The sequence below is a fragment of the Mus musculus genome, chromosome 2 (genome assembly GCF_000001635.26).
Source record: "Mus musculus strain C57BL/6J chromosome 2, GRCm38.p6 C57BL/6J".
NCBI lineage: Eukaryota > Metazoa > Chordata > Mammalia > Rodentia > Muridae > Mus > Mus musculus.
Window position 1 is genome coordinate 158,589,028 of NC_000068.7, and position 69,924 is coordinate 158,658,951.

General features: G+C 49.3%; 2 protein-coding genes, 1 long non-coding RNA gene and 1 other non-coding gene across 15 annotated transcripts; 3 read left to right on the forward strand and 1 right to left on the reverse strand.

Annotated features, from left to right (window-relative positions):
• Positions 1 to 6,444: 6,444 nt before the first annotated feature.
• Positions 6,445 to 21,696, reverse strand: Gm14204 (predicted gene 14204). 2 transcript variants are annotated; one of them, NR_040359.1, is made up of 3 exons: positions 21,501 to 21,696; positions 8,196 to 8,512; positions 6,445 to 7,485 (listed from the first exon to the last, which is right to left on the reverse strand). It is a non-coding gene; the product is annotated as a predicted gene 14204 (long non-coding RNA). The 2 variants fall into 2 exon arrangements; NR_040358.1 differs by lacking the exons at positions 6,445 to 7,485; positions 8,196 to 8,512 and adding exons at positions 9,146 to 14,158; positions 14,979 to 15,149.
• Positions 18,233 to 26,720, forward strand: Slc32a1 (solute carrier family 32 (GABA vesicular transporter), member 1). 2 transcript variants are annotated; one of them, XM_030249493.1, is made up of 3 exons: positions 18,233 to 18,388; positions 20,627 to 22,604; positions 24,790 to 26,720. In XM_030249493.1, the coding sequence occupies exons 2-3, from the start codon at positions 22,215 to 22,217 to the stop codon at positions 25,975 to 25,977; spliced, it is 1,578 nt and encodes a 525-aa protein (XP_030105353.1). In that variant the 5' UTR covers positions 18,233 to 18,388; positions 20,627 to 22,214; the 3' UTR covers positions 25,978 to 26,720. The 2 variants fall into 2 exon arrangements, with proteins under 2 accessions (XP_030105353.1, NP_033534.2); NM_009508.2 differs by lacking the exon at positions 18,233 to 18,388 and having other exon boundaries at positions 21,731 to 22,604.
• A 9,133-nt stretch (positions 26,721 to 35,853) lies between these two features.
• On the forward strand, positions 35,854 to 50,184 carry Actr5 (ARP5 actin-related protein 5). Of its 10 annotated transcripts, none has more exons than XR_003950026.1 (9): positions 35,854 to 36,489; positions 37,300 to 37,529; positions 39,030 to 39,199; positions 42,444 to 42,657; positions 43,245 to 43,427; positions 46,280 to 46,399; positions 46,981 to 47,120; positions 47,641 to 47,773; positions 49,606 to 50,171. XR_003950026.1 is itself a non-coding variant. In XM_006498566.2 (9 exons), the coding sequence occupies exons 2-9, from the start codon at positions 37,363 to 37,365 to the stop codon at positions 49,861 to 49,863; spliced, it is 1,389 nt and encodes a 462-aa protein (XP_006498629.1). In that variant the 5' UTR covers positions 35,861 to 36,489; positions 37,297 to 37,362; the 3' UTR covers positions 49,864 to 50,173. The 10 variants fall into 10 exon arrangements, 3 of the variants coding, with proteins under 3 accessions (XP_006498629.1, NP_780628.3, XP_017170406.1); XR_001780405.2 differs by having other exon boundaries at positions 35,855 to 36,489; positions 42,444 to 42,653; XR_001780406.2 differs by having other exon boundaries at positions 35,855 to 36,489; positions 42,444 to 42,653; positions 47,000 to 47,120.
• On the forward strand, positions 49,556 to 49,613 carry Mir3474 (microRNA 3474). The gene has a single exon (NR_037312.1). It is a non-coding gene; the product is annotated as a microRNA 3474 (primary transcript).
• Positions 50,185 to 69,924: the final 19,740 nt, after the last annotated feature.

Consider the following 69,924-nt stretch of genomic DNA (forward strand, 5'->3'; position numbering starts at 1 on the left):
AACAAAGCCATCCTTTCTCCTCACATCAGACGCTTTTCACTCCCCGTGCCTACACTGCTTCTGTGGCTGAATTAGTGAGCCAGGGCTGTAAGTTCCTGCCACTCTACCCTGGGCTATAAGACAGCATGCTACTGAAGAGGGTGTGCTGTTATGTTATGACCTTCACTTTGACTGCATGGTCTGTGGAGGCCACGATCAGTGTGGGTTTCTTTTTGTCAGTGTGTAGAAGTCTGTGCATGCTCCCGTGGGCTTAGTTACTCATGTGTGTGTGTGTGTCCATGAAACTTTGTCCTATTATGTAAATGTATTATTGTAACAGGGTCCCAGACCTTAGTAAGCCCCAGACGTTAGCACAAACTGACACCATGATAGAAGTAACATTCAGGCTGTAAAACTCAACACATAGACAGCACTGCTTGCCAAAATGAAAACAAAGACCTAACCCACAAAGCCCATAGTTCTGAGAAAGTTTCTAAATGGGCTAACCCTGCTTTTTAGCTTCTTTAGTTCTGTTTCTGGCTAACTGTTCTTGTTAACAGAGTATGTTGACCTTGGATATGGTTTTTTGTGCTTAAAAGCTCACCCTGAGCAAGGCTTGATGCCACACTGGGATCTCAAACATGCAGAGTAGTTGCCGGCTGGCTAATAAAGACTTTCTATTGGCTTAAATCCATGTCTGAGCAGACTTTTCTGGTGGATACTCCACAGCATTATGTCATGAGTAACTGTGTCATTGTTAGACCACAAGCCACGAACCATGGACTTTTCTAACAGAATTCAATTCCATGTTGTGATAAGTTGTGAGCCTGTGTGTTATATGAAACAGCAAGCGATTGTACCCAATTTAATTTGGTGGTTCACTGTGAGACACCTTCATGTGTGTGTATCTGAGGACACACTGTAAAATGATCACTGAATTAGCATGTCTACATCATGTAGTCTGGCCCTGTGCAAAGGCCCCCTTTCACCAATACAATCGTGTGATGCTGTGAGTTGTGTACAGTGCACACCGAAGTCAGGGAGCCAGCATGGACTCCTTGTTGCCCCTGTTCTAGTGACTAGAAGGACTGGAGTCCCCGTTTTCCTTCCCAGTGCCCAGGGATACTCTGAGGAGCATTTGGTCAGATATGCATGGGCCTTGATGGGGTGAAAAAACACCTCTCTTGAGTTGTTAAGTGAATGGGCTAACCTGGGACAGTCCTTCCAGGGCAGAGGTGACACCCAGGAGGTAGCAGATGCTGAGACAGATGAAAGGAAACTGCCTTTATGGAAAGCAAGGAGGGCATCCGCGGCCACCAAGCCCAGGGCAGAGTCAGGGAGCTTCGGTATGCAATGAGGCTTGCCTAACAGCTTCCCTGCATCCTTGAAATCACAAGGATGCTTACTTAAGATTCCCAGAAGGCAACCAAAGGTGGGATTTGGTGACTAAGGCAGGGCTGAGGTAATTACTTTTTTTTTTAACTCTCCAATCTATGCAGGGACAAAACACCTAGGAAGTCAGCTATGGGAACAACCCTCAGCCTGTGGCCTGACGGAGTGAAGAACCACCCTCTACTGTGTCCTTGTCAGTCTCCCAGAGGTCCCAGTGGCACTGAGCCCAGTGGCGCAAGCTAGAAAAACAAAAGGGTGACATCAGCCCCCTTCCAGACGTCTTCTGTGGCTCTCTTCCCTTCCCTCCTCAAGTGCTTCCTCTCTTTCTAGTTTTAGAGTCTTACAAAATGCCAGCCTTACATCATCACCCCAAGACTGACTCCTCAGTGCCCCAATCCTAAGGCAGGTGAAAAGATGACCCCACAAGACCCCTTAGCCTGTAGGCTCAAAGAGTGCTGGGTGGAGCTCTCAAAGGGAAGAAGGCTGTAAGAGGGAGTGTCATGACTTCCCACCCTGATGTCCTCCACCTGGAAGGGGACAGGTGAAGGCTCAATAGTAAACGCCCTTACAGTATACCTGCCTCCTTAAATGTGTATGTGTGTGTTCATCTGTGTACAACAAAGCAAAACAAAACAAAACAAAAACCAGGGTCTTATGTAACCCAGGCTACTCTAAAACTCATTATGTAGCCAAGGCTGGCCTTGAACTCTTGGTCCTGTCTCTAACTCCTGAGCACTGGGATTACAGACAAATGTTCCCACACCTGACTTGCTTTGATCTATGACTGATTCATTTAATCTATCTATTGAAGTCTCCATTTCCAAGTTGTTGTTGAGGTCACAGGCTGTCTCCACTCCCCCCACACCCCCACCCCGAGCACATCCTCCCACACTCACCATCCCGCTGGGGCCACCCAGGAAGACCCAAGACTGAGGAGCAAGCAGTAGGCCAGGCACACTCTGCTCAGATCTCCAGCAGCTGCAGCCCTGGCGGCTCCATCTGGAGAGGATTCCTCTGCTCAGTCTGGGAGGGAAACAGCTTGGACAACCATCAGACTGTATTGCTCTCTATAAACCCTGCCTGCCTCCCTCGGCCAGGCCTGCCATCTGCTCTGGCGGTTTCCTGCAGGAATGCATAGCATAAGAAAGACCTTTCTCTGGTGGGACCCAGATGCCTGAAGGTCAGCCTCATGGTCAGAGGTCAGGCTTTGTCTCCGGGTTGGCTCTGTACAGTCCCTGACAAGTACCAGGTTAAATCACTACATACAGCATTGCTCACTGTTCTGGCCTATCCTCCCCCATTGCCCTGGGGGCTTCTGCATGCATACATGGAGTCGTAGAGCCTCAAACAGACTTCATTATGAACGTCCCCAAAGAACATGTGGCTGTCTCAAACACTACAATGACAAGGATTCTGCAGCTGTCTGGAAGGTAAGGTTATAGGGTGGTTCGATGATGGCCTCAGGCAGGCTGTTGAGGCTTCCCCACATATTCCCTGAACACATTAGCCAATCTCAAGTCCCAGAGTCCATGGGCCCATGCCCATTTCAGATGCTCAGTTTGCACTTCTCAGCCTGAGGCTTCCTCTGGTCCTAAGAACTCAGCCATTCACAAGACCACCTGGAAGTGCCAAAGACTGGCGTTTGAGTACAAGCTAAGAAGGGTGAGAGCCAAGCCAGTGGACACTGAAGGAGAGAATTCTTTAGATGCTGGGCACAGCTAGTGCCAGTTCCTGGAGCAAGAGAGAACGCAAGAAGCAGGTATAAACAGGCTGGTATAATGAAGAAGGCAGAAGGCATCAGAGGAGAGAGGAGAGATCACACAGGACCTCGAGGTCCTCAGGAAAGTCTCTGGCCATTGAAGTGAATGAGAGGAAAGCCACAGGACAGGACAGGGTCAGACTTACATAGAGCCACACTTACTTCTCTGTGACAGGGAAAAGGGGAGTGAGGCTCGAGTTGGGTCTTTGGCAAGACTGCGGCTGAGAGTTAGTAACGTGGTATGGACTGGTGTGGACGGTAGGACAGTGAGAGGCGTAGCTCTGGATGCAGAATCTTGAGTCAGATTCCAAACTCCATCATGAGGATGAAGGGTGTGAAGGCATCAGCCAGCGATGGCAGGGTAAGAATATCACCACACAGCCTAGGAGGCTCAACCACAGACTTCCAGGCCTAGCCATCTCCAGCTGCCCTCCTAAGGACCTCTTGCCCATTCTTCTTTCCAAGATCACTCCAGATGTTGAGAGCAGAGAACCTGAGGCTAGGTGTGTTAGCACACACTTTTAATCCTAGTATGCAGGAGGCAGAGGCAGGAGGATCTCTGTGAGGCAGAGGCCAGTGTATCGACACAATGAGTTCTGATAAGCAAGACTAAAATGGAGAGACCTTCCCTTGAACAAAAACAAAACAAGAAGAATATAACATTAGTCCTCAAGTTCAGACCCCCACCCCACCTTTGGGAAGGAAGGGCTCTCATGAACTCTGGCTTTGGATGGATAAAATCAGGCCTGCATCGAAAGAGCCCTATTATTCTCTAGTTTGGGTTCCCATAATTTACTTGAAATACCAGAAGTGTTCCTAAAAGACTCTCATTTTATTTTTTAAGTGTGTGTGTGTGTGTGTGTGTGTGTGTGTGTGTGTGTCTGTCTGTCTGTCTGTCTGTCTGTCTGTCTGTCTGTCTATGAAAGCCAGAGAATCAGATCCACTGGAGCTGGGGTCATAGATGGCCGTGAGCCACCTTATGTAGGTGCTGGGAACTGAACTTGGGTCCTCTACTAAGATATCCCTCCAATCTCCATCCCTGAACATTTTTTTTTCTGAGACAAGGTTTCTCTGTGTAACTCTGACTGTCTCAAAACTTGTTCTGTAGACCAGGCTGGCCTCAAACTCAGAGTTCTGCCTGTCTCTGTCTTCTGAGTGCTGGGATTCACAGTGCACACCACCAACACCTGGCTCCCTGAGCATTTTTTTTAATACAGCATGTCCGTTGGATGACTCCTCACTCCATCATGTACCCAGGGCTGGCATTACTAATTAATTGTCGTAATTCTTCCCATCCACATAAACTTGCCTTCAGACTCCAGGGGTGCCTGCCTGTTAGCTGTGGCCAAAGACTGAGAGATATATCTATAATTCAGCATATGTCTCTGGGCCAGATGGTGGTGGTGGTTGTGGTGGTGGTGGTGATGATAATGGTGACAATGATGATGACAATGACGACAACTGTAGCTATGCTTTGTGGTTGGAGGCTTGCAAAGTGCAGCTGGTGATTATCTTTTTCTACAGCTATCCTCACATTTATCAACGGCAGATATTGGCAAGGCCTTTGTTGTTCTTTGTTGGGTTTTGTTGTTGTTTTGTTTTTTTCATGACAGGGTTTCTCTGTGTAGTCCTGGAAGTCAACCTTAAGTACAGGGTGGCCTCGCTGGGCAGTGGTGGCACACACCTTTAATCCCAGCACTTGGGAGGCAGAGGCAGGCAGATTTCTGAGTTGGAGGCCAGCCTGGTCTACAAAGTGAGTTCCAGGACAGCCAGGGCTACACAGAGAAACCCTGTCTCAAAAAAAACCCAAAACAACAACAAAAACAGGTGGCCTCAAACTCAGAGATCTTCCTGCATCTCCCTCCCAAGTGTTGGGATTAAAGGTATGCACCACCCCAGCCCACAGCCTTTATTGTTGTTGCTGTTGGTGATGGTGGTTTCCCTTTTCTTTTCTTTTCTTTTCTTTTCTTTTCTTTTCTTTTTTTCTTTTCTTTTCTTTTCCTTGCCTTTATTGTTTTAAAGAATTTATATTTTTATTATATTTATTATATGTTTAATATATTTTATATATAATAAATATATTATTATATGTTTAATAGTGTGTGTGTGTTTGTGCACACGTGTGTGTGTGTGTTTGTGCATGGAATTACAAGCTGCTATGAGATGCTTGATGTGGATAATTGTAACCAAACTTGAGCCAGTCTTTTGTAACTTGAAAGCAACAATAGTATACACATTGCAAACGTGCATGCATGCTCACACACACACACACCTTGATTTTACTAGAATAATCCCCATGGGGTGTCTAAGTCAGGCTACATCTGTCCATCTGTCCATAAAGCCTAAAGGGAGACCTCACCTAGACAGCATGGATTGGGGGGAATTGGTGTGAAATGCTCCAGAGAACAGACTCTGGAGTGACAGGGAGCACAAGTGGGTGAGAACCAACAGCCCTGTTGGTGAGGGAGATGTCATGCTGCTTAAAACATCAACCCTGAGCCACAGATCCATACACAATGTCTGTCAGTGTGTTTATAGATGAAACACAAAAATTAACTACCATAGCTATCAACCTGGGCAATTCTAATGAATATCACAGGAAACACTAACAAAATGTGGTCTCCTCTCTAGAGAGATTCAAAATTTTCTAGAGAGATTTTCAGAGTTCGGTTGTCTGCAGGCAACTAAACCCCAGAAAGCAAAACCTTGGATAAGGAGGGCCTGTTGTCATTGCTGTCCCACTCTACAAAGACAGTGGACAGGGACCATCCAGGACGGCTGGTGTCCTGCCCAAAGTCACATAGCCAATGTGTATTAAAACCAGGACTGAGACACAGGGATTCAAAAAAACACCGTTGGTTTCAGGGTTCTTTCCTCACAGTGAGATCCACCCTCCTGGCCTTCTAGAAAGCCCCATGGTGGGCGGAGCTCTCTGAGAAGCTACTGGAAGCAACACTACAGAGAGATTTGTTGACTTTCCCCCAAGTGAACAGATGTGGCCCCGATGTTGCCCAGGTCCCTCCCAGTCCGGGCGCGTGTGCATTCAGAGTAGATGGTTGTGGGGAGGTGAGCCAGGACCCTTGCTCCCAGAGTCAATGGGCGGGGCCAGGAAGGAGCTGTCCAGCATCCTCCCTCCCAGGCCACAGCAGGAGTCCAAATAGGCAATTAATTACTGCCGGCTGGCGGCTGGCTCCTCTTCTCCCATGCTCAGCGGAGTGTGTAATGGGAACGGGAGCAGAGCAGACTTCCCTGCCCAGAGGGAGTGTAGCATGCCAGCAGAGGACCAGCTCTGAGGAGACGAAGAAACGGAGACTGAGACCGAGTGTGAGTTTATTAAAACAATGAGCTCTCCTTCATCCTCTGCTTCCTCACCTCCTGGCCGAGAAACGGTCTTTCCAGGGCTCTGCCCCGAAGTGACCCCCTTCTCGGCAGCCTGAAAATGGCAGTATTGCTGATAATAACCTCAGATCATATTAATAGCAGTCACTGGGCAAGATACTCGATAAACACTGTCACTTTAAATCCTGAAATCAGTCCTTTGATGTCGTATGAGAGCTATTACACTGATAAGAAATGCTGAGACCCAGAGAGGTGGGCCAGTCTCTAGGGACAGTAACACACTCTGGAAACAGAGAGACCGCTTATGCTACTCAGGCTCTGTGCCTCAGCCTCCTCGTCGGCACCGTGTGGGTGACAAGCATATCCACCTTGTGTGGCTTCTGGGACACTGATTGGCTTCAGTTAATAAGTAGTGTCTGTGTGTCTTGAGGGCAGGTGCTGCCTTCTTCTAAGTATCATTAAAGGACTGAATGTGTCTTACACTCCCAACAAAGGAAATAGCCATCATAAGAAATTAAGAGTCTTTATCCACACAATTTCAGGCCCATGGGACTTTCTCACACTGTTCTTTGCATCTCTCCCCAGCCAGCAAGCTTGTCTGCAGATCGTTTTTCTGTTCTGCGTATTAGGAACATAACAGGCCAGGCAGTGGTGGTGCACGCATTTAATCCCAGCTCTTGGGAGGCAGAGGCAGGTAGATTTCTGAGTTCAAGGCCAGCCTAGACAACAGAGTGAATTCCAGGACAGCCAGGGCTATACAGAGAAACCCTGTCTCAACAAACTAAAACAATACAAAACAACCAAACAAACAAACAAATGAACAAAAGAACATAACAGAGGGCAGGAGAAACAGCTCAGTAGATAGAAGTGCTTACTGGACAAGTGTGATGATGTAGTTCCCTCCCAGGATCCACGTAGCAGAAGGAGAGAGTCAACTGGCACCTGAACATTGTCCTCCGACCTTCATGTGCACAGTGTGGAACACACACGCCTATGCACAAGCATTCTTGCCCACACTAGAACAAAGGAAGACAATGGACTTTTTTTTTCTTTTTTTGGTTGATTCCCCAGAGACCCACTTAAATTCTGATAATGAATTTGCTTTTTATAAAACTTAGTCCTTGGGAGGTAGAGGAAGGTCAGGGGTTTGAGGCCAGCTAATACTGCCTATGCTCCATGAGACTGTCAAAAACAGAAAGGAAGGAGAGATAAAAATGTCTTGTGATGAACTTATCCCATGCTGTACAGTGCCCCAAGGTCCCCACAGGTGGACTTTGGGGGTTGGGAAGAGAGGTTTTGCTACCTGGACAGAAGCCATTTTGTCATTATGCTCCCACCATCCCATCCCACTGTCTGCACATTAAACTCTAAATTTCCAGTACCCTAAAATAAATAAATAAATAAAAAACCTAGCCCCACCCCCTGTTAGAGTTCTAGCTGGACCATTACTGCTTCTGAATGGGGAAGAGTTGGTTCCCCCTGACATTTAGGCTCAGGAAGGGAAGAAAAGAGGAACTCCAGTCACATTGGTGACATAGGACACTTAAGGCACTGATATGAAAGTCAGCTAAGGCTTCCCTACCCTCAGTCATGGCTCACTGGGGGCTGCTACGTCTGCTCCATTTTCTCCAAGGAAAGAGAGTGTCTTAGAGTTTTACTGCTGTGAACAGACATCATGACTCAGTCAAGTCTTATAAAGAATAACATTTAATTGGGGCTGGCTTACAGGTTCAGAGGTTCAGTCCATTATCTTCAAGGCAGAAGCATGGCAGCATCCAGGTAGGCATGGTGCAGGAGGAGCTGAGAGTTCTACATCTTCATCTGAAGGCTGCTAGTAGAAGACTGACTTCTAGGCAGATGAGAGTCTTAAAGCCCACTTGTACAGTGATACACCTACTCCAACAAGGCCATATCTTCTAATAGTGCCACTTCCTGGGCCGAGCATATTCAAGCCATCACAGAAGGTGGGTAAATTTATTTTTATAGCCCAGCACCATCACAGGAACTGGTTCAAGGCAGAGCATTAGAGAATGAAGAAAGAGACTGGGGGTGGGAGGAGACAAAAGGAAGGAAAAGTTTATTTGGGAGTTACAGAGTACAACGTTTACAACTAGAAAGGGAAGGGAATAAATAAAGACCACTGTTCATTCTCAGCTCCTTAAAAATGCTGAATAATTTCTTCATTTTCAAAATTTTTGTGTTGAAATATTTATTATTTTGATTTTGTGTGTATGCATGTTTTGCCTATATGTGTATATGTGCATTATATGCATGCCTGGTGTTCGCAGAGACCAGAAGAGGATACTGTTATGGACTCTTCAGTGCTGAGAACCAAACCCAGGTCCTCTGCAAGACCAGCAACTGCTCTAACCTCTGAGCTCTCTCCAGGATCACCCCCACCCCAACGTCTACAGTTTTAATTAAAGAACTCCAGAAGCAAGTTTTAAAAACCAACAGGCACAAAGGGTGGAGAAAGCTCTGTGCTTTGCATAGAAAATATGTAAATGAAAGAACCAGCCTAATATTAGTCCATCAACTTCCCATCATTTAGCATAAGGCTTCACCCCTCCATGAGGAGCTACAGCAGCTGGGCAAAGGGAGGTTTTTCTGGAATGGCAGCGAGCCAGTAGTAAGTTCTTCTCACCCACACCCCTACAAGAAATCATAACGATACTCTTCAGGTTACAAAACCAAAATTTAATAATGTATCAGTGTCAAAGGGGGCCAGTATCAGTGGGAAGAGGACAAGAGAGAGTAACAGTAGAGAGCAAGCAGATCAAGTACATTATATGAATCGCATCATTATGTATAATCAATATATGCCAATAAAGTCATTAAGAGTCTGCAAAGATAGCTCAACAGATAAAAGCATTTGCTACCAAACCTGACACCACTTGAGTTTGATCTTTGGTGAAGAGATGGAAGTGATCCCCACAAGTTTGTCCTCTGACCTCTGCACCTGTGCCATGGCATGTGTGCACCCATGCACACACATGTATGCACATAAAACAAAATATTAGAAAATTGTTTTAATCTAGAAAAAAGCAAAAAAAAACCCAAAACAAATATAAGCAAACAAGCAAATAAATAAGCAGATGGAGGGGTCAATGACACATCTGCCTGTGTGGCTCACACTGTGTTCACAGGCTAAGATCACCTCCCCAGGAATAGCCACATGCAGTTCAAGTCTGCCGTGGAGGAAACAGGAGTTAGAGTTCATCACATGCATTTCATACCGTGAACAGGTAGGCACATGCATTTCTGAGTCATATGAGATAAAAGGGGATTTAGGAAAAGAGGAAACATAGGAACTTCTGTTCTGGGAAAAGCCATAATAAGAGCTTATGTCCCTTGCCTGCTGACTGGGGATGCTGAGTGAATATCTCCTTCCGGTCCCTCTCCTCGAGGATTCGAGCTAATTATAGGCGTGGAGGTCTCCTCACCTATTGATCTTAGACCAGAAACATTAAGATGGATCCCGAGGAGCCTCGGGGATTTTCAAAGTCATTTTCCTATCCTACACATCTCTGTTGTGTGTTGCCTGTGGTCCCTGCATGTGCTCCCATGGTGGCCGAGGGGCAGAGCTGGTGGTGGCTGATAGAGATAAAGACATCAAGAAAAGCCTCCATGGGGAGGTCAGAGGCCATCCTGAGAAGGAGAGTGAAAAGAAGAGAAAAGGGGTAAACACGCCGAAGGCTGGGTGGCAAAAGTGAAATCCCTGCTCCTGCTTTGCTGCACTCTACCCGTACCCACCTGGGGAAGCAATGGCAGACCTGATATCTTGTCAAGAGACTCCCAGAAGTCCTGCCAGGGTCATGCCTGGACACTGTAACACTGTGAACACTGGTGTGCAGTGCTGGGGTGAGTTCTTACTGGTTGTCTTCAAAAGGCATCTTTAAACTCAATGCTAGCTGCGCCTGAACCTCTCCTCTCAAAGGTGACTCCCCTGGGGTAGGACTGTCTCTTTGTTTTAAGGAGTTTGGCCAGCTGGAGCCAAGCATCTAACTCTGGTCTGAGAGCCTTGCAGTCTGAGAAAAAGCAGAGAAGGGCCCTGGTCCCAGCTCTCCTGAAGCCTCTGCCTTCCCTGCAGTGCCCTGGAACCTTGCTGCTTCCAAGAATGGTCCTTTGGACTGGAGTTAGTGACTGGAGCTGAGGTTATAACCAGGTGATACACAAGAGACACTCAACACACCAGATGGGAAAAATGAGAACTATCTATGATAAATGCTGGGACAAGAACACAGACTATGCCCATATGCATCCCCTGAGAGCCAGTCTATGGCTGGAGAAAGGCAGGTTCCATTTCTACAGACCACTGTGAGCTGGATGGTCCAGCAGGACTCCCTGGACAAGCATAGAATGTCCAAAGAGGAAAACATCTGAGCAAGGGTGAGAAGAAGAAGGCCAGTCTTGCTAATATACAAAGCTGGGTGACTTAAGGACTCATTCCCACCTCCCCAAGTCCAGGGTAATGGGAACTCTGCTTCCAGTGACATCATCATCCCATTTAGCCCTTGCTGGGCTGTCAGCACAGTGGTTTCCCCACAGGTCTGTGAAGAGCCTCCTCTTTGACACAATTCATACTAAGCACCTGGATTCGGGCCCAGAATCATATATGTGTGCAACATTCCAGGGAAACACAGAGGGTGTCAAAGTACTTAGGAGTAGAATACATGCTTGAAACTTGAGACTTGAAAAGAACCTACATGCAAGCTGGAGGTGGCCTCTTAAGTAGAGACCTGAGGATGAGCAGTGATCCCATGGAATAGGTATGCATGTTCATATTGCATGTAAGCACTGTATTTCCTTCCTTCAATCCTCTTGGCCACTATGAGGGGAAGGTCTAGTTATGCCCAGTGAACAGGAGCAGAAACCGAGGTTCTGTGTGTGTCAGATGAGTCTCCTGGCCACATAGGAGATTACATTTGGCCTCTGCTCTGCTCTGGTGACTCGGATCAATTTTGCTTCTGATGTGAGGGTGGCTCAGTGGTGAGACCCACACTTGGCTCTCAGTGCCATTGTACCTTCAGAGGTAAGGGATGCCAGCACACAGGCCTGAGGAATAAAGTCCTGGGCCACTTGCCTGGCACAGCCCTCCTCTGTGGTAGGTGCTGAAGAGAAAGAGCCCAGGGACTCAGACCCTCTTCATCTGGAGTGAGGAGCATGCTGGGATTTTCAAGACATCCTTGAGCTGTCCTTAAATGAGCCCTAATGACTGTTGATTGCTCCTTTGTCACTGGGCTGGCTGTCAGTTGCTTCCATCTGCAGCAGCACTGGAGGGGGCAGGAGTGGGGGATGGGGGCGGGGGCAGGGGCGGGGGAATGGGGTCTCTGCAGACCCTGAGCATACTGGTTTCCTATTTTAAGATAAACACCCGTGGTGGGAGAGCTGAATGCTCCCTGAGCTCTGAGAAATTCAGGCACAGGATGCGGATGCAGGTGGGGATGTATAGGGACCACTCTATGGATGGCACACTTCTCTAACCGCTAGACAGGATCATCTCCCTATGGGACTGATGGATAATGGGCTCAGAGGTCTGATAGACAACAAGACCCAGGTGAGATTTCCTCCAACACTTCAGACAACAGTTACCAAATATTCACTCACTCTATGGTCAGCATGAGTTGCGTACTAAATACAAACCCAGAGCCATGTTGTGATCTAAACAATAACTGGTACCCATTGGGCCTTTACCATGTGCCAAGTGGTGACTTCCTACCCTGTGTAGTATGAAAACCCATCACTCCTCCCACCCGCACTGTGAAGCCAAGAGAAGCAAGCACTAGGGCGAGCATGAGTGTCTCTGATCCCGTCCTGCAGGTCATGTGGATGACAAACAAAAAATAGGAAGGCAGCAGAGCCTGGGGAATGGAGGAGGTGACTCAAGGGATCCTAAAAGGGAAACAAATGGCCCAAGGCTGACTATAGATCTGCCCAGAGAGTTTGCATTGCATGAAGGGTGAAGGGCCAGACTACCCTCTAGCACTCACCACAACCCAAGATTGTATTCAACTGGAGCTCCCTGCTGGGACATCACATAGAGCCTCCACCTAAGTTCCTTTGGATGCTAAGGGCCAATTCCTGCACTGACATTCCACAATGAAAACCTTCCCATCCTGGCTGGGAGATGGCTTCCTGGGCAGACCTTGTGATGGTTCTTCTTGGTTGTCAACTTGACTACATCTGGAATAAAATATGATCCAGAAATGGAGGGCACGCCTGTGAGAAATTACTTTTGCTTTGTGTGAAGCAGGTAAATCCACTTCTAGTTCAGACCTTTGAGGCAAGAAGGTGCACACCTTTGACCTTGAGGCAGGAAGACACACCTTTATCCTGGGCCACACCTTCTGCTGGAAACCTACATGGAAGGTACATGGAAGAAGGCAGCTTTTGCTCTTTGTTTGCTCTGCCTTGCTAGCAAGTCCATTCCTTCCCTCACTGACATTAGAGCCATTCTCAACCTGTGGGTAGTGACCCTTCTGGGGGTTACATATTAGATATCCTGCATATCAGATATTTACATTACAATTTATAGCAGTAGCAAAATAAGTTATGAAGTAGCAGTGAAGTAATTTATGGTGGAGGGTCACCATAACATGAAGAAATATATTAAAGGTTGCAGCATCAAGAAGGTTGAGAACCACTGCATTAGAGCCTACTTCTTCAGAATCCCAGCATCTGCTGAAGACCAGCTGAGACATCAGCCCCACAGACTGAGAAACTTCTGGATTCTTGAACCTTCTGTTTGTAACTTGCCATTGTTGGATTAATTGAACCATAGCCTGCAAGTGATTCTAAGAAATCCCCATATATACACATATATATGTGCGTGTATGTGTATTGCATGTGTACATGGTATATATGATATATATGTATATGACATATGATGTATGCTGTTTATGCTGTATATGATGTATGCATACACATACACAAACACACACACACACACACACACACACACACACACACACACACACACACACACACACACAGAGGAACGCAAATAAAAATGTATCCTTTCCCCCACTTCTGGAACACAGTTCCCGGCATCATCCCTTTTAACAAAACAGGAAACTGTAGCCAAGAGACTAGGGGTCATTTGCCCAGGTCAAGGCCACCAGCGCAGGGTTGTGAGCAGAGCTTTACTCTCAACTAACATGACCCTAGAGTTGTCCCTGGACCCAGCGGCCATGAGGGCAGCCAAGGGCCCTTTGTTAGCTGATAGTTGCTAGACTAACTTCAGCCCCTCACTGTAAACAGCAAGTCCCCTCCCCCTCCTTCAGCCCGTCCTCCCCTCGGCCCCACTCAGAGCTCAGAGCTATTAACCGGGTCACGCTGGCTTGTCCCAGTCTGATAGTTCCCTTAATTGCCTTTTTATAGCACGTCGTACAACTGTTCATTACGCTGTCATATTTCCCCTCGAAGGCAGCGGTGGGGGAGACGAATGGATGGAGGCCGGTCCAGGTGGCGCGGGCAGTGGGGAGCACCAGTGTTCGGAGCTTATTTTCTACTTGGTCAGACTGAATTAAATGCATGGTCTTCACACTGGAGTAACACACAAGCCAGTCTTAAGGGGGGCAGAATCCACGATCTCTTCCCAACAGTTGACATGTTTATCTTTGTTATAATGTTACTGGAATAGGCACAACTGGGTACAGACAGACGGCTTATCCTTCTAGCAACTTACAACTGGAAAAGCAAATAAAATATAACACTTTAATCTAGAGCTATGAAACCAGCAAATTCAAAATAACACAATTAATGCAACGTGATGGATGGGGGCGAGGCACAAATTAAATTGCGCTCACCCGGTGACCACCAAGACTCCCTGCGCTTCCGTGGTTAGTCCCCCTCCGTTTCTTTTATCTTAGGACCCGTGAAAATTAAGCAGGATTGGGTCATCCAAGAGACTTAGAACCTGCTGTTAGATATTCTAGATATAAAAGAATACACTAGGAAATTAGGTTAGTCTCAGTCTGAGTTCACACATGCCATTCTAGGAATCAGTAGGTATCCCAGGACCCTTTATCAGGCACAGGAGTCTAAGTTATCCTGTGGGAAGAGCTACATGATCTTGGAAAGCCCAGGGCATAAGACAGGCACAGAGGCCAGATCAAGCCCCTCTGAGCATCATACAGCCTAGGAAGGTAGAATGCTCAAGAGCTGATGTGTTTGGCCAGAGGGGGTCATACCAGGTTGTAGCCCCCTCCTGGAATTCTGAAACCAATGCTCTTCCCGGCAGACTGGCCTGAATATGGAGGCTGTTCGGGTCTTAGGCTTGCATCTTGGATCCTCCACCACCTTGCTGTGAGGCATTGGCAAAGTTACTTAATCTTATATTGCAATGTCTCCGTCTGTAAAATGGACATGAAACTTATTAACACTCAGTGATGGTGTGAGACTTGTTTCTGGTGCTGTAACCCAAACTGTACCTTTAGCCTTGACCTCATGGAGAATGAATGTTTATTAAATGCTACTAAAATTATTCTTGGGCTGGAGAGATGCTTACTGGTCGAGGGCAATTTATGTTCTTTCAGAGGATGTGGGTTCAGTTCCCAGCACCTACATGGTGGTTCACAGCCATCTGTAACTCCAGTTCCAGTCTATAGGATGCCTCTTCTGACTTTTGTGGGCAGTAGGCATGTATGTGGTGCACAGATACATCCAGGCAAAGCACCATCTGCATAAAATAACATACATCTAAAAAAATCTTTTATTTTAATTTTATTATTTCTTTCTTTGTTTTTGGTCTTTTGAGACAGGGTTTCTCTGTGTAGTCCTGGCTGCCCTTGAACTCACAGAAACCCACCTGCCTCTGCTTCCCAAGTGCTAGGATTAAAGGCGTGTACCACATGCCTGCCCTCTTTTTCTTTTTCTTTTTTTCTTTTTAGACAGCGTTTTTCTATGTAGCCCCAGCTGTCCTGGAACTTGTCTATAGACCAGGCTGGCTAAAAAATAATCTTATTATTTGTGTGTGTGTGCGTGTGCGTGTGCGTGTGCGTGTGTGTGTGTGAGAGAGAGAGAGAGAGAGGGAGAGAGAGAGAGAAAGAACACATGTCACAGTGCATGTGTGGAGGTCAGAGGAAAGAGGAAAACTCTAGAGTCTCTCCTTCCACTGTGGGTCCCAGGAATTTACCTCAGGTCATCAGGCTTGCACAAAGTGCCTTACCCACAAAGCCATCTCAACGGTTCCAAATGTTACCTTTGATATTTCAACTAACTCTAGCTTTCAACCGAACTGAAAGAAGCCTCTGAGAGAAGCTTCCAGATTGAATCCTCAGGCCATAGACTCACCAAGGTTGGATCTAGATAGGGAACCATGGCCCCATCAGACGTCCACAAGGGTTGTGACTGAAAGGAACCCTTGGTCCCTGAGCTGCCAGGGTCTGGCAGGGGCAGGTCTTATCACACCCTGCAGTTTATCAGTGCTGGAGGTGGAACCTGGGGCTTTGTGGATGTTAGGTTAGCTACAGCCTCACCAGTGTTTGTTTCACTCATTGATGAGGCTTATTATAATAATACTTATTAATAATGTGTGTTCATATGGTGTGTGTATACATGCACGCGTGCTCACACACACACACACACACACACACACACACAGAGAGAGAGAGAGAGAGAGAGAGAGAGAGAGAGAGAGAGAGAGAGAATGAGAGAGATCAGAGGACTACCCCAGAGAGTCAGTTCTTTCCTGCTGTGGAGTCTGGAGATCAAACACAGATCACTGGGTACATTTTTTTATGCATTTTTACTTGCTGAGTCATCACACTGGCCTTATTTGTTTTTTAATTTTTGAGATAGAATTTCACTATGTAGCTCAGGCTAACCTCCAAGTCCGACTCCCAGTTGCCTGTGCCATCAAACCCAACTTGAGTGTGGGTTATGTCCAGTGAAGCCTGACCAAAGAAGCCTCTAGTAGAATCAAGGACTGTTCCTTTACCCTCAGTTACCTAGCACCCACCTCAGCCACCATACTCCCTCCCAGGCTTCCCCTCCCCCTATTTGTAACACTGCCCACTCAAGGTCATCTCCGAATGTCTGCTTCTGCAAACCGTGCTTTGAAACCACCTACGGGGCAGTGGATACCATAGCAAAAGAACATGAAGCTATTGGCACTCACTGGTGTATCTGAATATGTCTCACCAAGAGACACAGACCAGGAACAATCTCCAGAGAGCACTTCAGTAGCAGCAAGCACACCCTAAGCCCGATAGGACTCAGTCTACCCCAGCAGGCCCAGGAGTGTAGGGCAGACCACACTGCATTTGAACTCCTGGAGCCCAGGATCCTTGTCACATGGCCTGCTGGATCAGAACCTCTGCCCTGCTGTCTCTCTTGGGTGTTGTATCTGGTGACCTCAGGTTCCAAAAGGAACTCTCTAGATCTGAGCATGGTCCCCAAGCTAGTTTAAACAAACAAACAAACAAAAAAACCCTTTACATCTCGTGTGTGTGTGTGTGTGTGTGTGTGTGTGTGTGTGTGTATTTGTGTGTGTATTGAAGCCACATGGGTTATAGAACTCAGAATTTAGGGCCAGACTAGGCCATTAGACTACACACACACACAGACACACACAGACACACACAGACACACACACAGACACACACACACACACACACACACACACACACACGCAGGTCTATATTTTCGCAAAGAAGAACATCATCAGTCTAACCCACCAATCGGGTCCAAGGTTCTGTGCAGCTTCCTGTGGCTTTAAGGGCTTCCAAGAGCAAGGACTGTGCCCATGTGTCCCTTGCTCCCTGGTTGCTTTCCATGCTCTCAGAACAGAAAGTATGAGCCTAGAAGCCCAGCGATCATGAAATCTAGTAGTCCTTGGGCACGGTCCCCAGGAGGACATTCAAGGCTACCTGGATGCCTCCAGGAGAGGATGCATCACTCCCTCAGCAAGGAAACCTTCTGTGTTTACAGTTACTAATGTACTTACCCTGAGCCAGAAAACTACCCTCTCCTTTGCCCCACTGCGTGCAGAATTTGGATCTTTGTTCCATGTGGATACTGCCCACCCGAAACCTCCTGTCTGGCTCTCTGCCCCCTCCTTTGTGCCTGTGGACATAGCATGAGGCATGAGGAAATTGGGTTCTGCTGTTGGGCAAGACCACATGATTTCTTCCTGCTGTTAAAAAAAAAAAAAAAAAAAAAAAAAAAAAAAAAAAAAAACCTCAGAATGCTTCCACCCCAGGATATCAGAGCCTGTCCTCCTCAGCGGGAAAAGGCAAAGGAAGGCTCTGAGCCACAATGGGGGCAGGGAAAGGGGTCTGTCTGTGATCATTCAGCCCAGAAATGGCGCTCATGATGACTGCTTTTCAGGCCATTAATTCAAGGGCTCCGGGTCCCCCTCCCCCTCCCCCATGTCACTGCCTGCTCTGGGAGATAAGCCCAGTTCTATTTAACCCTACCTCTTCCCCCAAAGTGGCTTCCATCTCTGCCAGGCAAGCATTTAACTCCCTGGATACCGAAAAGCTTCAGTGACTGCTGGTGTTCATGCATCAGGAAAACAGATATGTCTTATCTGGACCCCAGAATCCTGATCCCTAGTCCCTGAATCCCAGGGGTACTGGGATTCCCCATCTACACTCTGCCGGGAAGCCCAAGCTCCCCCACAAGGCATTAGGACCCCATGGTGACCCTAGGAGAAGATACCCACTTCCAGACTGGGCAGCTTTGCTCCAGCTTTCTCCCCATAGCCCTCCCTCCCCATTTCTTAGCCAGAGGGAAAAGCTGAGGCATCTTTGCCTCTTTCCCTCTTCCGTGTTCTGCTGGCTCATGGCTCTGCCTGGCAGTCTTGTTCTCTTCTTGTTTCTTTTTGTCTTTCTGCTCCCTCTCCTTTGTTCTCCACTCTTCACAATCAGTGATCACGTAAGGATGCTCCTGAGTGTTGTCCTCAGTGTGAATCATGTGAGTTCCTGTCCTCATGTCTGGGAGGCTACTGGTGTATGATTCTCCATGCACGTTTCTATCCTTGTGTTGATGTGTGTCTGACCTTGTTTGTCTGCCTGTGAGAAGGTTTCTGTGTCTGGTTTCTTTGTACGGTGGCCAGTCTCAGTACGAATCTTGCATTGTCTGTGTGCTGGGCTGTCCTTGGTCTCTATATAGTTCCGTCAATCTGTATGAATCTCCCAATGTACTTGAAGCTATAGGTTGGTCCTCATTTCTCCATGTCTCTGCCCCTTGGTTTGTCAGCCTCTGTGTGTGTGTGTGTGTGTGTGTGTGTGTGTGTGAAAGCATGTATGTGTATATGCTATATTTCTACTAAGGGTCATAGAGTTGGTCTCACCACTGCACAGCCTAACTCATCTTCAACTAGCTTAGTGTTTTGGCCTCCTGAGGCCACCTCCCAGGTGTCATGTCTTTGGTCCTCTCTGACCATCATTCCCTTATCTCCAAGTCAAATTAGCACTGGAAGGGGGCAAGGACAGAGACAGGTGGGGCTAAGACCAAAAGTATCCTAACCCGATTTGCTCAGCCCCTCAGACCCAGCCACATCTTCTTGTTTATACATCTGTCCCCCACACAACAATTACAAGTAGCAGTTGGGTATGGTAACAATAATACCATGGCTGCCACATGTTAGGTATAAAACACAGATTAAGCGTTTTGCATACAAGAGACTTTTGGATTCTTTGCATAATTGTATGAAGCTGCTCTCACAAGATAGGGATGAAGAAATGAAGATAAGAGAAATCGGGGAGAGAGTCCAACACCCAGAGCTGGGATATGGTTACAGCGAAGCCAGAAGCAGGATTATTCTGCTGTTTGGGATCTTGCCACAGCCACTTCCAGCCTGGGAAAAGGCATTTACTGTAAACAGCGGGAGAAGGGGCTCCTTCCCCAACAGCTGACAGCTCATTTTAACCAGAGGAACTGAGATTTGATTTTGGAGTTCATCTCCCTGGGCAGTGAAGGATCAAAAAACAAACAACAACCTGAGAGAAGGGGTGGAGGTTTCCATAGAGGAAAGTACTGGGGCGGGGATGGAGGCTTGGTGGTGGGGGCTTGGGGGTGGGGGCTTGGTGGTGGGGGCTTGGTGGTGGGGGCTTGGTGGTGGGGGCTTGGGGGTGGGGAGGGAAGCATCTAACTTCCTGGGTTCTAACCTGGCTTTCTCTCAGGTTCTGGCTGACACTGAGCAGGACACTTTATTGCATTGCAGCCTTGTGGGTTTGCCTATCTGTAAAATTAGGAATAAAAAGAGGCCCAGTCAGGATATTTGAAGATGGAAGACAGAATAAATCAAGTGATCTCTCAGAACTGGGTCTCACAGAGCCAAGAATTGGGGGTAAGAAGTACAGGTGGCGGCTACACTTGCTCTGGTAATTCCAACAGAATAGCCATGCACAGTTAGGGAGGTAAAAAGTGGATACGTAAACGGCCCCATTTCTCACTGATGAAAAAACCCTTCCTGCTTCCTGTAACAAAAGCACTGTACGGCAAAGCAAGGAGAAGCTTAAGTACTTGGGACCTCCTCGTCAAAGAAGGCATCCATGGCCATCTTAAGGTGTGGAGGGGCACAAGAGGTCACTACAAAGGTACTAGGTCCCTCTGATACATATGTCAGGTGGGCAAAAGAATTCCTCCAGGAAAGGGGGGCAGTGAAGGGGACGGAAACCCTTGTCTGGATGAAGTTCTGGGGTGAAGAGTCTCTTCTGTCCAAAGCCTTTTGGGAAGATGAGGTGCCTGCATTTACTCTCTTTGCTTCTGTCAAGTGCCTGAGGGTGGCCAGATTTCGACCTGCTGGGGAGAAGGATTTTGGTCATGGTTTAGCAGGAGGTGGGGGTTTTGCAGTGGGCATGTGAAGGAAGGGATGGTGGCGGAGTGACGAAGACCACTCTGTCTGTTGTACGAAGGTCCCCAACCTGGGATAGAGGCCTCTTCCAGAGACTGTGAGAGTGCTTGAGGTGAAGGGGGGTGACTAGGGGTAGCCCGTCTTGTCCTGGCAGCTCCTACTTGCTGGTCAAAGCCCTCAGGCCGCCCTACTTGTGCACTGACCTGAGCTAATCTAAAAAATACCGCAGGGGAGGTAGAGACTGGGGTTCCCAGTGAGAGAGAGTCTCCAGACGGGAGAAAAGGAGCGGGAGTCCTTGTCATTTCTGTCAGCTTTCTTAGGCTCAGTGACAACAATGCTTCTCCTTCATCTAGGCTGGGTCCCATCTCGTGGTTTGCTGCTTAGGAGTTTGAAAGAGAACCCAGCTGGGGACGTAGACAGGGACCCACAGAAAGCAGCCGTAGCTGACCCATGCCTCATGAAGACTACAAAGGGGCTCACGCCAGCACGAACGCAAGGCAACTCCTTTCAGAAGCGCCAGCTCGGCAATGAAACTCGGCTGCGCAGCAAACCACACACGGAATACGCACGGTTACCAAAGCTGCCGCTCAGAGTTCACACAGCGCCAACCCACAGCTGTATCTAATGCGATGTCTTTGTCTCTGGATCTCTTTCGTCTTCGTGCCCGCGCGCACTCGCATGACACTCAACAGAAACATCCAAGCTCTCTCAGTCCGGGGGCGGTGATCCTAGCCTGGCCGAGCGTACCCATGTTTCTGAGCTCCGGTCCGCAAGGCTGTCAGCTCGCCTTGCCTTTCGTCTATCCTGACCTTCTCAGATAAGCATTTGCTTACCGAGGGGGCGAGGGGGCGTCCTCAGAATCCCTCCGAGAGAGAGAGAGAGAGAGAGAGAGAGAGAGAGAGAGAGAGAGAGAGAGAGAGAGACAGAGACAGAGACAGAGACAGAGACACAGAGACAGAGACAGACAGAGACAGACAGAGACAGAGAGAGCGCCCAAAGGCTAGCCTTTCCCTTCCACTGCGCGCAGTTGATGGTGAGGCACCAGCTCCTACCACGGCATCCCTGGACGACAGAAACAGCTCAGATGGTCCAACCCAGGGCTGACTTTCTTCAAAAGTAATCCAAGACAGTCACTTCTGTCATCAGGATGGACTTGCAGAACAAGTGATAGATGGCAGAGACACAAACAGACGACCGATCGGCCGGCCTAGCTCTAGAGACTCTCACCTGTCTGTCCTGTTGGTTATCCGGACGGTTAGCCAGAGGATCCGGGGCCCCCGCACAGCTCCGGGACTCTGGAAGATAGTTCCGAGGGTGGGGACCTTCGAGAACCAGCCCACACTGAACTCCTCCCTCCTTGTGGCAGCAGCAAGGTGGGACGGGCCAGGACGTCTGCTTAGCACCTCCTCCAGAAATGCAGCACTTGGGGGGCCCCCACCCTTTCGCGCGCTCCTTCCCACCGACCTCCCAGGGGTGCACCTCTCCAGCCTCGGTCGCGCTTCCGAAACCTTTGGTGCCCCCTTTTCCTGGTCCCGACCCCCCACCTCACGCCCCCTGGTCTGGACAGCATCTCCCCCTCGCCGCCCTCCGCCCACGCACCGCCTGACTCCGAGGGGTGCGAGCGCATTGGGCTGCGCCCGCGTGGGGGCGCCGCGCCAGCCTCGCGTAGCTGTTCTGACGCTGCCGTCGCCGCCGCCCTCCGCAGCCCAGCCGGCACCCGCACCAGCTCTGCAGTGCACTCGTCGCCTCTCGGGCCGGTCCCACCAAGAGCCAGACTGTCGTGACCGGGGCCAGCCTCGAACGTCAGGCGCGAGGGTCATGAGCCAGAGCGCCCTGGGGCGCCGCGCGGAGACCCAGCGGAGATAGCAGTCCTCGCTGCCTTGACGCGCGCCCGCCGCGTCCCCAGACCCTTCTGTCCTTTTCTCCCGCCCCGCCGCCGCCATGGCCACCCTGCTCCGCAGCAAGCTGACCAATGTGGCCACCTCCGTGTCCAACAAGTCCCAGGCCAAGGTGAGCGGCATGTTTGCCAGGATGGGGTTTCAGGCGGCCACCGATGAGGAAGCGGTGGGCTTCGCGCACTGCGACGATCTCGACTTTGAGCATCGCCAGGGCCTGCAGATGGACATCCTGAAATCGGAAGGCGAGCCCTGCGGAGACGAGGGCGCAGAAGCTCCCGTCGAGGGAGACATTCATTATCAGCGCGGCGGCGCTCCTCTGCCACCCTCTGGCTCCAAGGACCAGGCCGTGGGAGCTGGTGGGGAGTTCGGGGGTCACGACAAACCCAAGATCACGGCGTGGGAAGCGGGCTGGAACGTGACAAATGCCATTCAGGTGAGTGCGGGATCCCCAAATCTGCTTGCCATCACCCCCCACCTGAGCTGTCCTTGCCAGGCTCTGCCCCCACACGAACCCCGCAGAGGTCTAGGTTTCAATGCCGCCTTCTCCCAGGACTGGATAATTTATCTCCCCTTCTCTGACCTTCCTAGCCATAGGGATCTACGCCCCCAGGCGGTGTTCTCCTCAGATCCACTCTTGCTGTTCCTGCTACAGGACAGCCTGGCTGAGGTTTGGGGTGGGGGCGGGGGCGGGTCACAAATCCAAAGACCCTACAAAAGCTGGAGACATGGGGAAGGGCGGGAGTCGGGGTGGGGGAAGAATGAAGAAGAAAGAAAATCAAGATCTGGAGAGTTAGCCTTGAGCTCCAGAATGGAGTCCCAGCTGCATTTTCGGAGGACAGGGAGAAAGCTGAGCTAGGGAGTCTCCTCCTCGTGACACATACAGAAGTCGTGCACGCGGACAGGGCTAGACACGGTCCCCTTCCTCACTAACAAACAGGCATATGACGTGCATCTATTTATAGTTCGCAGGGTTACCCTAAATGCACTTGACCATACCACAAGACACTGCAATAGCAGCAATACCTTTACACAGCAAGTGCCTCTGCATTAGCTTAATCTTAACTCGTGAGCACACACACATGCACGCACACGCACGCACACGCACACACACACTCAAGCAGACAGCACCCACTTGGCTGGTGCAGCTCTGTTGGACACATACAGATACAGGTACATAGGAACGTCTATGGTAGAGGGACTCCGCAGTACGAAGCTGCGAAGACTAGCTCCTCTTGCTGGAAATCCCGGCTGCACCGCAGAAACCTGAGAGCCTCCTCCACAGCAGGCCAAGCTGCTCCAGAGCCTGAGAAGGGTCCTAGGCCTTCAAACCTGTAACCTCTAATCCCTAGGCTGCCACCTATAACCTCTAATCCCAACCCCTATCCCAGTCCCGTTTCCATCAGGAACATGGCACTCCTCCGCTGAAGGATTTGGAATTCACAAAACGACCCCGGAGGCTGGCAGGGGTTGGTGGGTTCCAACTTCTGGGAGGAAAGAGGCCTTGTTTCTGGGCACCCTGGGGCTCTGTGTCTTGGCTCCCTAGCATCTCTGGAGTGTTGAATCGTTAAAACAGAAAACATAGGTTTCTTTGGAGTGGAAGGCAACTGCTGAGTTTCTCTGGAACATGAACTCAGCAGGATACCAAGGAGTCTGATCCCGTGGCACTTCCAACTCCAGGTGCTGCTGAGATAGTCTTGGCAGAATACAGGACAGGGTTGGCGTCCGAAAGGCCTTTGCTGTTGTGGGGTGCTTCTCTTTGGGCCTTTCAAGGTTCTGTTTTGTAGCTTGGAGAAAGGCGGGGGCGGTAGGCTGGAGTTTGGCAGGCCTCTGGAAATCCTATATTTCGTTAGCTTTTCTTCCCCATGTAAATTAGAAACCATATTGCGCAGCTTTTGGCCCTCCCCTCTCCTCAGTTTCTAGAGACCTGCGGTTTAGGCTTCCTGCAGCGTAGGGCTTGTGGGTTGGAGGGGTCTCTATTCTGATCCTCTCTGCAGATCCCATTTAACACCCATCTTAGGGTTTCCCAACTCCAGTCTTATTCTATGTAGTTCTTATTTCCAAACCTATATCTACACCTCGTCTCCGTTCCCCAAGACCCTGTGTCTACTACCCAAAGCGTCTGAGTATTTTCTTCCTTTGTGGCTTCCTTCCGTTTTCAGCCGGTTCCTCTCTACCCGATCTCGACTCCTCTGGCTTGACCCTTAGACCTTCGTGTTTTTCTCGTTAATGAGCACCTAATTTCAGTCCACCTTAAATCCAGTGTCCAGTTCTCCAGATCTTTGCAAAGCACCCTTCTGGGTCCACACTTCTTCTATCCCCTGTTGTCCATCCCCTCTTCTGGCTGTATCCCCAGGAACCATCTGTGAGGATCTCTACATTCCCCTCTTCCCTCAGCCTCCTCCATCCTCCCAGGCACCGGGCTTCTTTCTGACTTAACACTCAGATTCTGCGTCAGGGCCTCTTTCACGAGGATTCACCCCCATTCTCTCGTCCTGTGGCTTAGGCACAAGTCTGTCTCCATCTAGCGCCCCCTAGCGATAGTTTTGGGCTATACCCCAGGGTCCCTTTTCAAGAGGATCAGCTGAGCTCCTGGGTCTGGTTGCCTCTTTGCACCACAGGGCATGTTCGTGCTGGGCCTACCCTACGCCATCCTCCACGGCGGCTACCTGGGGTTGTTCCTCATCATCTTCGCCGCAGTGGTGTGCTGCTACACCGGCAAGATCCTCATCGCGTGCCTGTACGAGGAGAACGAAGACGGGGAGGTGGTGCGCGTGCGGGACTCGTATGTGGCCATAGCTAACGCATGCTGCGCTCCTCGATTCCCCACCCTGGGCGGCCGCGTGGTCAATGTGGCGCAGATCATCGAGCTGGTGATGACGTGTATCTTGTACGTCGTGGTGAGCGGCAACCTCATGTACAACAGTTTCCCGGGGCTGCCCGTGTCGCAGAAGTCCTGGTCCATCATAGCCACAGCGGTGCTGCTGCCCTGCGCCTTCCTGAAGAATCTCAAGGCCGTGTCCAAGTTCAGTCTGCTGTGTACGCTGGCCCACTTCGTCATCAACATCCTGGTCATCGCTTACTGTCTCTCTCGCGCGCGTGATTGGGCCTGGGAGAAGGTGAAGTTCTACATCGACGTCAAGAAGTTTCCCATCTCCATTGGCATCATCGTGTTCAGCTACACGTCGCAGATCTTCCTGCCCTCTCTCGAAGGCAACATGCAGCAGCCCAGCGAATTCCACTGCATGATGAACTGGACACACATCGCCGCCTGCGTGCTCAAGGGTCTCTTCGCGCTCGTCGCCTACCTCACCTGGGCCGACGAGACCAAGGAAGTCATCACGGATAACCTGCCCGGCTCCATCCGCGCCGTGGTCAACCTCTTCCTGGTGGCCAAGGCGCTGCTGTCCTATCCGTTGCCCTTCTTCGCGGCCGTCGAAGTGCTGGAGAAGTCTCTCTTCCAGGAAGGCAGTCGCGCCTTCTTCCCCGCCTGCTATGGAGGCGACGGTCGCCTTAAGTCCTGGGGGCTGACGCTGCGCTGCGCGCTGGTGGTCTTCACGCTGCTCATGGCCATCTACGTGCCACACTTCGCGCTGCTCATGGGCCTCACGGGCAGCCTCACAGGCGCCGGCCTCTGCTTCCTGCTGCCCAGCCTCTTCCACTTGCGCCTTCTCTGGCGCAAGCTGCTGTGGCACCAGGTCTTCTTCGATGTGGCCATCTTCGTCATCGGCGGCATCTGCAGCGTGTCCGGCTTCGTGCATTCACTCGAGGGTCTCATCGAGGCCTACCGAACCAACGCAGAGGACTAGGGGGTGGGGACCCTGCCCCCAGCTCCATCCCCGCCCACCCCCACTCCCCGTCATTCCCGCCCCCACCCCCACTCCCAGCCTCCTGCGCCGTCGCGCTAGGGAGGCCGAGCTTTAAACACCTCCGGTTCCTAGTTGCTGATTATTCGGGGACCGGGTGGGGGAGGGAGGGGATAGACATCCAAGGTCCACTGCGTCTGCGTTTCTGTCGTCCTTTCTATTCCACATCGCCCTGATTGGGGGGAGGGAGCGGAGCGTATTAGTGAAGGGTATTTTCTGTCCTTCCTGGAACACCCCATCACCACCACCACCAAATTTTGGCTCCTGTCAACGACGGGGGTGGGAAGGGAGGGAAAGTTCGCAGGCTTGGAAACTTGACCTTGAGGGTGGGGTGGGGCCATTTCACAGCCATTCAGTGCTTGGAATCTACAGCGTCCAGCCATTTCCAGCAAGAGCGCTCCCCATGCCCTGGACATTTCAACCTTGCGGCCTGAAAGGTTGACCGGGAAATCCATTTCGGGCGGGCGACTTCACTCTGGAGAAGCCGCGGCAGGGGCCCCGTTTGCCTGCCGGTTTTCAGGAACCCAAACTCATCTTGTGCAATGTATCCGGTCGTGGAACTGTATACTGTGCGTGTGGTGTGCTCGTGGTGAATAAGATGAAATGTATATCAGAAAAAAATCTATCTCTAATTTAGAGTGCGGTGCATAATAATTATATCCGCAAATAAAGAAGAAACAAAGGCGTCTCTGGCCTTCTGTTCACGGCTGTCCAGAGCAGTGGTAAGTGGGAGGCAGGTGATGGAGGACATCAGATCTTGACAAGGGAGACAGGGCGCGAAGGCAAGGATCAACTGTGGTTAAAGGGTCCTGGGAGAAATAAGTTGGTTCGCTCTGGGATGTAAGGATGCAAGAGCTAACGGGCCCCGGAGGATGCATAGCAAATGTGGTGAGTTCTTTCTGCTTCCAACCCTAAAGCGGGAGGGGTGCAAATTTACTGAACAAATGACTATTGGGGCTAGGACTGTGTTGGGTAACAGAGCAAACTCTTAGCTTACAATGAGGGGCCGAGTGGGGGGCGGCGTGGATTTCAGGGAGAGGGGAAAGCCAAACAAACTACCAAAAGCATAAATTCCCGGTGGGACTGCAAACTGTGAAGAGACCGATAAAAAGCAGAGGGTTGTAGATTTTCCAGCCCGTCACCCCCCAGCCCCCTGGACCAGGAGCCAAAACCATTGCCTTGCAGGCATCTAATACCCGAAAGCACCCTGTCTCACGCCCCAGCTGGGGCATGTACAGCCCCGGGGAAGGGACTGGCCACTTAGGGATGTGATTGCCTGGTTTATCCGAGGAATCGCCTCGGGACTGCCTTGGGTGTTTTTGTTTTCCTGTGCTGCCTTCAGAGGCTTCTTCCTAGGGCTGCTGGGAAAGATCGGGGTACACTTTCCCTACGGGAGCTGAAGGGCTGAGCCGCTCAAGGGTACCCCCGCCCCCACTGTGGGAGGAGTCATCATCTAGGCACGGGCTTTTAGAGTGAATCTGCTGTCCAATCGAGGTGCCATTCTATGCAATGGGGGAGGTCGGAAGGAGGGAGAGAAGAGGGAGAAAGGAGGCGAGGGAAGGTAAAGAGGTGTACCTATGTCTCAGAAAAACCTTGGTAAATGAGTGTGTGTGGGGGCTGGGTCTGTGATGCACCTACGACAGAGGTGAGCTGGAGTCCCTGTGATTTTGCAGCCATAGAACAGGAGTAGGAGGAAGAAGGCTGCCAAGCCGCTCTAAGAAGGCCATCTGAGATGCCTGTCCCCCTTCCTGCCTCCTCGCTCTCTTTCCCTTCGTCACCACTGCTGAATGCTTGGACCCCAGCACAAACCAAAGAATTTTGTTTCCAGTCCTCCATGACTAACCCAGAGAGGACGGCATGGCTGTCCATCCTCCCACCTTGTATCTGCTCCTCAGTGGACCAGGAGTACTCTCAGACCCAGAGCCTATACTGCAGCCCCGAGACAAAGCTATAGAGGGTGGTATTCTGTTCCACTGCGCCAGCTATGCCCTTGTTATCGTCAGAAGGACAAATGAGATTATCGGCAGGTTATGGACAGTAGCTGCTAGCTCGGGGGGGGGGGGGGCGGGGGCGGCGGGGTTTGCTTACATTCCTCCAGTGGGTTTTGGCTCCAATCTTTGGGTTCAACTTACAGGCGCTCAGGTCTTCAAGAGCAAATCCTGATGGTGGCAGACAGCACCCTAGAGTCAAAATGGAATGCTACACCCTAGTGAGTGGGTCACTAATGATCAAGTTAGGATTTGGGCTCCTGGGATAAATGTAGGCCAGATGGGACCCTGCTCCACATTTCCTCACTTCTCTCCAGTGTGCATGAATAAAAAGCAAAAGTCCTAGCTACTGGGTCCTAGTCTCAGGTGTCTGGGCCCTAGGAAAACTCAGACTGAATTGAGTTGAAGATGAGACTATGTATCAATACCTGCCCCCCACCCGCACCTCCCCCTCTCCTGTGTGCGCGCGCGCGCGCGCACACACACACACACACACACACACACACACACACACACACACACACACACGGCTCCCATCCGTTCTTACAGTGCATCAGACTCCATTTGTCATTGACACCAATAAGCTGCCCCTGTCTTCAGCAGGGATATGTTGGTGTTCCAGACTTGTGCCCTTGAGGAACCACGAGGGTCAGCCGCAGAGTCTACAAGTGATCCCATCTCACCTCCCCAGTGGCCAGAGCACAAGCTGCTGAGCCTAAAGCAGGCTTCCTTCTTTATGACTTGGGCAACTGTTTGGGGGGCATACCTCAGAGTTCTTACTGCTTCTTCCCCCAGCCTATCTCCACCTCCACCCCCATCCCATCCCCACCCGGACTCCTACCCTCGCCCCATCCTCCAGTGCTTTGTGGACGTTATCCCCATTATCACTTTTCAATAGTGGACGTTTGCCAGACTGAGTTGATGCTCTACTACGGGATAGCTCGTTATTTATGATGCGTCCCATCTCAGAGACTGACGTGCCCCTTGCTCAAGGACCTTAGATGGATGAAGAGAGCCAAACAGGGGAACTATTAAGCAGTGGAAGGGAACCAGGCCTTGCTGTTGGGAGGGGGGTCAGAGACAAGATTCAGAGAGGGACTTTGATGGAGACAGGAGCTTAGTCCTGGAAATGAATGGGGTTGAGGGTGGGGCAGGCTGGACAGCCATCCAGGCACTCCAGTTAGGCTGGATTGACCCCAGGGAGCTAGCCTTAAGTCCTCCTACCCCCCCACCCTAGTGTTCTTTTATTTTCCCCTGTTGAATATTATGCAATTTCTAAAATACAAAAAAAGAGAATTTTACACTCAACATGTGGATACCCATCACCCAGACATAAAGACACTCATTCCATGACACCAGCCACCGTACATCTGTCCATCCAGCAGCCCTTTGAAAGCAATGCCTTCCAAGCTCGCCTATGCCCATCTGTTTCAGTCACTGATATTTAAGTAGGAAGACCTTGATGTGACCTGGGAATGAGGGACAGCATCAGTCAAGCGCTCCTGGAGCCCAAGGCAAAAGCAAACAACCATAGTTAGTTCTGTCTTTACTTCACACTTCACTCTTGTAACCACCAGACTATTGTGGATGGCAGGGTTCATTTTGCATTGCTTTTGACTTTAAAACTATTTTAAAAGGGTTGGGGTAGGGCATGGTGGCGCACGCCTTTAATCCCAGCACTTGGGAGGCAGAGACAGGTAGATTTCTGTGTTCAAGGCCAGCCTGGTCTACAGAGTGAGTTCCAGGACAGCCAGGGGCTAGACAGAGAAACCCTGTTTCGAAAAAACAAACAAAACAAAACAAAAAAATGGTTGGAGAGATGGCTCCATCAATAGAACTCTTAGTGCATAGGTGTGAGAGGACTTGAGCTCTGATTTCTGTCACCAACTCCCTCTGCCCCCGAGTATTCAAAACTCAGAAGTAGTGGTACACATCTGTGATCCTACCACGTATGAGGCAGAGACAGGAATACTTCAGGTTCCAGGCTAGCATGGCCTACAGAGCAAGATTCTACCCCAAAAACAAACAAACAAACAAACAAACAAAACAAACAAACAAAAACAAAACAAACAGAAATCCATTTTAAAAAAATATGCAACTTGCTTCTTGCATGTTTTTGACACCCTCTTTAATGTTGCTCCTGAGGCCAGTGTTTTCCTTTGGCCTCCAGCTGTATTTCACAGCCCTGGGTGTAAGGTAAAGCCTGGGAGAGGAGGAAACCCTCTGGAGATCTGGCTTGAACATTTCTGACAGTCAACAAGGGACTCCACAGTGATGCTGTGGGTGCCTCTGACTGCTGTGGGGTCTCAAAGGGGACAAGAGAGACCAGCTCCCATCCAGAGGCACCCAAGAAGATACTCTGCAATGCTGAGGACCCAGCTCTATGGGATGGGGTGAAACATGGCAGAAACTGAGGGTGCTGTAAAAGGGGTGAGAGGTGCAGCCCCTGGGCTGGGGAGGGAAGCTGCGGTGAGGGTGGGCACAGGAAAGGGATTGCTAGGGCTGTACATCTCCTGCTTCAGGGATGCCAGGGAACCACTTGCAGATGACGGAGCACCAGCTACAGTTATCCCCAGAGTACAGCAGTCAACCAGACAGATATAGTCTCTGTTACAACTGTCAATGCCACCCCTTCATCTCCTGGATGCACCCAAGTTCACCTGAAGGAAGCTGTGCATACCTAGAACTCTGATGCCTCCCAGCCCCTGAACCCAGGCTTACCTCCCTGAAGGCTTCCTAGGTGTGCTGAGATACAATTTGGAGTTAGAGAGTTATCCCCAACACTGAGCCAGTTAGTGATTCCTGACTCTGGCCCTCTGATAGAGTGGCTTTGAGCCCTGTCCCACAAGGATGCTCCAGAGGGGTCTGCTGGCTCACCAGACAAGTTTTCTCTGACTTCCTCTGTCCCTGTTTTCTCCCTGCACTGCCTGGGGTCACCTCTTAAACAAACAGAGTGCACTGGAGACTTCCTCTCAGGGGTTCCTTTTGTGGAAATCTAAGGCAAGACAGTTATTTACAAGAGTTTTAATCACTTAATGGAAAAATATGTAGAAAGGAAAAAAAAAACCAAAGGTTTTAATCTAACACAGTGGCACCCCACTCTCCTGAGATATTTACTCAGAGACATGGGCCAGGCTGGAAGAAGTAGGGTCAAATGACAAGTACGTCAGAGACTTCTCCCCTACCCCACCTATAAGTTCAGAGATAATAACCACCTCTAGTTTCCCCTCTTCCTGACGTATCATTGGGACCGCTGATGTGAGGAAGACTGAAGCAATGGGCTGGTGGATATATGGATGGATGGATGGATGGATGGATGGATGGATGGATGGATGGATGGACAGATGGATGGATGGACAGACAGATGGACAGATGGACGGTGGGTGGGTGCTGTCATGAGTGTCAGTGGTTGGATGAATGAGCAAATGGGTAGGTAGATGAGTGAATGGAAGGAAAAACGGACAGATAGTAAACGAGCCAGTGAAATGATAGATCCATACGTTTACTGAAAGATTATCATCACGTTGAAATAGTAAAACCACAGGAAAACAGACATGTGGTCAAGCCAGTAAAGTCTGTGGAAAAAAAATTCCTAGGGCAGGGCTCTAGAGTAATCCTATTTCAAAATGAAGCAGAGGAAGAGTCAAGATAGGCGAGAGGTAGCCCGAGAGGTAGAATTACAACAGGTTGATAAGCTGGAACTGAAGAACAGCTTTCAAGGAAGAAAGGGAAAGACTTTGTTTCTTTTCTCTGAACAAATGCCCTCTTGTTTGTTCCTTTGTCCCAGGAAACCCAAGCAGCCTCCCAAGGAGCAGGGAAGCAAGCACTTGAAAAGTGTCCATCTCTGTCGGGCCATCTCTGCAGAGGGTTCTGAAGAGCACACAGAAACAAAGCCGAAGTGGGAACTTGGCTGCCTGCAGTTAGGGTTTCCCTGTGACACAGCACACAGGGGTCACACTGGAGGCCTTTGAGTTGGGCAGCACATTAGCTAGCCAGTACCAGGATCACTTGAGCCACAGCAGAGAAGTAAGGGACAGGAAATGAAGATCAGCTCACAGGCAGGTATACTCCCGTGGGAACTTGGAGCTCGGTCCCCCCGGGAAGCAACACAGCAGAGGGGAGCAGAGGTTATGGATTATCATCGTTGAACCTTCACCAGCTGGAGCTTCAGGGACGTGGTGGTAGTTACGGTGCACTTCCAGCCTGTCATGCCCTCAAAATGTTTCTGTGGTCCCAGAAAGCTGTTAGATACAGCACAGGCACCGACAGGACAGTAAGGAGCCAAAGTGTGCTTGGTAGCCGTGCCTAGCACAATGTCCCCAGGCTCCAGTGTCATTTGTTACAGAGGCCTTGGCACAGGCCCCAGAGATGAAAATGAGAACCAGATCGTTTGGCCTCAAGTTCACGAGGCCAAGTGATAAGTGAGGGTTTAAGAGAACCCCCAGCATTAAGTAGCTTCTATCAGAAGTAGCTGCTCACCATGGGAGAAGCTGGGTTAGGAGATCTAACAGCGGCCCACAGAGCAAAGGAAATCCCCCACTCTGGAGACTTTAGATGAGGGGCTCTCTGACTGTAGGTTCTAGAAGTTTAGAAGCTTTAGGGGAGGTTTTAGAATGATAGGTTATAAGGTGTGGCACCCACCTTCTAATGTCACACTGTGTCTGTCACCTTTGAGTGTACTGCTCATCTCTCAACCCAGATGGCTGACTGCATCTCCCACAGTTGGAGTGCATACCCTGTACCGGCTTCTGACTAGGAATTCTGCCAGTGTGACCATGTAGTCGATGTGTGTGAGGTAGCGGGGAGCCTCCTGGCAGAGAAACCGTTCTCAGAGAAGAACCAGGAAAGGAAGGTGTGGAGTGGGGACATTCGAAAGCCAGCACGGCACCTGATGGCATATGTGCTCTAGAAAAGAGAGCTGTGGCTGGCCCTAGGAAGAAGGGCTATTTAGAAAAACACAAAAGCTGTTAAACTTAAGTCTCTGCCATACAATAAATACCAAATCATGTTGGCTTGTGGCTCCAAACAATGAATATAAATGAGGAAAACATCTGTCTGCCAGGACAGTGGTATCTTAGGGTTTTACTGCTGTCAACAGACACCATGATCAAGGCAACTCATATGGACAACATTTAATTGGGGCTGGCTTACAGGTTCAGAGATTCACTCCATTATCATCAAGGTAGGAACATGGCAGCATCCAAGCAGGCATGGTGCAGGAGGAGCTGCATCTGAAGGCTTCTAGCAGAATACTGACTTCCAGGCAGCTAGAATGAGTCTTATAACCCACACGACAGTGATACACCTACTCCAACAGAGCCACATACTCTAATCCTGCCACTCCCTATACAAACCATCACAAACAGTGTTGGCACAGAATCTCGAAGTTCTGCCTTTGTGGAAGAACTCAGTAAGGCAGTGGTTCTCAGCCTGTGGGTCATGACCCCATAGGGGGAGTTGAACGTCCCTTTCACAGGGTTTGAATATCAGCTATTTATATTTCAAGTCATAGCACTAGCAAAATTGCAAAGCAACAGTAATAATTTTATGATTGGGGGTCACTACAATGTAAGGATTTGTATTAAAGGGTTGCAGCATTAGGAAAGTTAAGATCCACTGATGGCAAAAAGGGCCTGAAGGATTCTGGGAGAAGAGATGTAGTAGTAGGCACATCTGGACTGTTACCTGGGCAGTTTCAGGACAACTGGGAGACTTTGGGCAGGAATGAGAATGACCATGGGAGGTTCCCAGGAAGGAAGCAGAAGTAGGTAAGGCCCAGGGGAATTTGAACTGATAACAGTACAACCTGCAGGCACCTCTTGGTGTAAAAGCAATGGGTGCTCTTCCTGGAAAGTGGGGAGCATGAACTATGGCCCGAGGATGGAGCAAACTAAAACCTGGGTTTCAGCAGGGTAATGTGACTTCAAATTTCTTTCGTGTGTGTGTGTGTGTGTGTGTGTGTGTGTGTGTGTGTACATATACCATGCATGCATGTGGAGGTCAGATGACAACTTGCAGGAGTCAGTTCCTTTCCTCCACCCTGTGGGACCTGTGATCAAATTTGGGTTGTGAGGGCATCAGTGTCTTTAACTGCTCACCATCTTGATGGTCCTCTGTTTATTTACGTTTTTTCTTTTTAAAAAATGCAAAAAAATAAAATGGCAAGGACAGGATCTCAGATCCCCTGGCTGGCCTCCATCTCACTGTGTAGCCCAGGCTGGCCATGAACTGTAAGATCTAGAGTCTAGATCTTTTTGTTCCCGCATTCCAGGTGCTGGGATGGCAGGCCCGTGCCACCGTAGTGGGCTGCCACTTTTTTTTCTTCCTTCCTTCCTTTCTTTCTTCCTTTCTTCCTTTCTTTCCTTCCTTCCTTCCTTCCTTCCTTCCTTCCTTCCTTCCTTCCTTCCTTCCTTCCTTCCTTCCTTCTTTCTTTCTTTCTTTGTTTTTTTGTTTTTCGAGACAGGGTTTCTCTGTATAACCCTGGCTGTCCTGAACTCACTTTGTAGACCAGGCTGGCCTCGAACTCAGAAATCTGCCTGCCTCTGCCTCCTGAGGGCTGGGATTAAAGGCGTGCGCCACCAAGGCCGGCTTTTTTTTTTTTTTTTTTGCCACTTTTCTTAAAACGTCATGTAAATAAACCAGCCTTCAAAGTGCAGGGCTAAAGCTTAAAAGAAGAAAGAAAATACAGCAATCAAGAAAACAGAAAACTTGAGTTGTCGTGGCGTGCTTGGGGAAAGAGGAAAGAGAAAAAAAAAACAATGCTGGAGTGGTGATCAGGGTGTCTAAGCCCCAAACAACAGCTGCAAGCTGGGTGGTGGGTGGGAGAGGGGAGGATGGTCAGCAGGCTTTCAGGGCAATCTTATCGGGTGGAGCCGTCCTGGTAGGAATTCAGTCAAATGTTCAATCAGGCAATGGATAAAATGAAGACACTTAATCCAGTCTCAAAAAAATTATCTCCCACTTGATCCAGTCTCAAAAAAATTATCTCCCATATCCTCTTCTGTATTCCAGAAGCTTTTATAGAATGCACTCCAAAACAAGGGGTAAACTGGTGTGTCTGTGTGTGTATCTGTGTGTGTGTGTGTGTGTGTGTGTGTGTGTGTGTGTGTGAGATGTCAATAACCCTAATACATAAAAGGCTGGAACAGGAGGATGGCTGAGAGTTGAAGGCCAGCATGAGATACAACGACATGATTAAAAACAAAAACAAAGACAAAACCAAAAACAAAGCAGGGCAGTGGTGGCACACGCCTTTAATCCCAGCACTTGGGAGGCAGAGGCAGGCGGATTTCTGAGTTCGAGGCCAGCCTGGTCTACAGAGTAAGTTCAAGATAACCAGAACTACACAGAGAAACCCTGTCTCAAAAAAGCAAACCAAACAAAACAAAACAAAAAGTGAAATATTCAATCTTAAGTAGACAGCTTGATGAATTTTTACAAACTCACTAAATATTCATTTTAGCTGCCACTCCCAGAAACTGAAGTTAGTAGTACCTCAGAGTTTGGAGTTTGACTGGGCCCTTGAGGGCCCTGAGTTCCATCCCTGGAACCTATTGGGTGAAGAGAACAGGCATCTTGGCACGCTCCCACACCCATCACGCAATAAATAAACAAATGAACAGAAAAAGAAGTCAAAGGGGAAGGAGATTAGCTTAACACGGTCACAAAACTAAGGGCTAGATCTGCAAGGCTATGCAGACAGAGACCAAGGGAGAGTAAGGGGACAGGGAGGGGCGGAGTCCAGCCCAGTGTGGGTGGAGCCTTTGGTCCCTTAGTTAGAGCAAGGGGCGTGGCTACGCCTCCATGTTCGGAGCTGGGGGCGGGGCTCGTGGACAGCCAGTTAGCGCGAAGAGGCGTGGCCACAAGGAGGCTGTTGCGGACAAGCTGGAGCTACGGTTGGACTTGAGGCCTGGATCAGCGGGGAATAGAAACCCACAGAAAGTTCTGGAGCGCCAGGCGGGAATCAGGTGCTGAAACCAGCGAGTCCTCCCGTAAGGAGGAGGCTTCCGGACGCTTCGGGGCCCAGAGACTCAGACGCGGCCCGGGGTTTCGTGACGCACTCGGCTTCGGGGCGGGACCGGCGCTGGCCAAGATGGAGGCCAACGTGTTCCGCTTCCGAGATGCCCGCTCTGCTCCGGATCCCGTGCTCGAAGCCGGGCCGGTGGCCTTCGGGTCGCAGCCGGTGCCTCTGGTGCTGGACAACGGGTCGTTCCAGGCTCGGGCCGGGTGGGCGTGCCCCGGGCCGGACCCCGGTCCCGAGCCTCGCCTGCAGTTCCGCGCCGTGTGTGCGCGCGGCCGCGGCGGGGCGCGCGGCGGGCCGGGGCCGCAGGTGGGCAACGCGCTGGGAAGCCTGGAGCCTCTGCGCTGGATGCTGCGCTCGCCCTTCGATCGCAACGTCCCGGTCAACCTGGAACTGCAGGAACTGCTGCTGGACTACAGCTTCCAGCACCTCGGCGTCTCCTCGCAGGTGAGGGCCTGCCGGGCAGGGCGCGCTCGGCTTCAGCCGTCATGCCAGGCAGTAGGGTATTGAACACAAGTTCGTCAGCCTTGTGCTAGGAGCTAAGGGTACACCACGAAGTCTTTATCTTCCAGAGGATGGGCTGTCTCAGGCACAAGGGTCCAGTTTGCAATAGTCCAAGTGAGATGAGTTTTACCAGCACCAGTCCGATCCTGGAAGTATTTTGAAGATAAAACCAACGGGGTTTATCAGTTAACAGTTTAGCCAAAGCTTGACTTAATAAACTTAAAATGAACCGGGCATGGGTTCACGGCCCTTTAATCCGGGCACTCGGTAGGCAGAAGCAGGCAGATGTTTGTGAGTTCAAGGCCAGCCAGGGCTACACAGAGAAACCTTATCTTAAAAAAACAAAAAACCAACAGACAGACAGACCTACGAAAAGCTTAAATTGATCATGTTATTTTGGCTTCCCAAAATAATCTCCAATAGAGATGAAATGTATTCTTTAAAATGGCCCGTGAGCACCTTTTAAAAGATGTATTATTTCAAAGTTATATGTGTGAGAATGTGTACAAGAGTGTAGGTGCCTTAGGCAGGTGATCTTCTGTGACTGGAGTCAGAGATTAGGTGCTGGGAAACAGAGTTGGGTTCTAATGTGTTCTCTCTAGTCCTCGTGTCTGGCCTTGAGTGTCTCCCTCCACGACCTCGTGTTTTAAATTAGAGTTCAAAAGTAAATTCTGTCCTGCGTAAGGATTTGGGGTTATTTTTGCATTTCATGCATGCTTCCGTTTGTCTCTTTGTGCTTGTCTTTCAAAGTAGGGCTGCGTTGATCATCCCATAGTTCTGACAGAGGCTGTGTGTAACCCCCTCTACTCCCGTCAAATGATGTCGGAGCTCCTTTTCGAATGCTACAGGATCCCGAAGGTTGCCTATGGGATAGACAGCCTCTTCAGCTTCTACCACAACGTGCCCAAGAATGCCCTTTCCAGCGGCCTCATCATTTCATCCGGCTACCAGTGCACACACATCTTACCGGTCTTGGAAGGGAGGTGAGCTGTGCCGTGGCATTGTGTGGGAGAAGCATCGTTTTAGGGCTGCCTGGAATCATGGGACGTAAAAGGTGCCTGTTGGAAAGTCTGGGAAGTGCTAGGTGGTTTAACTGAGCTGGGCTCAGACCTACATCAGTGAGTGCCTTCAGAAGTTACTCTACCTGCCCTTTGGGACCTCCTGGAGGGACTTCAAGTTGGTCTTATGTCTGATTGACAGTTATACAGTGTTACAATTCTGATTTATGGGGGAACAGTTAACATGATACCTGCCCATAGGAGGCATTCAGTAAGCATGGTTTGAGTAAGTTATTCCATTATATTTCTTTCTTTCTTCTTAAAATTTGTGTGTGTGCTTATGCATGCAGGAGCACACCTGTGTCTGTCTGTCTGGATTTGACAGTGCTTGACAGGAAGCTGGAAGCAGAGAACTGTATAAGGGCATTGGTTCTCTGTTTCCACCATGTGGGTCTTAGGAATTGAACTCAGAGGTCCTCAGCCTTGACAGCAAGTGCCTTTACTGCTGGGCCATCTCCCTTTCTCTTAGTTGAATCATTTAATTTAGACCATCTTGGTATTCTGGAGTTAATTTTTAATTAAGATTTTTTTGCCCCCCCCAAAAAAAAAACTTGCACTGCCAACTCTTTAATTCATATTGTCCATACCTTTTATTTTTGGTTACATTGCCTAATACATACTAGGCAATTCTAGAACTGTTTAGTAGAATAAAAGACAGAGATGGTTTTAGTCTGTTCATGTCTGAGTTTAGTTTTGTTTTATTTTCTTGTGTGATGAAGCTAGCATTGTGCCCTTAAAAGTTCCCACATTGCCAGAAGGGCTGTGTGCCGCAGGCAGCGAGCCCTGGCTCTAGCGTGGACGCTTAGCTTTGCAGCCCTGCTAAGATGAGGCTCTGGTCCCTTTACCAGCCAGCATGTATGTGCTTGTTCGTCTGATTGTGGAGAGAAGCAGTTCCCAGGAAGCTTGTGAAATCAGACTCTTAAGGCCCAGAGCAAGTAGCCCTTGGGATTGGCCTGCTTGACCATTTTATTATTATTATTTCTAGGCTACGTGTTCCCAGGAGCCCCCAGAAGAACACACTTGTCACATGTCACTTAGACATCCTACTGAACTGTTTTTTGTTTTGTTTTTTAAATTGAGACAGGGTCTTTACATAGCCCTGGAACTCACTCTATAGACCAGGCTGGCCTCTGCCTGTGTCTGCCTCCCAAGTGGTGGGATTAAAGGCATGTGCCACTACTGGCCTAAACCGCTTTTCTGCGGTAGAAGCTAAAGGGCCACATGCCGGGGTCTGCAGTAGGAGTTCTGGCGTTGGGTAAGAGGCTGAACCAAGGGAATCTTCCTGATATGGTTTTAGGTGTCCTCACCCTCCACTAGTCTAGTCTGCCCCTTTGTCTGAATTCAGTTCTGCTTTCCAAGATGGTCTACATTTTGTCTTTTCTGCTGCATTGACTCTCAGTGTTGTTCTTTATTACTTCGGTATAGGCTCGATGCCAAAAACTGCAAGCGCATCAATCTTGGAGGAAGTCAGGCAGCTGGCTACCTGCAGCGGCTTCTCCAGCTGAAGTATCCAGGCCACCTGGCAGCCATCACACTCAGCCGCATGGAGGAGATCCTGCAGGAGCATAGCTACATTGCCGAGGACTACGGGGCAGGTGACACAGGGGGCCATGGCGGGTGATACAGAGGAACTTGCTCCAGGTTTCCAACTCTGTTGACCGTGAAGGGTCCTTGACTCTTGCTCGCTCAGATCCACCTCTGCTTTCGGTGCTCACATGGTGAGAGTATTAAGTAAACTAATTGTCATAAACATAAACTATGTTGTCCCGTCACACAACATAGCTTTTGCAGTTTGCCTCTGTGGAGTCCAGTGTTCGAAGACAGCCAGGGCTACACAAAGAAACCCTGTCTTAAAAAGCCAAAAAAAAGTTTGACACCAATTGAAAATGCTTTATCTCACATCCTTAGAGTGATGTCAGAGCACCTCTCAGTCTCCCACATATCCTGAACTTTTCTTTTTGAGTCAGAGTCTCCTTATATAGCTCAGGCTGGCCACTGTCCCTCAGTGTGGTCTCAGATCCTCCATCTTCCTGCCTTAGCCTCTAAGTATCTCAATCTTTTGGTTTGTTTGTTGGTTTGGTTTGCTTTTTTCTGAGACAGGTTTCTTTGTATATTCCTGGCTGTCCTGGAACTCAACTCTTAGACCAGGCTGGCCAAAGACTCATAAAGATTCGCCCGCCTCTGCCTCCCAAGTGCTGGGATTAAAGGCGTCACTGCCACCGCTCAGGGTGGAGGTAGGAGGATCAGATATGCAGGGTTATCTTTGTGTCACAGTGAGCTCAAAGCCTGCAAAGACTGTGTGAGATGCTGCTTCAAAGAAACCAACCTGCAGGCGGAAGGATGAATGGCTCAGAGCACTTGCTGCTTTTGCAGAGGTCCTGGGTTTCCTTAGGAGTGGCTCACTATCATCCCTGATTCCAGTTTCAGGGGATCTGCTGCTCTCTACTGGTTTCAGTGGGCATGTACATAGTGCCCTTAAACACGCGCATACACAGAAAATATAAAGAAGTGGTGTTTAAAGAGACCAAAAAAAAAAAAAAAATTACACAGAGGCATACAAAAAGTAATCCTAATTGTGTTTAAAAACAAACAAACAAACCATAAGACATAAAATTTACCATCAGCCTTTCCTCCCTGCACCCCTCGCCCTCTCTCCTTTCAGACAGTCTCCTGTGTAGGCTCAGCCTAACGTCACATGTCTGGCTCTTCTGTCTCAGCTTCCCAATTGAAGGGTTCATCTTAACCATATTCGGAGAATTAAGTGGTGTTTACAAGCTGTGTGTTCAGAGCACTTTTGTTAAGCACCTGTGGTTTATGAGGTACAAAGAAACTGGGGAGATAGACATGGAAAGAGAATTTGTGAGTGTGGGCTCCCTTTTCTTGATATACTTTGATACTAGCTTATTTTTGCTTTTGTTTATGTAGTCCTAGCTCACAAACATATGTAATCCCAGATCCAGGGGGGCTGATGCCCTCTTGTGGCTTCCATGAGCCATGCAGGTAGTTCCTGTTCAAATGCAGGCAAAACACTCCTGCACAGAATAAGTAAACAAACCAACCAGCATTTGATTCTGTGTGTTTCCCTTTTCAGTGCTGCTGCTGTGTCCGCATCCCATGGGTTTTGATAAATTTCCTTACTTGTTACTGAGTTTACAAATATTTTCTAATTTCTTTAAGTGATTGCTTACAAATATGTTGTGAAATGCCTTCCTGTGATTTATCATTGGTTCAGTCCCATTATAGTGAAAGGACTTTGTTTGATGTCTGCTAAGCTTGTTTATTGCATGACCCGGCATGTCGTCATCTTTGGCAGAAGTTCCTCACACACCTGAAGAGCGTGCACTGTGCTCTTGTGGCTTTGGTGTTCAGGTGTCCTTTGGTGTCTGGTGGTGATGGTGGCCAGCACTTGGTCACCTGCCTTCTACTAGTCCTGTTGATAATTGGGAGGAGTGTGTTGCTGCCACTAGGAGTGGTGGTGGGCGTCCCCACTTCTCCTCTGTTCTGTCACTGAGGACAACATTGACAAGATGAGCACGCGTGTTTCTGAACTGTGCTCCCAGCCCAGATCTGTCAGAGTGTGCTGTCAGTTTGTGACTTTGTCTTGTTAGTTTCATATTTAACATGGTCATAGCTTCCTGTCAGCTGACCTTTTGTCATTCTGTAGTGTATTTCATTTTATTTCTTTTTCTTTTTCTTTTAGACACACCTTTAATCACAGCATTAGGGAAGCAGAGGCAGGTGGATTTTGAGTTTGAGGCCAGCCTGGCCTGTTAGTAAATTCCAGGCTAGCCAGGTATCCATAGTGAGATCTTATCTGAAAATAACATTGGCAACAAGGCACCCAGCTTTCTTTTGAATGCAGTTTACATTGGCATATCTTTCCTTTCATTTATTAAGCAACAGGGTCTCGTGTGGCTCAGGCTAACCTCAAAATTCCCTTGAATGTGTGAAGACAACCTTGAACTCTCAATCCTTCTGCCTCCTCTTCTCAAGTGTTAAGATTGGGGGCAGGCGCCACCATCCCCTGCTTGTATCCCTTTACCTCTGATCTACTTAGTCAATGTCATCAAGATGCGCTTGTGGTTGTGTTATAATAAATGTTCATTACTCTTTCCATGGGGATGGCAGCTGGGCCTTGCGCCCCTCAGCAGCCTCCTGTGTGTGCTGGGACCGTTTGCAGTTAGTGTATTTGTGTTTGAATTCGGCATTACTATTTTATTCTTGTCCTTTTTTCTCTGCTTTTTAGGTTATTGGATTCCTTTTATTTTACTTTTGAGGCAGGCTCTCACTGTGAGCTCTGGCTGGCCCGGAGCTCACTGTATAGTCCATGCTTAGCTTGAACTGAGAGATCTGTGAACTAGTTCCTGGGGTTCAAGGTGAACATCACCTTGGTCAGCTAGACTTTTTTTTTCCCCCTTGTGCCTGTATTACTTAGGTGGTTACTAGAGAATTCAGGCATGCATAGCTTTTCCTCATCTGTGTAGATTAAGTATTGGTCAGGGTAGCAGTGTTAGCCCTAGGCTTCTGAGTTAAAGTGTCTCCCATATTAACCCTGTGAACGCTGGGAGCTGGTCAGACAGTGATGTTACTAGTTTTAGTTCCAGTTATCGATCAAGTTTTAAGGCACTCATGAGGCAGTCAGCCCGTGAGTTTAACAGTCTTTCCCCTGCTCTGGCAGTTCCAGCTTTCCTGTGTGGTTTCTGTCTGCAGACCCTCGCAGCAGGTCTTTGTGTGCCTGGGTGTGTTCAGAGGTTCAGAGTTCGTCCACTCATGGCTGGCATCGACTTTTCACTTCATTGTTCTCTAACTCCCTTAAACTGTTTGTTTGAAGAATTGCAGAAGTGGCAGTGTCCCGATTACTACGAGAACAATGTCCACAAGATGCAGCTCCCGTTCTCCAGCAAGCTCCTGGGCAGCACACTGACGGCGGAGGAGAAGCAGGAGCGGCGGCAGCAGCAGCTGCGCCGGCTGCAAGAGCTCAACGCCCGGCGGAGGGAGGAGAAGCTGCAGCTGGATCAGGAGCGGCTGGAGCGGCTGTTGTATGTGCAGGCAGGTGATGTCTGTGGCGCTGGACCCTGGCCTTGCTCTGCGAGGTGCTCTCTTCCTGTCTGGTTCCCTTAGACATAATGTGCATTGGCTGTTGTCACCTTGAATTAGGGAGTCCAGAGACCAGAATCATGGAGATGGTTAGCATGCACAGCAGCAAGTGGCTGTAGAGAGCTGTGGACTCAAGCTCTGTTTATTGATTCATTTTCTTGTTTTTGAACTTTTCCATTAAGTGCAGCATGCACATACCTTAGGGTGGGCCTCCCTGTGAATGTCACAAAGTAACACTGCCCCTGCTGCCAGATTGAGGAGCAGCTGTCATCTCCTCTCAGTGACTTCTTCCCTCTTTGATGTCTGTCAACTTAGATTAGTTTTGCCTAATTAAGTAGTGCTGAAAGCGGTGTGCGATGCTAGCAGGCCCAGACAGCTGGAGAGGAGGGCGGGTAGGAGTGTGGTGGGAGCTTGCAGGGCAGTTCTGCTGGGGACTGACTAGGGCCCCCCGCCTGCACTTCTGCTGGCTTCCTAGCTGCCTTCCCTTTGTTGATGACCACACTGCCCGTCTCTGAGAGTGACTTGTGACTGCTCTGGTTTTAGGAGCTCCTAGAGGAAGGACAGATGGACCAGTTTCACAAAGCTCTGATCGAGCTGAACATGGACTCCCCAGAAGAACTGCAGTCCTACATACAGAAGCTCACCTTGGCGGTGGAGCAGGCCAAACAGAAAATCCTGCAGGCCGAAGCCAGCCTGGAGGTGGATGTGGTAGACAGCAAGCCAGAGGTGACTGGGCCTGGGGAGGGAAGCCCCTTGGTCCCTTAGGCTTGGTGACAAGTGCGTTCACTCACCAAGCCATCTACCCAGCCTTAGCTTCCTCTTTTTGAGATGGGATTTCATATAAGGGCTACGCTGGCCTTGAGCCTAGCATGTAGCCGAGATGACCTTGCACTTCTGATCCTCCTGCTTCTGCCTCCCCAGTGCTGGGATTTTAAGTGTGTGCTGCCACCATGATCGGCTAATGGGGTGCTGGGAGTCAGAGCCTGGTACTCTACCACCATTCACGCTACCCCCCAGCCCCCAAGCCATTGAGTCGGCTTGCTTTAAACTCTAGAACGATACCATGGAAAAGTCAGGGCTGGTGCCATTTGATGCTGGGTATGGGGTAGTGTGCCCCATGATGTCACAGCTGTGTCTGAGTCAGTGTGGACTCTCAGAGACAGGCTCCCAGCTGGAGCTCCACCATAGCTCAGCGCTCAGTCTTGCATTCTTGCCTCCCTCCACTCACTGCTCTAGCACAGGCTTAGAAAGCCTTTTCTGCTGATGACCCCATTGTACTTAGAGAACGGTTTACATAATCCTGGTGTAGAGATGCAGCTCTGCCATTCACTAAATGAAAACAACATTGCATGCTGATGAGAAAGGTGTGTTTAGTTTTATATAGGAATTCAATCCTGGGTAAGCGTTGATAATGTGGGATGCAGAGGAATCTTCAGTAGTTGTTCAGTGGTCACTTTTGAGATCTCTTCTGGGGCTTACAGCTACATTGTCTGTTGTGGATTCATCCATTAACGTGTTCTTAAGATGTGCAAGTCCCGCAGGGTCAGATGTAGTCTAGGGGCGTTGAATCCAGAGGAGAACTAAGCAGCCGAAGATGGGACCCGGGCAGTGGGAGCGCTGTTCTTCTGTGTGCAGGTTCCTATCAGATAGTCCTGAGCTCTCATCAGCATCCCTCCGTCTGGTCAGGGGACTTGTGCATCGTGTCTATGCTTTGGAGATACAGCAGGTCTCTGTGGGCTTGGGAAGGCTTACGTGAATGTCAAAGCTTGTTTTAGGGGCTTGGCCCCTCAAGCATGAGTATTGAGTTTGGATCCTCAGTACTCAGGCAGAAGCTGGGCATGGTGGAGTGTGCCTGAAATCCTAGCCCAGGGAGGCAAAGACAGAAGGGTCCTTAGCGTTCTCAGCTGAGCCAGTGAGCATCAGATTCAGGGAAAAAATCATCAAAGAGGTAGGTGGAGGGACAAGAGAGATGGTTCAGCTCTTAAGAGCATGCTCTTTCAGAGGGCCTGAGTTCAGTGTTCACTGTCCACATTGGGCGGCTCACAACCACCTGCCTCTCCAGCTTTAGGAATCTGATGGCTCTGGCCTCCTAGGGCACATGGCCACACATGCACACAACCCCACACAGATATAGATGCACATTGTTTATGTGTCTAAAATGGAAACAATGGAGGAAGACACTGGCCATGTGTGTTGTTTATGTGTCTAAGTAAGATGGAAACAATGGATGAAGACACTGGCCATGTGTGTACGGTACATGTCTTAGTCAGGGTTTCTATTCCTGCACAAACATCATGACCAAGAAGCAGTTGGGGAGGAAAGGGTTTATTCAGCTTACACTTCCATACTGTTGTTCATCACCAAAGGAAGTCAGGACTGGAACTCAAACAGGTCAGGAAGCAGGAGCTGATGCAGAGGCCATGGAGGGATGTTCCTTACTGGCTTGCTTCCCCTGGCTTGCTCAGCCTGCTCTCTCATAGAACCAAGATTACCAGCCCAGAGATGGTGCCACCCACAAGGGGCCTTTCCCCCTTGATCACTAATTGAGAAAATGCCTTACGGTTGGATCTCATGGAGGCATTTCCTCAACTGAAGCTCTTTTCTCTGTGATAACCCCAGCTGTGTCAAGTTGACACAAAACTAGCCAGGACAGTACACACAGGTTGCTCTCAGTTTAGCAAATTGGATGCAGTAATCTGTCACCAAATCTCGAGCAGTCGTTCTGTTGTTGGAGGATGACTGCTGGTGGTGGGATGAGCTATAGTTCTAGTCCTGATGAACTCAGCCATGACATTGACTAATCTGTTCTGCCTTTTAGTATTGCCACAATGTAATTCAGTTAGGATGAAGTGAATAGTGTGGGCCCTGCAAGGCACCGGTGAAGCCCAGCTGTGGACTGCAGGCTGAATTAACACAGCTAGCCGGGAGTTTGAACCAGCATTCCCTACGTCCATTTTTCCTACAGACTGTTCCATTGCGGTTCCTGGAGTGCCGAGTTGTTTGTTCTCATGAGAATGCTGTAAGGACTAGATATAGAACTTTGGTAGTATTCTCTCTTTCTTCCCCTTTCTCTCTAGCTCTCTTCACTCTCTCTCTTTTTCCTTTTCTTGAGACAGGTTCTCACTCTACAGCTCTGACTGGCTTCAAATTTTCTCCTGCCTCTGCCTCCTGAGTGCTGGGATTAAAGGTGTGTGCTACAATGCCTGACCTTTCTGTTGCTAAGAGGTGTGTGTGTGTGTGTGTGTGTGTGTGTACACACTGTAGTGCACAAACATGAAGGCCAGAGGACAATTTTGACAGTTAATTCTTTTCTTCCCCCATGGAGGTTTCAGGAATTGAACTCAGGTTGTCAGTTTTGTGGCAAGCCCTCTTACCCTCTGAGCCATCTTGCTGGTCCTATGTTAGTCTTTTGCTAACTTGTATTATTCCCACCCCTTCCCATGTGAATTGCTTTGAAGAGTGTTTCGCTTCTGCACAGGTGCTTGGAACATTGGGTGAGATGAGACCCCATCCGATTCCAGCATCAGATCGGAGCTGAATTTTGCTGGTGTTTGCTTATCTGTCTGTCCTGTCCTCAGACCCCTGACCTGGAGCCGCTGGAACCCACCATGGAGGATGTGGAGAACATCAGTGATTTCGAGCCTTTGTTCTCGGAGGAAACGCCCGAAGTGGAGAAGCCGCAAGTCACCACAGTCCAGGTTTGAGCACTGTTACCAAGACCACCTGTACATTTGAAGCTGTTTGCATAAGTGACCGGCCCAGTCCGCTTCTTGGGGAGCACTGGAGAGCCCCGTTGTGCTCTCAGCCTCAGTCAGAGGCTTTCCCCTGCTGGACAGTTGAGGGGCTGGCGCCATCCCTCATGTGAGCACTGCCAGTGACTGAGGTCTCCAGACCTGCACATGGGCTCTTAGCCATTATCACCATCCTTACTGGGGTCTGTGCCTCTTGTTATGCTGGTAGCAGCAAAATAAAATGACTGAACCTGAGCCCTTGGGGATGGGGGGAGGTGTTGAACCAGGGTGAGCAGGGACAGGGTCTGTCCCTCTGGGCCACTTGACTGCTGCACTTCAGAGTCCCTTCCTGTAACTTGGGGCTCAGGCGTGACACAGTGTATGGGGATTTGTCACTTTGAGTGTGAGCAGAGGTAGAAGGCGGAGCTTGAAGGGAGGAGAGCTGAAGACTGGTGGTACTGGGCTGGAGGAGATGTGGTTTGAGAAAACTGACAGCGAGCAAATGGTCATCTTAGTCTAAAAACATCTCTTAAACCTTGGGTTTGAAGCCCGTGTTTAACTTGGCAGCGTATCATCAGCTGTCTGTTGGGACAGAGAGGATCCGTGCTCCGGAGATTATTTTCCAGCCATCCCTCATAGGAGAGGAGCAGGCGGGGATTGCAGAGACCCTCCATTTTGTCCTGGACAGGTGAGCCGTGATACCCCCTCAGCTTCCCGAGCCAGCTCTCACCATTGCTGCCTGGATGCAGGTAGTCTGCCCACTGACCCAGGCCTGCAGGCAGAACAGGTACAAGCTCCAGTCCTTCATCTGTGAGCTTTACCAACTAAGCCTTTGAGTCCTGGCCAGGATGTCCCCTGGCTTTCATGTGAAATTTGCCATTGCTAAAAGCCAGTGATCATTTTATTTGTGTGTTCACTGAGTTGGGGTCTCCCTATATACTCGTCAGCCTTGACCTTGAAGCTTCAGAGTAGCTGGGATCACAAGTGTAGACACCATACCCCTGAGAGACTAGTGATTTTTATTTCATCTTGTTTTTAATTATGGGGGAAGAATGCACACTTGGCCTATAGTATGGAGTTGTGAATGAAAACAAAAATACTGGTTTAGTTTCTTTTAATTAGAGTTGACTGTTGTACCAAGAGCTTGCCTCTCCAGGTCTTGCTTCCATGGGCTCAGCAGCCAGATTGGTGCACGCTTTCTCTCCTAGGTACCCAAAGGCCATTCAGGACACCCTGGTTCAGAACGTTTTCCTTACCGGTGGGAACGTGATGTACCCAGGCATGAAGGCCCGAGTGGAGAAGGAGCTGCTGGAGATGAGGCCCTTCCAGTCCTCCTTCCAGGTACAGACTGCTCTCCCCACCCACTGTTTGTGATTGGCATCCCAGCCACTGACTGCAAAGTCAAGGTGTAAAGACTGGACTCTGCAATCCCATCATCCACTGCAGAGGTTCATTGCTGGCCTTGTCTTTAAGCCACAGTCAGCTTATGCGGACGGCAATCCTACTTGTATATCGCTCTGCTCTTCTGTTAGTTGACAGTATTGAGCGTGTTCTGAAATCCAAAGAGCATCCGCAGCAGAGGGGATCGTCACCTATGTCTTCCCATAGTGAAGGCTTCGTCTCTGGCTGTTTACTTATCTCTGGACAGGGTCTTGTTTCTCTGCAGTAACCAGGAAGATGCTTTGATGGCTCCTCTCTGCATAGTTGTTACTTTAGGTCAAGTGAGACTTGGAAGGAGCCTGAGCCACGAGTCATGTGATTAATTTACATTTTTAGGGAGGTAGTATAAGGTCAGCCTGAACTAATGAGTGAATTCAAGCCAGCCTAAGTTATACAGACTCATTCTCAGAAATGTTCAAGAGGAGAGGGTGAGGTTTTTCACTAGATTAGGAGTGATGGACAGGCTTGAAGTGGAGGAAAATGCACTGTCTCAGGCTGTGGCTAGCACTCAGGTAAGAGGCCATTAGGAACTCAGGGCCCCCCTGGGAGAACAGGGAACACCAAGGATCCAGCCCTAACCACAGCCTTTAAGGGTGCTTGGGAGCTGGAAGACATCTCGGTGAAGTTGAGGAGAGAGGCAGCCGGAAGAGGAGGGATAGCAGTGTTGACACCAAGGCGTGGCTTTTCAGGCTGTAAGCCTGTGCCTGACTGGACCTGGCAGGGCAGCTGAGGAGGAAGTTGTTGGGTAAAGGGCTCTTGGAACGGTCACGCTGTCCACTTGGCAATCCGAGAATCCCCCTGCCATGCTGTGAGAGCCTGGTTGTAAGAGCGCTGCTTCTCACGCCCCACCCACCCTGCCACCCATGTCCTGTATCAGTTTGGTGGGACGGCAGCATCAGGTAGCAGTAGCTCGTGTCCAATTATTTTACACTAACTTTAAAACACTGACTTTCACCGGGTGGTGGTGGCACACGCCTTTAATCCTAGCACTTGGGATAGGAGGCAGAGGCAGGCGGATTTCTGAGTTCGGGGCCAGCCTGGTCTACAGAGTGAGTTCCAGGACAGCCAGGGCTACACAGAGAAACCCTGTCTCGAAAAAAAACAAAACAAAACACTGACTTTCTAGGGCTGGGCTGGGGCTCAGTGCGGAGCATCTGTCTGGATCCTGAGGCTGGGAGCTCAGTCTCTAGTGTGATACAAACAGGACGGATCACATTGTTTTTCTTTTGCTGGTTTTACTGTCTTTGTTATCTTTGTAATTTTTGTGGTGCTGGTGGAAGCCTAGAGCCACTTACAAGCTGTGCAGGCCACTACCTGCTCAGCCGTGTCCCAGACAATTAAATGAGCTGAAGTGAAAAGAGGAAACATGGTAGGGCCTGGAGAGGTGGCTCAGTGGTTAGAGCACTTGCTGCTCTTGCAGAGGCCCTGGGTTTGGGTCCCAGCACCTTCGTGGCGGCTCACAACTGTCTGTAGGCCAGATTCGTGGAGATCCACTGCCTCTTCTGGCCTCTATGAGCACTGGACATGTAAATACTACACAGCCACCCGTGCAGGCACATACACACACACACCTGGGCAACTGTGTACTCTCACAATGGAGGCATCTCTGGGCCTTTCTGTGTGCTTCTGAGGATGTACAAATGGTTGGCTGAGGCAGCAGAACCTTCCTGACTGGGCCGGGAGCCCTGGGAGGAGACGTGGATTCTTTAGAGTGCATCTGCGTCTTGTTCCAGGTTCAGCTCGCCTCGAACCCTGTGCTGGATGCGTGGTACGGTGCCCGTGACTGGGCCTTGGATCACCTAGAAGACAGTGGAGCCTGGGTCACCAGGAAGGACTATGAAGAAAAGGGGGGCGAGTACCTCAAGGAACATTGCGCCTCCAACACGTACGTCCCCATCCGCCTGCCTAAGCAGGCCTCACGTGCCTCAGAGACGCAGACTTCCGGCCGAGGCTCCAGCGCCAGTGGAAGTGGGGCTGGTGATCAGGCCTAGCAGGGGGGACGCCAGATGACCTTGTGCTTCACCCTTGCCATGGAGGCAGTGTTTGGGACAAGGACAGTGCCCCATGGTGCTGCCTGGGTCTGACAGCCTTGTTTGGCCAGTGACTGGATCTCCCCTGGGAGCCCAGCAGAGGAGAGCAGGTGATCTACCTCAGTGAAGGACACAGTGGCCTCTGGCACCAAGAACTGTGGACAAGCTGGGGGACTGCCTTCCTCAGCAGTGAGGGAAACAGCTGGAGGGAGAAGTGGGCAGTGCTGCTCTTTGCACTGTTTTGTTTTGTTTTTAAAGCTCTAAAGTTATCCATGGAGTGTTTATTCTGTGTGTGCCACTGTCCTGTGTGCCACTGTCCTCTGACTGCGCAGAGTGTGCTCCAAGCTGCTGCTGAAGCAGTGGAAGTGGCCGTCCACTGAGCCCCTGGAGTGGGAAGACCCACCCCGCCCCCACCCCATTCTCTGCCTGGTTCCTGTCTTAAGTGGAAGGTGGCGCTTGTGTCCAGCCTTCTAACTGTTGCTTTGCTGGAGATGCTCCCACACTGTGAAGCCTTGCCAGAGATTTGTGTTCGTCTGTTTTGTGGGTTTGTTAGTGACATGCCCTTTTCAGGCCGCTCCGCAGAACTGACGGGGGCGGGGGAGAGCCCATCCCAGGGACTTTTCATTTGTCTCTGTCCCCCTGCCCCCACGCTTTTACAGTGTGACCTTGACCAGGTAGCTGCCCTCTTCCCCTTCTGCTGCTTTAGGGCTAGGGTCTCATGGTGCAGCTCAGGCTGGCTTCACCTCAGTCTTCCTGCCTCAGCCTTCCTTAGTGACACACCCACACCCTGCCAAACATCATTTTTTATAGATTGTTGCTAAGATTGTTAACTCTCAGACACACCCAAGAACTGAGCCCAGTGGCTCCGGAGCTCATGGCACCACAGAAGCCACGTCCAGATCCCAGGAACCTTGAGATGCTGCTACGGTGCACGCAGCACACAACCTGTTTGCTCAGTGTGCCTGAGCAGTCTCCTGTATCTCCGGTCCTCAGGCTGGGAAACTGCAGGCCTGAAGGGGCCGTGTGTCTAGGGGGAGAAGACCCTGGCAGTTGACCCATGAGTTCTAAGGTGTTTCCTATTGCCTGTGCTAGGCTGGGCCAAGGACTGATGGGATGGCAGAAAGAACATGGACCAATCTCCATAGGAGAGATGTATTCATAGCACCATCCAGGGCAAGAGATGGTGCTGACCACTGGCCATCCATCTTAGCCTTTCTTCTTCAGTTTAAATGAGATAGCCTTGGAGGACAGGCAGGTGGTGAAGGGCCCGGAGTGGGTGAACCTGGTGCTTCACACAATGCAACGAGCAGTAGGCTGGATAGCTCAGGTTTTTAGGCAGTGGTCAACACAGGAGGAGATTGGGAGCTGAGGGCCAAGGGGCTGAGCTGCGAGCTCTCTAGTTTTGTCTCCTGTGAAGTATGTCAGACCTTTTACCTTTGGCCTCCAATTGGCCCTTAGGGAATCCTACCCATTCCCAGAGCTAGCCAGGAGTTTGCTACCTGCAGTTTTCCTAGGCCTTCAACACAAGTATTCACCATGTACTGTGGGCCTTAGACTCTAGCTGGTCCTTTGTAAGCAGTGACGTTTCTCTCAAGATCAGGAGTTATGTAGGACAGAGGGTGCCTTGGCCTTCAGAGCTGTGAAAGAAAAAACATCTTGCTCTGTCCCCAACCTGCTCTTTGGAATTGGTCACAGAAGCCAGGAGGCCAGGTGGGAAGCTGGTAAGCCATACAAGAGGATGTAACTTGTCCCCAGCCCAGGAGACATCATCAAAGATTCACCAAGAACTGGTGTGATGAGACCGGCCCTGCGTGACTATTTTACCTAGCGTGATGTCACAGATGTCACGGCATCCTGAGCGGCAGTTGTGTGTATTGTCTCCTGTCTCTCTCCCTTGTCCCTACACACACACACACACACACCCTTGTTTTAGGAATGGTCTGACAGTCATTGGCTACCCTAGTCCTCACTGTGTAAACCCGGTTGTCCCAAAGCTTGTGGTAGCCCTCCTGCCTCTGCCTCCAGGATGCTGGGATTGTAGACGTGAGCCAGCACACCGGGCTGTTCCATGCTTGCTTTATCTGTGGTACTGGACATGCAGGTCACCTCTCTCTCAGCTGTTGGGAACATTAGTGTCTGCAGGCCTCCTTTGGCATGGGTACTGGATGGGGTGCAAGCTGGACTTGAATTATCTAAGGAACCTGTTTACAGAGCAGCAACCATCTTTCCGTCACATCAGAAGGCCCCGGGTTCTGGCTCCTTATCTTCACCAGTTCTTACTTTTGTGTTTGCCTGCTGGTTGATGGAGTTGACGTCTTTTCCAGCGCCTGTTGGCTATGTGTGTCTAGGAAGTTTAATTTCCCAGGGTTCTGTTTCACTTGTACTGTGGGCTCTGCCAGTGCTTGGTGGCTACTCTGCAATGACAGCCTGCATCCTCAGCCGCCTACATCCCACATCCAGCCCGCACCCAGCCCATCCTGAAGCGTCACACCCGTGTAAGGATGTAAAGCCTCCACCCTGGCCTGCTTGGTGTTAGCATGTTCACTGCTGTGTCTGGTCTATTAATACTTTGTCACTCGTCTTCTAGAAGATTCGAGAGAAGTGGATCTGGCAGTTTAAAATCCTCATTAACAAGAGAGCAGGGTTACTAGGGTGTTCCCCAGAATGTTCAGGAAGACGAGGAAGGGACCTTCTTCCCCTCTGGCTACTGTCTGGCTTACTGAACCTTTTAGAATTGTTTGTGTTTCTTTTTGTTTCCCACTGCTAGGAATGAACCAAGGGCCTCCGTGCCTGCTAGGCCCCACCACTGAGCTACACTCTCAAGCCCTTGGGGGTGTGGAGATAGAGGTCTGAGAGCTGTTTCTCAACCTGGTTTAGCAAGAGGACTGAGTCCGGTTGCCTGAGTCTTAACAGCCTAGGATGTTTTGTTGAACATCTGGCCAATCTGGGGTTTTCTTTCTTTTTCAACCATCCCACCTTGCTATCACCCGGCACTTGGTGGGGCTTGAGGTTGGTGGACATTCTGTAACCCAGACAAGCTTCAAAAAACTTCAGGGGACTTGTTTTAATCCTGGAGCCCCTCACTGTGGGAATACACTGGTGAGCCAGCAAGCCCTGGTCCTCTAGTGCCACCTGGTGGCTTTCTGAGGAGCCACAATGCCCTGGATGCAAATGCATAGGCTCTCTGAATTCAGGGCTGCTTTTCAGAAAGGACCAAATTTATTTGTAAGCACACGGTATACTCTGAAACCAAGAGACCCCAGGGACTCTTGAGAGCTCCTGCCACTTTCACCACCCACCTGGCTCCCTTTTTTCTGTGTCAGGGTCTTGATACATAGACTGCCTTCAAACCCTAGATCCTCCCACCCTGGCTTTCCTGTATCAGGCTTGGTAGCTGCACTTCCATACACAATTTGGATAAGGACCACATTGGAGAGCGCTCCCCTAGGAGGATGGGGTGAGGAGGCTGAGAGCACAGGTGTAGTCTGGGACATGGCGTGTTGAGGCGCTGTAGCGGAAGAGTCTTCAAGGAGACTTTCAAGCAGGTGTGGCTGGAGCCTATTGTCCTAGCAGTTGGGCTATATAAGATGCTGGGGCTGGGCAGGGAGGGAGAGATGCAGGCAGAAGTTTGGATGGTCAGGTTGCTGCTTTCCTTGTGCCATGTGGGTGCCCCTTTCCCTCTGTACTTCTGTGGGATTCTTGCACGTGGCCTCCAGAAAGCAGAGCCTACTGACTGGCAAGGAAGAGATGTTCCCCTTCTCCTGCAAGCTTGAAAAAGCAGTGCTCCTGAGAGCATCTTGAAGCTGGTTCCAAGGGCCTGGTGTGATGAAGACTTACGTGGCAGTAGCTGGCTGGCAACCCAGCTTCCCCTAAGCTTCAAATGAGCTCTTGCATGGAGAGGCCCCATCCTGTTTTCAGTCTGCTTGAAATGGTGTGTGAAAGAAGGGAGTCACATAAGCCACCTGGGTTTCTGTGCAAACCATGTCCTCCTTCTTGTTGGTCTGTTTTTTAAGTGCTTTGGGGTAGAAGATGTAGCTCAGTGGGATGCTTGCCTCCCATGCACGGAATCCTGGGTTTAGTCACCAGTGCAGCATCAACATGGGCGGTTTCATAATCCCTGCTCTTGAGGAGGAGGGGGAGGCAAGAGAGGCATAGAGATACCCGGCGATACATAGTGACTTTGAGGCCAGCCCGAGACCCCATCTTCATCAAAAGAAAACACCCACTTAAATTGTTTTTAGAAACAAAGGTATACATTGCTGCTTTGGCAGAGCTCACATTTTCTCTTGAGAAGCTGGACTGGAGTCTCACATGCCTACATTTCTAGCTCTTGACTGGATGAGACAGGAGGATCACAAATACCAGGCCATTCTGGGCTACTTATTAGCAAGGCCCTGTCTTAAAGAAACAACTAAAATAAGTATTTAAAAATAGAACATTCTGGGAACTCATATCTCATTTTACCTTAGCTTTGGTCTTTGAGAAAGTCTGACCCCACCCCACCCCCACCCCCACCTCTCCCACCCAGTGCTCAGATCATAGGTGTATGCCACCATACCCGGTTTATGTCTTGTTTTAAAGGTATACTTTATGTGCATATACCTTCGTGCACCACATACGAGCAGGAGCCAGCAGAGACTAGAAGAGGAGGCCTGATCCCCCAGAACTGGAGTGATGGTGAGCCCCATGCATGTGGTGGGAGCCAGTCTTTGGTTTTCTGCAAGAGCAGCCAGCACTTGCTCCAGGCCCTTAGGTCTCATTTTAAGTGAATATATTCTGGCTAGGAGTGGTGGCACATGCATATAATCACAGTACTCAGAGGGCCGAGACACTGGGCTACAGAGCAACTTCCTGCCTTAAAAAACAAAGCAAGAGAATCCATGTTTTAGGGATCAAGTATGGTCATCTCAGGAATGTAGCCCTTGGCCCAGATGTGTAAGACCTGGAGTTCTATTCCCAGCTTCACAACAAAGGAACCTGCACGTATTCTGTGTGCTTGAACTGGAAGTCATGTGTTGTGACAAACTAACCCAAATAAGGGCACAATCCATAAATCAGAAGTTGGCACGCAGAAGCCAGGCAGCCCAATTACATAACTGGCGGCTTACACAGAAGGGCTCATTTTAAATGACTTAAAGTAGATCACTTTATTTTTAAGTGACTTTCACAGTTGTTGAGGAAAAAAATAGTTGAGTGTGTATCTTTAGTGGGATGTGTTCTAAAACAGAAAGAAGTGGTAAAGGAATCTTTTCATAATTATGTTAATAATAGCACAATATGGTTATTCTGAGGATCAATATACGTCTATATTCAAATAAATATTCTAATCTTAGGAGCCAAACATTTTAGTGTGACAAGATGTAAAAATATAAAACAAAGAAAATTCGGTTACTCAAAATTAGAATTGCAGATACCAATACGAACACATGATGTATCTTCTCTTTCAGAAATACTCGTCTGGGGCTGGGAAGATGGCTCAGTAGATAAAGGCACTATCTGGGAAGTCGAGCAACCTGAGCTCAAGCCCTCCAATCCACATGAGGTGGGGTGGGAGCTCCACACACCAGCCGTGATGAACACGCTTATGCACATACACAATGATGATCACATTTGAAGACAAAAGCTAGTTTCCAGCTGGATAATGTGGCACACACTTGAAATTCCAGCGCTTGGAAGGTCCAAACTGGAGGATCAGGAGTTTGAGGTCACCCTAGGCTGCATAACTAGTCTGAGGCCAGCCTGGGATGCAGATTCCTAAGGCTTACAGTGTTGCTGTTTTCAGTTCGTGGTCTGGAGTAAAGGCATACATTGCAGCGTGGTGGTTGGTGTAGGGAGGCAGAGGCATCACCAGATGCCCAGGGAAAGAAGGTGGGAGAGGGGTAGCTGTGGCTTCTCATCACCTTCAAGGACACACTCCCAATGACCTTTGTCCTCGCAGAAGGCCCCACCTCTTAAAAGTTTGACCACCTCCCAGTAACATGAAGCTGGGGATGACAGATTTTGCGTATCCTTTGGGGACATCCAAGATCCACATTGAAGAAGCACCCCACTAATACACACCCCAAAGCCTTGTGAGTCTTCATCCATGTTGGGCCAGGTTTGACTCAGTTGTTCTTGCACCTGTTTAGAATGTGCTCATGTGTTTGGTACATGTATGTACATGTGTTTGCCTGTGTATTTGCATGCATGTTGAGTCTAGAGGTTGACACTTATCTCCCAAGCTAGAATCACTGATCTTTGAGCTGACCAGCTTGGCTAGTCCAGTTAGCGGCTTGCTCTGGGAATCCCTGTCTTGTCCTTGACCGCTGGAATTGCAGGTGGGTCACCACACTTGCCCAGCCTTTTTATGTGGGCTCTGGGGATCCATACTCTGGTCCTCGAGCTTGCTTGACAAGCACTGTGTACAATGAGCCATTTCCTCAGTTTAATTTTGATTGATTGTTAACTTGATGGGATTTATAATCGCCATGGTAACAAGCCTCTGGGTGTGTCTGTGAGGGATTATCTAGATTAGGTGAGATGGGAAGCACCTAGGAACCGTGTAAAAATTGTTCTTGTGTGATTCAAATGCTGATTTATCTGCCCTTAGATCTTGTTTCAATCCAGATACAGCACTGTAATGCTTAGGTCAAGAACCTCCTCTCACCCGGCATGGTGGCGCACGCCTTTAATCCCAGCACTTGGGAGGCAGAGGCAGGCGGATTTCTGAGTTCAAGGCCAGCCCGGTCTACAGAGTGAGTTCCAGGACAGCCAGGGCTACACAGGGAAACCCTGTCTCGGAAAACCAAAAATAAAATAAAATAAAATAAAATAAAAATAAAAAGAACCTCCTCTCTGAAATTTGTGGAAACAATTCTTACCATTTATTCTCTGCCTTGTCAATAAATGCTGGTCATCCAATGGTTGGGGGGGGGGAGAGGCAGAGAGAGAGACAGACAGAGAGACAGAGAGACAGAGAGAGAGAGCCAGACAGAGAGATTGATTGATTCAGATCTCCAAGAGGAGAGGGTCTGAGAAGACACCATAAGAAAAACAACATCTGAAAAAAGCCAAAAAAAAAAAAAAAAAAAAAACCCAAAAAGCCAGATCAATAATCACATAGAAGTATCATGGACTGGGACTGGGAAGTAGACAGATTAGCCAAAAGGATTCATATAGCCATTTAGCTACCCAGCTATTGGGGCTCAGCTTGAAATACATCTTGGTTCCTCTGTATGGTTATTGGGGGCTAGCAAAGGTAAAGAAATATAGTGCTGGATTAATTTACTGCCTACACTTATATTAAAAATAACTCATCTTACAAAGCCCATCTGAAATGTGGGAGGCACCAGTCCACGGGGGAGGGGGTCTTGGCAAGCAAACCTTCCTCACTCTGCTTCCTGTCTGTGGTCACAATGTGACCAGCCGTCTCAGGCTCCTACCATGATGGACTGTTACCCCTGGAACCGTAAGCCAAACGCAGGCTTCCTTAAGTTGCTTTAGTTGGGTATTTATTTTGTCCTAGGAATGAGAGGTCTATTGCAGCACACGGGGCCCTGTATTCCACAGCCCGCACTGGCATGACAAAGAATCCAGGTGCCTGAGCTCCTTCGATGGACTAAGGGATCGGGCTTTTTTCTTTCCTTTATTCCATCTGCTGTTGCTGTGTGCTATTTTATTGCCTGTGTATAGCATCACTTACTTATCCAGATGGCATTTGCCTTGGTGTGGGATTGTGGTGGGGCTCCAACGTCTTCTCAGAGGACTAGCCAGTCGGACCAACAGTCTTTATTGAGCGATCTGTCTTCTCTGCACTGTTTAAACTCTGCTCGCATTGTGTATAAAGGATTTGTGTTCTTGGGTCCATTTTCAGACTCACTTGTCTGTTCCATTCATCTCTTTAATTCTGAATCACCAAGAGTAACAAACACATTCATCAGAGTCACTCTCTATCCATGGTGGCATGAGCCTGTATGCCCAGGAGTGGAAGCTGAGGCAGGAGGATCAGGAACTCAAGACCAGCCACAGCTACACTGAGAAACCCTATCTTAAACAAACAAAATATTTTCCCCAGATCATTCGGTGGCTCTCGATTTCTAATTCTTCTTCCTTCCCATCCCCCTTTCCCTATTCCCGTCTCTCTAGCCTCAATGTTGTTTTTAGTTTTCTCCCATGATTACTTGTGTGCATGCTTGTGTGTGTGTGTGTGTGTGTGTGTGTGTGTGCATGCACACACACATGTACACCTGTGTATACAGATGCATATGTGTATATGTGCATGTGGAGACCAGAGATTGATATTAGATGTCTTCCTTGATTACTCTCTGCCTTATATATGTGTGTTTGTGTGTATGTGTGTATATGTGTGTGTGTGTGTGTGTGTGTGTATGTATGTGTGTGTGAGTGTGTGTATTTATGTCCTTAGTGTGCAGGTGTGTATACACTTGCACTAGCCTGTAAAGGCAGGTGTGGAGGACAGAGGGTAACCTTGTGATTATCTTCCTCAATTGATTTCTTCCTTGTTTTTGTGACAGAGACTCTTGGTGAACCTGGAGCTGGCAGATTGTCTAGACTAGCTGGCCACTAGGCTCCAGGGACCTACTCACCTGTCCTCCCAGGGCTGGGATCACAGGCATGTGCTGCCATGCCTGACTACTTGTGGGGGCTGAGGAGCCCAACTCAGGACTGTATGCCTGTGCAGCAAGCCCTTTCCTGACAGAGCCGTTTTCCTGGCCCTTATTTAATTTTTACTATTGGTTTTCTCTCTGTGATGTGTTTGGAATTAATTTGTCAGGTTCCAAAATAATCCTGCTGGTATACTTATTTGCATCCTATTATTGATTCAGAGAGAGACAGTATCTTTCCTTTATTGGGTCCTCTGTCCCTTAGCAAGATGTGCCCATTCTTTGCAGCCAGGCCTTCATCTCACATAACAGATTTTAGTGGGATTATTTGCAAGGTCCCCACCCAGTTTTCCTGAAGCCTCTCACTTGTGTAAGCACTTGAATTGTATCCCATCATGCTTCACTTCATTCTACCTCTGGCTGTCATTTGAATAAATGTTTCCAATTTTACTCTATTATAAATAGTGCTGAAAAAAAATGCCCCTGCACAAATTGCATTTGGGTGTGTGGCTGGGAATGTTGTTACTACGAATGGAATTGCTAGACCAAAAAGTTTGAATAGTGAAGTCAGGTGTGGTGGTTCATACCTGTATTTCAGCACTCTATAGGCTGATGCAGGGTGGATCACAGGTTTGAGGCTAGCCTGGGCTACATAGTGAGACCCTGATTCAAAGAAAGGAAGGAAGGAAGCAAGGAAGCAAGCCAGCCAGGGGTGGCAGATAGTTGTCAGTCTCAACACTTGGGAGGCTGAGGCAGGAGGATTACAAACTCATGGCCAGCTTGGGAAACTGAGTTTAAGACCAGTCTGGACTATCTATAGAAACCTATCTCCTTGCCCTCCAAAACCAACCAACCAACCAACCAACCAAACAAACAAACAAACAAAAACCAAAACCCAAACAAGCAAACAAAACCCACAAACAACAAATCAACCATAGACAAGGGCAATGTGACTATAAAGAAAGAAATCGGCAGATGGAAGAAGAACACGATACTATGAAAACATCAGAGCGAATCTGAGGATAAACTCAGAGACTATACTGGAACAAAGTAATGTGGGTCCCGGGCTTGGTACTCAGGAGGAGCTCACAGCGAGAAATAAAATGACCATAACCCAATTCTCACATTGGTCTTAACTGGGGCATCACTGCTTGTCTGTCTCCTGGCTGGAGGCCATGAGTCACTGACCCAGTGACCACCACGGCTCTGTGGAGGCTTAGCTCCACATCTTTCTCCACTGCACGCCTGGTAGCAAGCCCCTGCATGGCCCATGCCAGGGTAGGATATGGAAGCCCCTGAAGGCTATGGCTGTTTACAGAGTCAACCCAATGAACAAGGAGCAAGCAGAATCAAGCAGAGAGCCCAGGAAGACATCACCAGGCTCTGGATCCAGCCTTGCCTGAATGTGTTCCAGGCAGAATTCTTTGAGAGCTGAGCCACAAACATGATTGTCAGGCCCCAGGAGACAAACAGTCCCTAGGGTCGGCATTGGCCCCTCACATCCTGAATGCTTTTCTAATGGACACTAGCGGCAGTGGGGAGAGTGTTCTAGAAGCTTTGATGAAGAGTGCCTGAGCAGACTGGGCAACAATAAGGGGTCAGTTACCACCTGTTACAGAGCAAACCACTCTTATGAAGTGCCTTAAAGCAAATGATAGGGGTACCCATGTTCTGGATTATAAAGACACACATGTACTCCACATTGTGACAAAGAGGCAACATATACATGCTAATGCTGCACATGGCTACCGGCTTGTTGTTTTGTGTTAATCTCCTCCCAGAATCCCGGAGGCTGTTAGAGGAGTGTGAAGTTGGTACTGGGCAAACACTAGACAGCTTTCCAAGACGTGCCCAAGTCCAGACATCCAGAGAATGAGGGACGAGTGCAGGGATAATGAGAAAGGCACAGATATCACAGGTCTCAGAATCGGAGTCCCCTACCTGCCCAGAGGGGCAAGACTATTACAGAATGGCTAACTACCACCTTCTGCTTCTCTCTGTAGAATGTGTGGCGGGTGGTGAGTTGGAAGACCGTTTTTGAGGATATTGGTCCATGGTCTTTTTCAGACTGGGGGCTCTCTGAGTGGTTCTGAAGATCCAGTTCCTGTCCACTGATCGGCATCCACAACGGACAAGAAACCTTGAGCTCCTATTCTCTGAGTGCATAAGGATGTCTTAGTCAGGGTTTCTATTCCTGCACAAACATCATGACCAAAAAGCAAGTTGGGGAGGAAAGGGTTTATTCAGCTTACACTTCCATGTTGCTGTTGATCACCAAAGGAAGTCAGGACTGGAACTCAAGCAGGTCAGAAAGCAGGAGCTGATGCAGAAGCCATGGAGGGATGTTCTTTACTGGCTTGCTTCCTCTGGCTTGCTCAGCCTGCTCTCTTATAGAACCAAGACTACCAGCCCAGAGATGGTCCCACCCACAAGGGGCCTTTCTCCCTTGATCACTGATTGAGAAAATGCCTTACAGTTGGATCTCGTGGAGGCATTTCCTCAACTGAAGCTCCTTTCTCTGTGATAACTCCAGCTGTGTCAAGTTGACACAAAACTAGCCAGTACAAAGGATTACTACATCGGTCCAGTATCCCAGGGATCTGCCGTTCCTGCTGGGTCTCACTGGGAGGATCATCTCCAGCTCATCATGTCAGAGTCTCTGCTGTGTCTACAGTCATAGAGACCTACTGGGACAGGTAGCCCAGGTGGCCTCACTCATGTCTGGAGTCTCAGCTAGGGTTTCTGGGATGAGGGGTAGATTGGGCCCTTCTCAACAGAGTCTCTTCTCCCTGTAAAAGCTCTGGCTGGTCTCATATCTGCTCTGGAGACCAGGCTGGCTCTGGGCCTATGTCTACCTGGTGCCTTTGCCTCCCTTGGGCTGACATTACAGGCATGCCCCCACCATGTCCTGTTGATTTCCTGTCATTTAGTTTAGCTGGGCATGTGGTGCACACCTTTAATCCCAGCACTCTGGGGACAGAGGCAGGTGGATCTCTGTGAGTTTGAGGCCAGCCTGGTCTACATAGTGAGTTCCAGGAGAGCCTGGGCTACATAGTGAGATCCTGTCTCAAAACAATGAAGATCTTCTCTAGGCTTTCCTTTTTCAAATCTATAGTGTGTGTGTGTGTGTGTGTGTGTGTGTGTGTGTGTGTACATGCCATGACATATGTGTAGAGGTCAGAGGACAACTTTCAGGAATCAATTCTCTCCTTTCGTTATGTGGGGTTCAGGATTAAGCTCAAGTCGTCAGGCTCGGCAGCAAGAGCCTTCACTTGCTGAGCCAATTTATCAACGCTGTATAGCAGTAGTTTGTCTGTCTGTCTGTCTGGTTTGTTGTTATTGGCGGTGGCAGTGGTGGTGTGCGTGGATGGGCACATGTCATCCAGAGGTCAACCTCAAGTGTTTTCCTCAGCCATACCCCACCTTAGTTTTTGTGACAAGCTGAAGCTCAAGTGCACCAGTTTAGCTGGACTGGCTGGCCAGTGAGTTCAGGGATCTGTCTGTCTGGTCCTCCTCATGGCTGGGGTGACACACCCACTCTTGGCCTTAGGTGTGGCTGCTGGGGATCCATCCTCGGGTCCTCAGGTTTGGTGGTAAGCACTTCACTGGACTGGGCCATTTGCCAGCCTCTCTTCTCTGGCTCTATGCATGAGGTGGGCGTGTTCCAAGAAAGCCAGGCACATAGTCAGTCGTTTGAGCTCCTGCCTGTATTCTCTTGGCTGGGATCCCTTTGGCCAAAACAAGTCCCTGATGTGCTCTAAGCCACTGTGGGGGCAGAGTGAGGAAGTTCAGCCCTGTGGATGTCATGGGGATGTGGTGTGAAGAACAAGGCAGGCCTGGTTCCCCTTCTGTCTATAAGCCCAGGTCTGGGGTGTGGGTGGGGAGGCTTCTCGAGGGAGGCCAACTACAAGCATGTAAGAGATCCAGTGTAGACTGAGCTACTGAAGAGCCTAGGCTTTGGTGAGAGGACTGATCAGGGGAGGGGGGAGCACAGAAGAAAGGGCTACTGAAGGCCAGTGCTCTCAGACTCAGTAGCAAGAACTCAGGCCCAGGAGCCAGGTGGAGCTGGGTTCAAGTCTTCTCTCTGTCATTCACCAGTTCTGTGGCCAGGGACCTCCACGTCCTCACTGTTGGTCTTCCTGTCTGTGCAACTGACTGCACAAGGTTGTGCAATAAAATGTGTTAGCAAGTGCTTCTCTCGAGAGGGGAGCAGGCTGTAAGTGGCAGAGACCGTAGCCAGTGCAACAAAGGGGATGTAAGATGACAGTGGCTAGTGGAGCCTGCCACAGGCGTCAGGAATCCTTAGAATGCAGGGGCTCAGGATGGCTGAACAAGAGGGGAGTACCCCTGCCTGCCAGCCTCCTGCTGGGACCACCCTTTATCTAAGGGTCAAAGGCTTGGGGGTCAGAGTGGCAATGCACTTAACAATCTGGCTCCGGACAAGACCATAAGAACAGAATGCATTTTCGCAAGATGAATGCACCCCATGCTCTATGACTGTAATGGGCCCCGTTGTGGTCCATGCCCACTTCATATGCTGGTGTCTGGGCTCCCAACAGCATGGGGTTATTTTTGGAGACCGGGGCCTCGAAGTGGTGATTAAATTAAAATGAAGCTGTCGGAGTGGCCTTAATCCAGTCTGACTGCTGTTTTTTTTTTATAAGAGAGAACTTAAACACAGAGACGCCATGGCACATGTGCACAGAGGAAAGGTCATTTGGGAACGTGTCAAGGAGTGAGGGCTCAGAAGAAAGTGTGCCTGAGGCTTGCTCCCTCAACTGTGGATCTCTAACACCCAGAACCAGGGAAGTCAGTCAGCCTGACATAGTCAGGACCGTAGTGCTAATCTTATCCAGTGACATGGTGACCCAGAGAGGGGCTCTGCGGACAACCTTGGTGACATGGTGACCCAGAGAGGGGCTCTGCGGACAACCTTGGAAGTGCATGCTATTTTTTATTGGTTGGTTGGATTTTATCTTTTAAAGATGATGATGGTGTTGCTGCTGCTGCTGCTGATTTCGAGACAAGGTCTCACTATGCCTGGCTAATCTGGAACTGTACGTAGACTGTTAGGTTGACTGAGCTGACCTATAACTCGCAGAACTCCACCTGCTTCTGCCTCCTGAGCTCTGGGATTCAAGGGACAAACCATGGCTTCTGATTTTGAAGCTACCTTCGAGCCTAGTTACCCTGCAGTAGGAAACTTGTGTTAAACCATCTCAGTGGGCCACCCTGAAGGACGGTAGGCACGCCCCCACCCCCACCCCCTAACCCCCCAGCAATCTCCATTATTCACCAGACACCTGGGAGATGATGTCTCCAGGTCAGCCATAGACTCTTTCCAGCTGGTGCCCAGATGTGTGGGACAGAGCCAGGGTGTTCTGGATACTCCCTTTCTAAATTTGGACAGGTAGAACTCATGAGCATAGTGAAAGGGTTGCGTCACTCATAACTCCCTCTCCAGGGCACCCCCAAAGGAGCTCCCACCAGCCTTGATCTGTCCTGTAAAAGCAGAGAAACGTCCAGGTATAGTGACACCTGCCTGTAATCTCAGCACTGGGAGCTGAGGCAGGAGGAGTGGGAGTTCAAGGCTAGCCCAGGCAGCACAGCAAAACCCTGATCTCGACAACCAACCAGATCCCAGCAGAACACTCCCGGCCTTGACAGAGGGGATGCTGCCACCTAGTGGCCAACAGAATCTGCACACACAGCTCTTTTTCCGAAACTCTTAAGTAACTCATTCACTCCATAGATCTTCACAGTCTGTCACTGTTGTGGGTTAAATGTTTGTAAAAAAACAAAAAAAAAAACAAAAAAAACAAAAAAAAAACCAAAAAAAACAATATATATATATGTATGTATGTATATATATATCATGGGGGCTGTAGAGATGTCTCAGTGATTAAAAACACTTGCTGCTGTGTCTGGCGTGGTGGCGCATGCCTTTAGTCCCAGCACTCAAGAGGCAGATGCAGTTGGATCTCTGTGAGTTCAAGGCCAGCCTGATCTAGGTCAGCCAGGGCTACACAGAGAACTCTTGTCTCAAAAACAAAACAAAACAAAATAAAAAAAAACAACAACAAAACAGATAAACAAGCCAAAAAAACCAACAACCCCAAAATGAACAAAAAGCCAAACAGAAACCCCCACACTTGCTGCATTTGCAGATGACGTAGGCAGTCCACGGCTGCCTGTGACTCTTGTTCTAGAGGGTGTGAGGCTTTCTTCTGACTTCCGAGGGCATCGGGTATGCATGTGCTGAACATACACACATGCCGGCAAATACTCATGCCCATAAAATAAAAGCAAACATTTTTAAAGGCTTATATAATGTGTAGAATACGTAAGGAAGATACCAGATGTTGGCCTGTGGCACACACACACACACACACACACACACACACACACACACACACAAAATCTTTCTCTTGAGAGAGAGAAAAGGCTTCTTTGCAATGATAGAGAGTAGGCCATATTAAAAGGAATGTAATGCCTGCTCAGTGTTTATAACCCACCAGACACACCATCCCATCCCACATAGTGACTATAAGAGATTTTATCATCCCCATTTTATGGTTAGGGAAACTGAGGTGAGGGGAGCGAGAAATGGCCACATCCTGGAGGGACCCACTTACAGGGTCTGGGGTCTTCAGCCAGGAGACACAACTAACTCACTTCCCGCTGTTCTGTGGGACCTACCATTAGTCTGTTGGGACTGAACCCTGTGAGAAGCCAGCAGAGCGGTGACCTTTACAGTTTTATTCCCCCAGCGATGTGGGAAGCTGAGCCAATCTATAGGGATCATCGAGGAGACTAGCCCTCTGCTGCACATGTGCCTGTCACATACTTCTAAAACACAGAGACATCCCACGGCGGGTGTCATTTCCAGCGTGGCTATATTTTTCCTCCGTCCTGTTGGCCACACGTGACATGTTCCACGGATAGCTCCATTTCAGTTCATTTCTGTTGTTTAGAGTCCCATTACTTCCCTGCTGGCAGCCATTTAGCCTGCTGTGTGTTTGCTCTTACAGATGGACATTGGTTCTACTGCATAGGTGGGGATTTTTCTCTAGGCAGGCATGGCCATTTCCTAGGTTTCCTATTGTTTTTGAGACAGAATTTCGTGTACCCCAAGCTAACCTTGAACCTTTCACCTCCACCAACTAAGTGCTGGGATTACAGGTGTGCACCACCGCTGCCCTGGGGATCGAAGCTAGGGTCTTGCACTTGCTAGGCAAACACTCTACCCACTGAGCTACACCCTAAGCCTGCTTGCTGGGGTGACTGGTTGTGCATCCAACTTTCTTACATAATGCCATGTCGCTCCAAGGTTCCACAGTCCTCATTTGCAAGAACGCTGGCAGACCTTCTCTGTCACGTGGCTGTGGGCTTACATCCTGGCTGCCATAGTTACATTTCCTGATGGTCAGAAGCTGGGCCGCTCTTCAACCTGCCTGCTGTCCGGGGATAAACATCCTGTCGTACCACCTCAGCACTGTGTGTGTCTCTCCTAAGTCTAGATTTTTAAGAACTCGGAGAGCTCTTCCTCCCTTGCTTTAGGTGGGAACATGCAGGCTTCCACCTGCTGTAGATGTCCCACATCACGACTGGGGAACCTGTCCTCTTTGCTAGGCAGTGATATCCAGGCTCAACTACAGACAACAGAAGATTAACTGGAGAGCTGAGGGCCGCAGCCACTGTGCAACTGAACAAAAATGGGAGTGAAGAAGGTTATGCCCCATAACTTCTAAAATATTACTTGGCTGCATTTTAGCTTCTTATTCTGAGACAAGCTGCCTTAAATTAACTCTACAGACGACAACAGGAGACCTGGCAGAGCAAAACCATTGATGCCACAAATCAGGATGGAAAGACAATGAGGGAGAAATCAGGCTTCCACAGTGCCCTTTGCGAACTTGACCTAATGACCTAGAAACTCCCAGTAGTACCACCCAGGGGACCCATGTACTCAGCAAGTTGGCCTCGAGGGGACACATATGTACTTAAGCCATAGCAAAGAGCCTCTTTGCAGACATAGCCATAGCCCGAGGAGCTGAGGGTAAGAACTTTAACATATGCATCGGAGTGGAGGTTGAGCCATGACACTATGACACTGCCGAATGTGAGGGGGCAACATTAATTCAATAGTCACAACTGGATACAAAATTACAGCCCAGTGCCTGGGGCTCTGAGTGACTGTATTCTTTATTATTTTTTTTAACTAAAATTTTTATTTCATGTATATAGGTTAACGTATATGGGTCTGTGAGCTGTCATATGTATGGGTGCTGGGAATTGAACTCAGGTCCTCTGGAAGAGAGTGCTCATAATCACTGAGTCATCTCTCCAGTCTTTGAGTGTACTCTTGGAGGTCTTCCCTGAGGAAGTGACATTTGAATCTGGACTTGAAGGAAGGGTGGAGACATGAACCAGGCAGAGGGGAAAGGGCGAGACGAAACTGTTGGGCTGAACGTCTGGCACAGGCTGCTGTGGGGGCATCCAAAATGGTTTTGGAGGTGGTGACATCCTGTACCAGACGCCAGTCATCTGAGCACTTTTTAAAACTGCAGATCCCAGGCCTCACTCCAGGGCATAGACTGCAGATCTTCAAGGACTCTGCCTCTCCCACCCTACCCCCCCCCTTTTTATTTAAAGCTCCAGAGAAGTTAAAACACCAAGGAACAGAGCTGGAACGATGTCTCAGCATTAAGAGAACTCACTGATGTTCCAGAGGACCCAGGTTCAATTCCCAGGGGCATCAGGGACCACAGCCTCTTATAATAAATTCCAGCCCCAGGGGATCTGATGCCATCTTCTGGCCTCCTCAAGCACCAGGAACATACGTGATGCACATTCATGCAGACAGACACTCATACACATAAAATAAAAACAAAATCAAGTTCTAACCATCTCCTCATGGACAGAGAACACCTGAACTCCTAGCTACCTGCCTTCCTTTCTTAGCTGTTCCCTTTTCCTATCCAGGATCCAATCAAAATGCATACATTTATACACACAGGCGCATGCACACATACAAGAGAGTGAGCTATGCCTCTTTAGTCTCTATTAACCTAGAATAACTCCCACCTTTAAAAAGGGCTACTAACTTTTAAGAGATTCTAGGCTTCTAGAATGTCCCACATTCTAGATTTGTCTAAATTTTCCTCATGATTAAAATCAGGTTAAGTATTTTTGGCAAGAAAATGACATTGAAGATGCTGGGTCGCCTCAGTGCATCGTGTCAGAGAGCAAACAAGGTCACACTGGCCCCCTCCGGGGTGACACTGAGTTTGAGCCTTTAGAACGAGACAGATGCATCTTTTTAGTGTGAAGGTGCATGTGACCCCCTTTTAAGTTAGTAAATAATCTGTGGGTGATGCGCTGCCTGGTTTTATGTCAACTTGACATGATCTATAGTTATCTGAAAAGGAAGAAACTCAGTTGAGAAAAGGCCTGCAGAAGATGCAGCTGCAAGACATTTTCTTACTTGGTGATTGATGGGGGAAGGCCCAGCCCATTGTGGATGGTTCTATTTCTGGGCTGGTGGTCCTGGGCTCTGTAAGAAAGCAGGCCAGGCAAGCCATGAGGAGCAAGCCAGTAAACAGTTCCCCTCCCTGGCCTCTGCATCAACTCCTGCCTCCTGGTTCCTGCCCTGTTTGGGTTCCTGTCCTGACTTCCTTCAGTGACGGACTACAATGTAGAAGTGTGAGCCAAATAAGCCCTTTCCTCCTCAACTTGCCTTTTGGTCATGGTGTTCCGTTCCAACTGTAGAAACCCTAACTAAGACAGATGAGTTTCTTTGCTTTGGTTTTCTAAGCCAGGGTCTTCTATGTGGCCCAGGCTGGTTTTGAACTTGAGATCTTTCTGCCTCAGGCCCCTAAGTGCTGAGATTATAGGTGTGTGGCACCATGCCCAGCCCTGTGTAATGTGTTCAAACAAGTGAATGTTTCCTTATGGAGTAATTCTTCATTCAACGTTTTTAGCATTTATTATTGACTCTTCTTTCCCTCCTTAATCAATTATTGTATTAGTTATTGTAAAATGGAACTGGTATTTTGAGGTCTATTTTATTTTTAGTTAGTTATGTGTCTATGCATGTGTGTGTGTGTGTGTGGTGTGTGTACATGACTGCATGTGCCTGTGGCGGTGAGAGATACTGAAGCCTCTGAGGAGCTGGAGTTACAGGTGGTTGTGACCTGCCCAGTGTGAGTGCTGGGAACCGAACCTGGGTCTTCAGCGAGAGCATTCAATGTTCTTAACCATTGAGCTATCCCTCCAGCCCCAAGAGATGCATTTAAAAAGAATATTTACTCATTTCATGTATGTGCGTACACTGTACTGTCTTCAGACACACCAGAAGAGGGCATCAGATCCCCATTACAGATGGTTGTGGGCCACCATGTGGTTGCTGGGAATTGAACTCAGGACCTCTGGAAGAGCAGTCAGTGCTCTTAACCGCTGAGCCATCTCTTCAGCCCGAGATGCATTTTAATAAGTATTGTATATGGTTATTTACCTAAGGGAGTTTGGAGGCTCTGGGATATTGCTATCAAGGCACCAAAGGCATTAGCTAAGAGCAGCTGTTTATTCAACTTGGCTAAATGCACATCCCTGGTCTCTATCATATCCTAAAGAAGAAGGAAAGACCACAAAGGCCAGGACTAAATGCTCTCCCATGATCCAGTCTGTGCTCAGCCAAGTGTGGAGGAAAGGGGATTTAGGCAGTGATCTTGAACCCTGGCTCCTGTAGTCACCTTGCATTTGCAGCATGTCTGAGGTTTTTCAAACCTGTGCCTGGACTTAGAAAATCAACATCCAATGATTCTAACTGCCATGGTCTGCAGCAGCCTGCAGCAGAGCCTGGGCAGGGCAGCCTGAAACTGGCAGCTAGGAGACAAATCAGTAACCACAGGGCTTGGGATGCTGAGGTGGGAGATCAAGTTCAAGGCTTACCTGCAACACAGGGAGACCTTTTCTCCGTTATCTATTCAGAGTCTCAGTAATATAGCCCAGGTGGCCTTGAGCTTGGAGTAATCCCCCTGCCTCAGCTTTGAATGCTGGGGGGGGGGGGTAGGTGTGCTACTACACCCGCAGAAGCCTTTTATTCAGAAAGCAAACAAAGCTAGGAAGAAATATAAACGGGAGTTCACCTTAACCCCTACCCACTTCTGACACACAGCCCTATAGAATGTGGTTGTCTATTGGTACTAGCCACCCAGGGTCCCTCCACCCCAACTACAGTCCTGCTGTGTGCAAATGGCTTCAGGGAGCAGGCTCAAGAGGTAGAGAAAAGGCCACTTCCCTCAAAAGTATGAGGACATGGGAACACACACACACACACACACACACACACACACACACACACAGAGTATTGTACAATTGGAGATTTACAGAGCAGGAAATGGGCCTGGCGAAGAGG

Bases quoted from the DNA above. Each gene is read 5' to 3' on its own strand.
- Slc32a1 (XM_030249493.1), top strand. From the start codon at position 22,215: ATGGCCACCCTGCTCCGCAGCAAGCTGACCAATGTGGCCACCTCCGTG. The intron at 22,605-24,789 runs GTGAGTGCGGGA...TTTGCACCACAG, and splicing joins ACGTGACAAATGCCATTCAG to GGCATGTTCGTGCTGGGCCT.
- Actr5 (NM_175419.4), top strand. From the start codon at position 36,115: ATGGAGGCCAACGTGTTCCGCTTCCGAGATGCCCGCTCTGCTCCGGAT. The intron at 43,428-46,279 runs GTGACTGGGCCT...TCCTGTCCTCAG, and splicing joins TGGTAGACAGCAAGCCAGAG to ACCCCTGACCTGGAGCCGCT. The intron at 46,400-46,980 runs GTTTGAGCACTG...TTGGGTTTGAAG, and splicing joins CGCAAGTCACCACAGTCCAG to CCCGTGTTTAACTTGGCAGC.